The sequence below is a fragment of the Anabrus simplex genome, chromosome 5 (assembly GCF_040414725.1).
Source record: "Anabrus simplex isolate iqAnaSimp1 chromosome 5, ASM4041472v1, whole genome shotgun sequence".
NCBI lineage: Eukaryota > Metazoa > Arthropoda > Insecta > Orthoptera > Tettigoniidae > Anabrus > Anabrus simplex.
This window is the reverse complement of record NC_090269.1, coordinates 66,579,993-66,652,081: the sequence shown is the minus strand read 5'-3', so window position 1 is coordinate 66,652,081 and position 72,089 is coordinate 66,579,993.

Here is a 72,089-nt window from a genome sequence, read left to right as displayed (position 1 = left end):
CCATTCCCCCATCCAAGTCGCTCTAGCCCGGCACCATGCCAGGCGTGCACGTCTATGCTGTGGAGTCAATGGTAGTCTTCTGAGCGGACACCGGGAGTGCAGGCCTCCTTCAACCAATCGACGGAAAATTGTTCTGGTCGATATTGGAACAGCCAGGGTGTCTTGCACATGCTGAAGAATGGCGGTTGACGTGGCGTGCGGGGCTGCCACCGCTTGGCGGCGGATGCGCCGATCCTCGCGTGCTGACGTCACTCGGGCTGCGCCTGGACCCCTCGCACGTGCCACATGTCCCTGCGCCAACCATCTTTGCCACAGGCGCTGCACCGTGGACACATCCCTATGGGTATCGGCTGCGATTTGACGAAGCGACCAACCTGCCCTTCTCAGCCCGATCACCATACCCCTCGTAAAGTCGTCTGTCTGCTGGAAATGCCTCCGTTGACGGCGGCCTGGCATTCTAAGCTATACACGTGTCCTGTGGCACACGACAACACGTTCTACAATGACTGTCGGCTGAGAAATCACGGTACGAAGTGGGCCATTCGCCAACGCCGTGTCCCATTTATCGTTCGCTACGTGCGCAGCACAGCGGCGCATTTCACATCATGAGCATACCTCAGTGTCGTCAGTCTACCCTGCAATTGGCATAAAGTTCTGACCACTCCTTCTTCGTGTTGCATTTGCTCTGTCAGTCAGTGTAATTTAAAAATAACAGTAGAAGACACCGTAAATGCTGCCCGTGAAGCGAAAGACAAGCATTATTACTATTTCGCATTCTCAAGCATAAAGTGTGAGAACACACAAGGAATCACTGTTAGTCCTTATTACAATCATAAGACATAAATATGGTGTAGTACTGATCAACGAGTAGAGAACGCCAGGCGAGGTGGTGAAGACGTGCTCGTTTCTCTTGGAAGGTCGTGGGTTCGATTCCCCGTCGGGAAGTCGAGAAACTTAAGAAACGAGATTTTCCCCAACTGAAGTGGCACACAACCCTGATATTCACTGTGCCTACATCAAATATTATTATCAAGTTAATTAGTACTGATGTTACAGAAAGTGGAAAGAATCAGTCACCACTGTCTTGGATAAGGGTTGTCGACCGGGTGGAAGATTCTTCATCTCCTTTACCTTCTACTCCTCCATCATTCTTCAAAGTCGGTATGATGACACCTTCTTTGCTTTTACCATTAAATAAGTAGCGATCTTCTGAACACACAAATCAGCAAGTATGAAAGGAAGGAAGGAAGGAAGGAAGGAAGGAAGGAAGGAAGGAAGGAAGGAAGGAAGGAAGGAAGGAAGAAAAATAAATTTTACCAGACTATCACTATTCTGACCATAAGCCTGGGAACCTGCAGATTTGCAAGGGACCGAGAGAGTTGGCCGTGCGGGTTGGGACGCTCAGGTGTGAGCTTGCACCCGGGAGCACCCGACCCCACTATCGGCAGCCCTGAACATTGATTCTGTGGTTTCCCCATTTTCACACCAAGCAAATGCTGGGACAGTACCTTAATTAAGGCCACATATGCTTCCCTCCAACTCCTAGCCCTTTCCTGTCTCATAGTCGCCATAAGATCTATCCGTGTCGGTGCAACGTAAAGTAACTTGCAAAAAAAGAATTAAGGTACAGCCCTAGAATTTGCCTGTAGTGAAAATCGGAAACCACGGAAATAATTTTTAGGGCTGCGGACAGTGGGGTTCGAAACCACTAGCTCCCAAATACGAAGAAAAATCAACTGACAAAAGCAGTGGAAGAAAATCTAAAACTAACACGATGAATGTAGGGAAACAACAATTAACAATAAAGATAATGGCTACAATGAAAAGGACGAGGAAAATTTAAGATTCACAGTAAAACGAAGAGAAGACTTTATTGGTAGGCACATTAAGATAAATACAGATATGACATAAAAGTAACGGTATAGTATATGTAAACATTGTAATAAATTACATTACATACAATAGAGAGGATAACAACCAGAAGAGAAAAACTAAAGGAAAAGAGCTAGGTTAAGTTAAGGAAAATTCGATTAATGGAGGTATTCGAATAAAAACGTCCAGGTTCCTGTCAGATGATTAAACAGTTAAGGAGGGTTGGAATGCTGATAGATATGGTTCTATGAACAAGAGAGAGGCGGGAACATTGAATACGAAAGGGCGGGTTTATGCTGGTGTTGCGAGTTGGGACATGTAGGGAAAAGAAGGATACAGGTTCAGGAGCACGAAATAAACTTTCAAGAGCGTTACGTAGAAATATAAGGTCGGCTCTGAAGGCTCCAGGAAGGACCAAGAAGCCAAGATAATACGGTTAGAGGTGCTTTATAATGTTGTGTGTACCGTAAATAGCATTTAGAGAAATAAGGCATGTTGCTTTCTATCGGAACTAGTAGACAATTTGAGGAAAATATAATATTTGAGTCCTAGAAAGTGACCCTGAATTATACTCAGGGAACATTCTAGGCCATCTGAGTTATATCGGTACTTAAATACAGAAAAAAATGTCTGCATTTGTGTACAGGTAAGATGATTTGGACCTAGCATTCGTAGGGGTAATTTCGAAGTCCCCCTGGTGGTCATGATCGTTAAGGCATAAACTCTATCTGGTCTGACACCGTGGTCAGGGTGGTCGAGGTGGAGACATACTAAATTGCATGTCAAAAGTCTGAATTCGATTCCAAACCTCTCCACAGGATTCATGTGGAATGAGAGAAAATGGCCTTGGTGATGGTAATTCGTCCGTTGGATGGAAACATTAAGCCTTGAACAGTCACCTTGGTGCTATTCGACGGGAGTAATATATGTACGCTCCACTCCCTTCCTACTGTCGTTTCATCTCATTAACTAGTCCGACTCGTTGGCTGAATGGTCAGCGTACTGGCCTTCGGTTCAGAGGGTCCCGGGTTCGATTCCAGGCCGGGTCGGGGATTTTAACCTTAATTGGTTAATTCCATTAGCCCGGGGGCTGGGTGTTTGTGCTGTCCCCAACATCCCTGCAACTCACACACCACACATAACACTATCCTCCACCACAATAACACGCAGTTACCTAAATATGGCAGATGCCGCCCACCCTCATCGGAGGGTCTGCCTTACAAGGGCTGCAATCGGCTAGTAATAGCCACACGAAATTATTATTTATCTCATTAACTCATCTGGTGAAGTTGAGGTCAGGAAGGGCATCTGGTAGTAAAACTCGCTATGAAGATTGATCTTACTTCAAAACCGACCCCGTAGAGAAACGGGACAAGGGCTGGACATGCACACACATTCGTAGGGGTAAGATAGGACAAAAATAAGAAAATAAATCTTAGAGCCTCTTCCTCTCATATATGTTCACTACTTGATCTGTATGTACAAATTCTGACAGAATATTTTTAGAGAGAGCAAGAAATCGCTGTGGAGAGATTCAAGATAAGAATTACCTTGTCCGGGAGAAAAATAAATATGACTCAACTTTGTCCTCTTAAATCCTACCGTGGACAGAGTTGTAACGTGCTCTACTACGAAGACGATTACAAAATATTCTTTCATAAAGCTTACTCCTACATACACATCGCGAACCAGGTTTAACAAAAGTACGATAGAAAGTTATGATCTTGTTATATACAAGTGTTAGGCACACAGCTTAGGACCTGAAAATATCATTTTGCAGTTAAATTGAGTAACTGACAACTGAAGTTCCCAGAGTAACGTTTCATTTAAATAATAATAATAATAATAATAATAATAATAATAATAATAATAATTGTTACGGGGCTACCCGTGGACCAGCAGAGGTGAAAGAATGTGCCGAGGTGAATGTGTCTAACTACAATGTCACGAAGTAATTTAAAACTTTAACAAAGTTATTATTTCTTTAGAATTTTCAAAAAAATCAACAACAACAAGAAAACAATGTAACAGGTACCAGTAGCAATAAACAAGTCTAGAAAAGACAAGATTGGTGGTATAAACAGATCTTGGGCTTCAAGCCCTCCCTTTTCAATTCCTGAGCACCTAGCTCAATTCTACAAAAGAGCACGATTTTACACAAGGGCAGAAATCCCCTAATACATGAAGCACAAGCTCCGTAATTTACAATATCAAGCCTCCTAGAGGCACTTTTACAACACTTGAAATAGAGCTAACGTGCTCTCCGTTTTCCAAGCCTATTCAGGGCGATATCCGAAAATTACAATCACTTGCCATCAAGGCACAACTTACAAATTTGAAAAAGGGGTATCTAGTATCAAACATATTGGGCCGTAGCGGAAAAGAACAGGTTACGTAACTGGTCCGAAACACAAATTGAATGGAGGCGTGTACTTCCACTCCTAAATATGAATTCTTAAAACCTAAAGGGCACTACACCGATGAAACAGGGGCTATTCCCAAACTATGGAGCTGACTCATATAAGAAAAAATTTAAGACATTACGGAGAAAACCAGTTACAAAACGTAATTACCTCAAACCAATATGAAGGGGAGCTCGAGAGGGTGCAATACTCTCTATCCCCGATTTACAGTGAAAAGATTTTATGAAGTTATAGCATAAGCCGGCAGCAATTATTACACTTTCAGAAAAGTAGGTTACATAGTTAAAGTTTCGGACCTCTCCCTCGGGTTAAACTGCAGAGCTAGCAAGAAATAAAGATGGTAATTGGCCATTACCTTGTCGCTGTACTGCTGCCTGATGAAAGAGGCGCCTCCCGCCTCCTGCTTGACACATACACTAGTTCAGATGACGATCAATTGGCCAAGAGACATGAAAATCCGCAGTTTATAAACCCTCGGGGAAAGTTCGAGACCTTTCATGAATAAACCAGCCACGCCCTCTCCCTTTATTGGTGAATTAAAGTTACACTCAAAATCGGGGAAAAAGCCTGTGATAGGCGGAAAATTAATTACAGAAATTCGTGATTGGCTAAATTCAAAACTGGCAGAAATAAAAGATAAATATTGCCAACCCAAAAATAAGAACATTAATTAGTTAAAACCTTATGAATACAAAACTTCTTTAAATCAAAGTTCATCCACTTCGCACCAGGGTGCATGATCATAGTTTTTGTAGTGACATCTGTTGAAAAAAGTCCAAACTTCTTGATGAAGGGAAAACAAAACAAGTAAAAATTCACACAGTACTGGAAACTTCACAATACCAAAATTACGTCAAATTACTGTAGTGACATCTTCTGAGTAAAGGTTTAAGTAGGTATAGTTTCAAGTTCACTGTTTCTCCTGTAGAGGGGTTCTTTTATGCGCAAGATTAAAATGCGCGGCGTTGGTAATAATAATAATAATAATAATAATAATAATAATAATAATAATAATAATAATAATAATAATATGGTCTAATAATAATAATAATAATATGGTCTAATAATAATATCCCAGGTAATTTCACGTCCACGATATGGCAATCCTGATATGGGAAGTGATGGCAATCATACACCAGGAGAATAAGGAGGAGGAGGAAGAGAAGAAGAAGAAGAAGAAGAAAAGAAGAAGAAGAAGAAGAAGCAAGTGAAATATTTATTTAATCGTGTCAGGAGCTACATCAGTCTTAAGAGTACAAAGTCAACACAATAAATACAATAAAATGGTATATATTTAGATGGTACAATAAATAGTCACGTCATAATCGTCAATGATATGTCATAAAAACTCTATACACAGAAACTTCACTGAATATTATTTCGTGACCAGTATTTTAATACATCGTAAGTTACCTTCATCATATCCTTCATCGCACATTTATTATTATTATTATTATTATTATTATTATTATTATTATTATTATTATTATTATTATTATTATCTAATCAATTTACCTTCCAGAGTTGGTTTTTCCATCGGACTCAGCGAGGGACCCTAACTCTACCGTCTCAACGGCAATGTCCTGGAGCGTGAGACATTTGGTCGATGGGGATAGAACTGAGATTGAGGACCAGTATCTCGCCCAGGCAGCTTCACCTGCTATGTTGATCAGGGGCCTTGTGGGAAGATTGGAAGGGATGGGCAAGAAAGAGGGAAGGAAGCCGCTGTGGCCTTAAGTTAGGTACCATCCCGACATATGCCCGGAGAAGAAGTGGGAAACCACGGAAAACCACTTTGAGGATAGCTGAGGCAGGAATCGAACCCCCGTCTACTCAATTGACCTCCCAAGGCTGAGTGGACTTCGTTCCAGTCCTTGTACTACTTTTCAAATTTCGTGGCAGAGCTGGAAATCGAACCCGGGCCTCCGGGGATGGCAAGTTATCACACTAATCACTACACCACAGAGGCATACCACCGCACATTTAACTAAACAGAATCTGCAAGCAAGAACATGATCCATGAATTGTTCTCCCCGCACTTGCTTATGGTTGTGTCGGAAGTGTAACCCCATTTCTTCAACTTAGCCTTTGTTGGACCTACATACCCCGCATCGCAACCTGTTCAGCGTTTTCCATGAAACCCATCCACTGTCATGTCCTAAAATCAAACTTTCATGAGGAATAATCCAGTCTTCAATATCTTCAACTCTCCTTTTCAATGAAGCTACTCTGATGTTGAAAGTGAACAATAAATGCAACCGATTTTCCGTTTGTTAAATGTACAAAAATTCGGACTTCCTATATGATGAACTTACTCATAATAAATGTAATTCGTTACCATAATATTTGATAATCACAGACTACATTAGATACTGTGTTTCGGAGAGTGTAAGTGTTCATTGCTTGGTGTTCTGCATAATACAAACAGAAAATACATAGCCATTGCCTCTCTCTCTCTCTCTCTCTCTCTCAATGATCGGGTAACACATGCACATTTATTACGACTTAAAACATAAGCAAGCAGAGAAAAGGAGAAACTATATCTTTGACTTTGGCAAAATACCACTAAACAGATTAATTAGCTTTCAGCAGTTAAGCAGCTCAACTAGCGAACTCGCACGTAAGCAGCTGTTGCTTGCATGGAGCGCTACTCATTAAAGTGTCCTGGTTTATGTATGACGCTGTTAGACTGCGCTGCCCGCTGAGACCTACCGCCTGACGCTCTTATTAACACCGTCTTGCCTCGCCTGTGTTTCGATATTTATGTCAATGTGATTAGTAGCTTGCTTAACTGCCAGCCTCTTCTTATGCCTGACAGCCACCGCCTTCTTCACTGCCAAGTTTGTAAACGGCTCCCAAAGCAGTGATGGCAACCTTGTGTGTACAAGGGGCCTTGAAGCGAAACAACGGGCGAACGACGAGGGCCATGGTAAGGCTGCCGCCATATTTGAGCGAGTAAATTGTGAGGGGTTACCCAAACGCCTGCTCAACTTCGTCCCGTTGGAACATGAATACCTTAGTACAGAATATCTTCTTGGTTCATCAGCGTGAAGTTAAGAGTATTTCTTTCTCTTGAAACTACTCACCTGTATTAAACAAACAAGCTGATAGACTTATGAAAAGTTCTGAATAACTACGTATAACAAACTAGTTGCGGACAAGTTGATGTAGTCAGGGGCGTACGCAGAGAGTATAAATCCCTCATCTCCGGTAGCACATTGTTCTGTTTTTAATTTGAACTAAGTATTTGATGATGATGCTTGTTGTTTTAAGCGGCCTAACATCTAGGTCATCGGCCCGCCAAAATGCGTTGATGTTTTCAAACGGCGAAATCTAACGGCCCCGTGTAAATCCTATGTTGTTGTTGTTTGAGTCATCAGTCCATATACTGGTTTGATGCAGTCCAAATGCCGAGATGGTATCTAACTTAAGGCCATGGCCGCTTCCTTCCCTCTTCCTTGTCTATCCCTTCCAATCTTCCCATCCCCCCCGCAAGGACCCCGTTCAGCATAGCAGGCGAGGCCGCCTGGGCGAGGTACTGGTAATTCTCCCCAGTTGTATCGCCGACCCAATGTCTCACGCTCCAGGACACTGCCCTTGAGGCGGTAGAGGTGGTATCCCTCGCTGAGTCCGAGGGAAAAACCGAACCTGGAGGGTAAACAGATACAGATGATGATGATGATGATGATGATGATGATTGTGTAAAGTGTATATTACGAAATGTGTACTGAGACAAAAACACAAATACCCGAGTCAGTAAAAGTAACGAGATGCAGCTAAAAGTCTCCGACCCGGCCGCGAATTGAACCCGGGATACCAGGAACCGAACACTCAACACTAATCATTCAGCCAAGTAGCCGGACGGCGTACAGCCCTGATCAGAGGAATGTTTAATGGTTAATTCGTCCGGCCCCGCGGTGTAGGGGGCAACGCGTCCGCCTGTCACCCGGCGGCCCCGGGTTCGATTTCCGGCCGGAGCAGGGGTTTTTAATTCTAATTTATTAATATCTCTGGCCTGGGGACTGCGTGTTTGTGCCGTCTTTAACGTTCCTTGCTTCAAATTCAACACTTTACACTTCCGCAATTCCACTCACACGCAGGTTCCTCTCAAATGGTGAAAGTAGTGGTAAGAGATCTCCATAGGTCGACGCCACGAACAAATATACCAATAAAAGTTTAATTCCTCTTTCTTTTTTTCAGTTTCCTTTGCACCTGCCGGGCTGCCAATACGTGTACACGTTAACAATCTTCTTGTCTATCAATGAGTAGAGCATGTCTCAATTGTTTCTTTTGTGCAAATGTACTGAGTGAGCATCCCGAAGGCTCGTTTGGACCTCAACAGTTCAGTCATCAGCCGTTAAGTGGCCCTGGCGTCACTAAAGAGGCGTACTAGGGAAATGAGTAGTGAGATAGTTTCCCGTTGGATTCCTCACTGAGCCAGAAGTTGCTATTATATCTCAGTCTGCCAAACCCATTGAAATTCCCGCACTAACTGACCCTATGAGTGAAATTTTCACAATATTCACAACAGGGACTGGTTGCATACGGAATGGCATTAGGCCTACTGGCATCATTCGTACCTCCATCACTTTCATGTTGTCAAAGCCAAGGATGAGACTGAGGCTGGACAATGACAGTAATACATTTATTCTATCCCAGACCAGGCACTGTAAACACTAGGTCTTGTCAGCGAAGACATTTTGTACAAGTATTATACAATATTCTCTAGAATGTTTCCGCATCATCGTTTAGAATGATCTACCCATTGCAATGTTCCATTTCCACTTACTATTCTTGGCACTCCACCTGTTGCCATTTCTTGATGGAAGCGATATATTTTCATCTGTCTCTTGAGACAGACAAGAATAAGATGTAGCCTCCACCGAAGCTCCAGTTCTATTTATGATTTTGACAGTATAGAAGCTGCCGAGGTATGTGCGGTGCTGAGGAATGCCATCCAGGGCACGACCAGTGTATCTGAATGTTGGGAAAGGCTACTCACAGAGTTCGTCGCACTGCAATGTCCATTTCTGGTCCTGTGAGGAAAGCATCAGACTCCTCATCTTCCATAGTTCACCTCATTAAACCGCCGTCATAGGTTTTTGAGGTTTCATTATAACCACATCAATTTTCGTGGGGCTATTTGAGGACCCACCTTCAGGCTGAGCAGCGGTCGCTTGATAGACCATGGCCCTTCGGGGCTTCCCCTGTGGGTGGCGGCGGTAGAATAACACCAACGGTATCCCCTGCCTGCCGTAAGCGGCGACTTAAAGAGGCCCCATGGGCTCTGAAACTTGGAGAATGGGTTGGCGAACACAGGGCCCTTAACTGAATCCTGGCATTGCTTCCACTTACTTGTGCCTGGCACCTCACTGTCATATATCCTACCCGACCTTCCTTGGTCAACTCTGGTTCTTTTCCGACCCCGACGGTATTACGTATGGAGGCCTAGGGAGACTTTCATTTTCCCGCCCTTCGTGGTCCTTGTCTTCATTTTCCGAACTGTCGGACCCCTTCCATTATTTCTCTCTGATTAGTGTTATATAGAGGATGGTTGCCCAGTTATACTTCCTCTTAAAACAATAATCACCACCACCACAACCTTCGGTGCTGTTGCGCTATTTGACGACTTAACCAATTGATTGCGATGTCTCATTGCCAGTAATCATGTACTCTTGAAGCATCCAGCACAGTATTATTTTGATCTCTTGAACCACTAAATCAACAATAGTGAAATTTGAAAACACAAATATTGAGCTATACATTTGGACAGATTTAGTATCTTTCCTAATGGTTTAACGTCGCACCGAATGTTTTTGGCGAGGCAAGGACGGGAAAGGTTGCAGCCATGGCCTCAATTAAGATACAGCCCCAGCTTTTACCTTGTGTGAAAATGGGAAATCACGGAAAGCCATCTTCAACGCTGCTAACGGTCGAATTCGAATCCACCACCTCAATGCATGCCCATAGCTACGCGAATATAAACGCTTGGTCAACTAGTTCGATGTTTTGGATTAAAATGGTACAGCCTGCTATGACAATTAATTGTTATATCACATGGTAGCGTTGATAGGTCAGGGCTGCTACAATGGAGATGTTTTGTTTGTTTGTTTGTTTGTTTGTTTGTCTGTCTGTCTGTCTGGTGTGTGGCCTCCCAAGAGGCATGGTGCAGGTCTTTCAAGGTGACACCGCATAAGCGACCTGCGCGTCGTAAGGATGGGACCCTACCTATGATGAATTCTAATGATGAAGACAACACACTACACCCAGCCTCCGATACATCGAAATTAACCAAATGCCCAACCCAGCCTGGAATCGAACCCGGGACCCGCTGGATCAAAGACCAGCACGCTAACCATTTAGCCATTGAGCCGCACAAAATGATGATGATGATGATGATGATGATAGGTGTTGTTTAAAGGAGCCTAACATCTAGGTCATCGGCCCCTAATGGTACGAAGTGAGACGATAGGTTATGACAATTTAAAAATCCATAATCCTCCACTGACCAGATTCGAAAACGTGAGGACGAAGAATGAATGGATGGATATGAAGTTAAAACAATCAGTGGACCCGACCTGCAATGCCCCACCTTTCCTGAAACTAGCGTTAAATAAAAGTATTACTGACCAAGGGACTGCTTCTAAAACACAATACTGAATCGATGATGCTTGTACTCGAAACGGGTCAAAAATCCAGATCATATCAAAAGTGGCGTAGACTAGCGGTATTCCACACATTATGGTACTATTCACAGGCAATGCAATGCGCACATGTAACGCAGACCTAGGGTGTTTCGCACACTGCGGCGCTATTTACAAGCAACGCAAACCTATGGCGTTCCTCACATAAGTGGACTAACCACAGGGACCCGCACCATCCCGTGGTGTTCCTCACATAGTGGGTACTAAGCTGAGGCACGGCAGAATCATGGTGTCGCTCATATAGGAGTTCGAATCACAGTTACTGTAAAATGCATCCTGAGCCACACACTATCGCTACTAATCACAAACCTATTTTGTACCTAACATAGTGGTACTACGCGCAAGTAGAAGCGACCCATGGTGTTCCCCGCGTGGTGGTACTAATCACAAGTAGTTTCATGGTTCTAATAAAATCATCCCTTGGTGCCCCTTTTATTCGCCTCTTACGACAGGCAGGGGATACCGTGGGTGTATTCTTCTTCTGCGACCCCCCCCCCCCCCACCCACAGGAGGTCGTCACATAATGGAGATAAAACAGCTAGAGAAAGAAATCATGGCTACTACCTTGTGCTGTCCTGAGAGCAAAGAAAGTTTTATTTTTCTTACATGCAAAAGAAAAATAAACTCATTACTAACAAAAAGCCCGTGCGAAGAACGGGTTATTTCTTTACTCATTATTATTTTCAAAACAGCATTTCCGTTCTTCGTTTTGTCTTGTTTCGCGGAATAGCACAAGAGACATGTAATTAAATTTCCTTTTTATTTAAGCAGGTATATTCTGCTTATCTGCTGGAAGATAATCGGCGAGCGAACAGTGTTACATAGCTAATGCCTAAGCTGTCGAGCTCGCCAGATGGTGATGACTGGTGATCTACTCACAATGCTCCCAGACTAGCGACGACTCGAGCGGAAAGATCTCTCTCCTCGCTGTGCCGCACAAGGGAAGACTTCACACAGCCAGACAAGTACAGCCGTCGTCAAGAATTACTGCTTCTCATCTGAAACTGAAACAAGGGAAAGATTTGGTTACAAAGAACATCTCAGCCCTGAATAAATACAATGCGCTACCCCTAACTCTTTAACCCTGAAACTCTATCGAATATTGGACACTTTGTTCCCCGCTATTGTGGCACTGTCGAATATTCGACAAGTTCGTATTTCATCACGCAATTTCCTCAGTTCTTTAACAGATGTCATTATTAGAGCCCGGATTTCCATGCACTATCAAATCTCAAAAAATGCATACATTCATGCACTATCATATGGCAAAGCATGCACAATAAACTGGAAAATATGCACCATAAAAATTCAGTTCCTTTTGAAACATTGTACAGACACCACCCTAGTTTCTTCAAATTGTCTTGATTTAAGCCCATCCGTTTATCTATCAGTACATTCTTAAGCACAGAAAATGATCGTTTTACATCACAGGAAGTGATAGGTGCATACTTCAATGAAGACATTTGGAAAAAATGAGGTCAAATTGTACATCTTTTGCATTTTCACCATAACACGTCTTCTATAAGCTTGACAAATTCAAAATCAGGATTTGAACTAATTAATTTGTTCAACTTATCTCTAGCTGCGGCAGCTACTTCTCCATGCGATGATTGCAGACACATTTGAATGTCCTCAATAACTGCGTTAACAAAGACGTGTGACGAGTGAGGCTACCGGGTAGGACATTCCAAGATAACAAGGGTAGAGGGTTCAATGAAAAACCAGAGTTTGTAAGCTGCTATCCCAGTAACGCGGCGCCACAGAAGTGCGATACAAGTTTTCTTTTGTTCCTCTAACAGACGAAAAATGAGCTGTCAATGATTAATGCACAATTTACGGTTCAATTTATAACAATGTACAACTGTAAAACTGGGACACCGTATTCCTAAGCATTAGATATCGACGTGGGGACTTCCGAAATAAGTCATTGTTTACTCAAGCAACAGATAAGAAAGTGTTTGTTTAATTGGATTATAGGACTTATACCGTATGTAGGCTACTAACTTGGATTGTCACATAGGATGCCAGGAATACATTCTCTCCGTCTCTCGGTAATAGACATACTATACCCTATAACGTGGAAAAATTGTCCCAAATTCTGCACACTAACATTCGGAAATGGCACTATCATGCATGTTAACAATTTATATGCGTCAAAATCAAAATAAAAGTCATATTATGCAATATTAAACTTCCACATATTCGTTATTAAATCCAAAATCTTCCAAATATGCATTATGCATGAATTTTCTCCTAAAATGGCCAAAACATGCAAACATGCACGGAAAAAGGACGGTTACTTGGAATTGTTAAGTCGTAAAACGAATATTTGCAAAATTTGAGAAGTGTAGCCAGCTTATTCAATAACATGCATTTGCATGGAAATCCGGGCTCTAGTCATGATAGTCTAGTTTTGTTGTTCTCGATGTCCACAGCAGCCGTGAATTCAGCTTCATTCATAGTTACAATCTCTTTGGGCGCAAATTGACAGAAATAAAATAGAGCAATTTCCTGATCATCTTTCTGAGCGCCATTGCTCTAATGTTTGTATACAAACCGTCAAGTTCTGCTTTTCTGCTGTTCTATATTTTTTCCCCGTAGTTTTCCGTTCCGTGCGAGTAATTCACTTCTGTATAGGCCTATACTCTATATTATTTGATTGATTATATAAATCTTTATACAGTGTGTGTTTAAATGTGGCATCTTCATTACGGAAAATTAGTGGTGAAGTATGGTAAAATTTGTTGGATGGTGAAAGTGACGGATTATCTTTGAGGATATAGAGAATGATGCAACAGATTCTGAGTCGGATTTGGAAGTTGTATCAGCTATTTCTTCCAGTCAAAAATCGGAAAGTGAAAATGATGACGAGCCTGCAAAACGGCAATCTATCGCAACAAAGTAGTCTACGGTCACGCCTCCTTAGCAAGGTAAGAGTGTATTCTGTCCGAAAGGTAGGTCCGAACCTCCGCAAAGGTGTGCCTGAGCCGGAGTTTACGTGTGGTAGGGTGGCCAATTCCTTTCCGTTCCTCCATTTCCTTACCTCCACCAACAGCGCGTGGCAACCCATCCAAATCTTGACGACGCCCAATGATGCTTAACTTCGGAGATCTCACGGGATCCGGTGTTTCAGCACGGTTGCGGCCGTTGGTCCTTAGCAAGACATGCTACTACTATATGTATTTTCTAATATTTTTTTTCAAGAATATACCCCTCAGAAAGATGAAACTTTCACTAATGCATTAAAGGTAGCCTACATTATTGAGAATTCATATATCTCAGTTTGTCTGTAACATGTTTCAGTTTTGTATAAATAGAAACAAAAGTTTTAATATTATTTTTATTTAGGAAATCCTCTTCTTGAACAGACTGTACATTTTATAGTTAAAATATGTATGAAATTTTGTGTCAACACGACAGTCATCAGTGTATTAGCTTTGCGTAGATATATAAAAATTCGTAGATTTATTTGATACCTCTGGATATTTTGTATTTCATATAGACAAGTTAAAGCTACCAAATATGGCTGCCACCACAAGATTTAACATTGCCAGTTATAGGATTATTTCAGTTATTATTAAAAAAAAAGAGAAAATCCACTTAGTATAGTCGCCCTAATACTAGGAAAACCACAAAGGTCCAGCCTTCTGATTAATCCTTAAGGACAATAAGAAAACACATTTAATTCATTTCAATAAGAAATATTTTTAATGTTGCAATATGAATTAATTGTCTGGAAGCTACCCTCTGATAGATTTTATTTATTCAAATAACTTTTAAGTTATCCAGATATTTTTTTTACTATTGGAAGTGAATCTCTCAAAATTGCAGTTGACATTTCATGTAGAGCAATAGGAGGGAGTCGAAACCCTTTAAAATATTCACAGACATTTGTGATTATACCGCACGCACCAAACAACATACCGGTACCAATTTTTTTTAATTTTTTTTTATTTTTTATTTTTTATTTTTTTTACAATTTGCTTTACGTCACTCCAACACAGATAGGTCTTATGGCGACGATTGGATAAGAAAGGGCTAGGAGTGGGAAGGAAGCGGTCGTGGCTTTAATTAAGGTACAGCCCCAGCATTTGACTTGTGTAAAAATGGGGAACTACGGGAAACCATCTTCAGGGCTGCCGACAGTGGGGTTCGAATCCACTATCTGCCGGATGCAAGTTCACAGCTGCGCGCCCCTAACCGCACGGCCAACTCGCCCGGTATACCAAATGTTGTGTACAGAATGACAATTGTACAACACGAACAATCTTTATTCAATAAACACTCCAACTGCAGAATAGATACAACTTAAGTTTCTTTAACTTCACAGGTTGAATATAGGATTTCTCAGAATAGTTCCGTTGGATAATATCTATACTATGTAGAGAATCTGAGTTCTAAAGTAGGCTACAGCATTCTGTGAGAATACAGCAGTCAACATTGATTCGAGACATGCAAGGCTTCTTCCTCGATTTTTAGTGTAACTTTTATATTCACCAAAATATTGAGAGGGTGTGGCTGGTTTATTCGTGAAAGGTCTCAAACCTTCCCCGAGGGTTTATAAACTGCGGATTTTCTCGTCTCTTGGCCAATTCATCGTCAGTTTACTAAGTGTGTGTGTCAAGCAGGAGGCGGGAGGCCTTTTTCACCAGGCAGCAGTTCTTCGACCAGATAATGGCCACATAACATCTTTATTTCTTGCTAGCTCCGCAGTTTAACCCGAGGAAAAGGTCCGAATCATTAACTATGTAACCTTCTTTTCTAAAAATGTAATTCTCTGCCGGCTTATGTAATTAATTCATAAAATCTTCAACTTCAAAGAAGTCCCCTAAATTGTCCACAACACGTTGCTAATGATGCGGAAGGAGTTGGATACCAGCCACCTCACTTTGTGCGAATTTTGCAGTCTCATGTGTCACAGCGTTGTCAATGTCGTCTCGATTCACATTCTATCACTCGCGCAATGGTCCTTGCACTTTGAGGATGAGGTGAAAATCACCTGGAGACAGATCCGGTGAGTATGGCGTGTGTTACAATACTTCCTCCCACCCCCACATTAACGCTGAAGTTGTACCGTAGAGTGTACTTTTTGAGAATTAATATTATGTTGCACGAGGATTTTGTGGCTAACAGCTTCCTCGCTATGTCCCACACCTGGTAAATCTACTCGACATTATTCATGCATTCAATGGGACCTTACTCTCCCCACCCACTCCCATTTGTATATTTCCATTTGCGCCGCATTCGTTCGAAAAAAGAAAAATAGTTGACATGACTTACTCCACAATCCTCGGAACATCTGTCCATTTACGACTTCCTATTTAATCATTCAGCCACAGATTTGATATAAAATGATCACTCCTCTATCTTTAACCCTTGTCTAGTCGCGAGAAAATTATTACGTTACTGGTCGCGCACGGAGGTAACCTCCGAGTTTAAAAATGCCCGTCATTTTCGTCCTTTGGGATGTTGTTTTGGAATGTTTGTTTGCAATATTCTTCGGTATAATTAAAAGAAACCCTTTTAAGTACTTGTAGGTTATTTTTACACAGTTTGTTTGATCTGAAAGGAGAATACTGTAGACCTTAACTATGTCGAATGATCTTATGATATTAAATTTGTGAGACTCGCCTTTACCTACGACGATCGCATCATATGTAATATGAAATAATATTTTCTAAAATAAGTTTAGAAGAACAAAACAAGGTTATCGACCTCCAAAATAAATAAAAAATTATGTACTAAAATTTACGGTAATTTACTTAATCGTACACGGAGGAAACGTCCAGGCGATGTCACTCGTCACAACAATGATCCCACACTCGCATACAGGATGCACGATCGCGCCGAAATGCTGACAGGATGAGTCCAAATGAACAAGGGGAGAGGTACAGGGAGAAGTTCAGTACCGTGCAAAATATAATCGGCCCGGAGGAAACCTCCGTGAGCGACTAATTAAAGGTTAATCTTATTATTTGTCATCTTCTGTTTTTTCCGCACTCTTTTGCGACTCCACGTCCGAATTGTGCAGCACATTTGAACTTAGAAATGTTTGACTGCAGAATGCCCTTCATTACAATAAACATTTATAGAGAGATGCTTTGAACTATTATTTTTTAATGATATTTTCCAGTGTGTTATGTTGTGTGTATTAAGACAGGTACAAACATCCAGTTCCTCAATTAGAGAAATCAACCAGATGGTGTTAACATCTCTGCTGCAGACAGAAGTCGTAATCAGGAGCCTCTGAACCAAAAGTTGCAACATCCAGCCAAGGAGCTAGGGTACTTCTGCATTATTAATGAAGCGGAGGAATTGATATACTCCGTCCTAGGCCGAAAATACCCTGTTGTATGATTTTTCTTTCTAACGTCGCAATAACACATCAGTTTATCGGCGAAGATGGCTTTAATTAAGGTACTACCTCATCCTTTGCCAGACGTGAAAATGAGAAACAATGAAATACAATCTGCGCGACTGCTGACTGTAGGGTGAGAACCCACTACCACTTGAATGCAGCTACACGTCCCATACCATGCAACCAACGTAATTGGTTGCATGATTCTGTGAAGGTTTTAACTTGCCATACTAATTACTTACTTTCTCTACTGTAGTCGCACAAGCATAGTGGCATTATATTTAAATTAAAGTATTTCTTGGATAGAACATTTACAGTGTATCTATTTATGTCTTTCCCTTAGTCATGTTTTCTGATACGAGGTAGAGCATGAGATGACGTGAATGTAAATGGCATGTTTTACGGCTGGATGCCCTTCCTGATGCCAACCTTACTTGAGGAACAAATGATGGTGAAGGAAATTGGGTAAGAAAGTGTAACGAATCGGCTGCGGCCTATGGATAGGAACTGTTCCGGCATTTGCCTGCAAGTGGAAATTGGAAAACCATAGAAAACCATACATAGAATAACCGACGGCGGGTTTCGAACCCAAGCGTCTCCCGAATGCAGAGTTTGGAACCACAGCCGTAGCGTGTTTACACGAGCGGACACTCCGCTCGTTGATGGAATATTTTACGGTGATAACATTTGGTACATAATGGGAGGAAATCATCGAATAATCTGAAACTTTGTTCTGATCGACAAAATTTTTAATCTAATAAGTGCATATCAGAATTCAAAACTAAAAATCTCTAAACTGTTATTTTTTATTAGTAGCTTAACTTCGCATTAACGCATGGAAGGTTTTCGATGACGTAAGGATGGAAAAATTCTAGGACTGGGAAGGTAGTTTCCGTAGCCTTAATTACGGTATGGCCCCAGCATCTGCCTCGTGTAAAAGTAAGAAACAACGAAAAATACATCTTTTTTGGCTGCCGACGGTGGGGATCGAACACACTATCTCCCGAATGCAAGCCCATAGCTATGTGACCCCACCCGCACAGCAAAATCGTTCTATAATAAATGTTTGCACGTATGTGATAATGAACACGGATTTAGTGCCAAACTCTCTCGCATGAAAAATACACATTTTTTAAATTGCAGTGGGCGTAAGAAATATGGAATTGCCTTAAAGTTGGCCTCGGCAAGGTCTTCTTGTGTTGAAAGTAACTTAACTGGCTCTAGTCTCACATTTAAGCATAGTTAAATGTCCACTGATTGTGGTAGGCCTACTTGGGCATGGTCGACGATGCACTTTTTTTTTTTTTTTTTTTTTTGCTAGTGGCTTTACGTCGCACCGACACAGATAGGTCTTCTGGCGACGATAGGATAGGATAGGCCTAGGAGTTGGAAGAAAGCGGCCGTGGCCTTTATTAAAGTAGGCTACAGCCCCAGCATTTTCCTGGCGTAAAAATGGGAAACCACGGAAAACCATCTTCAGGGCTGCCGACAGTGGGATTCGAACCCACTATCTCCCGGATTAAGCTCATAGCTGCGCGCCCCTAACCGCACGGCCAACTCGCCCGGTCGACGATGTACTGGCAGTCGCGTCGACTGTACTGTAAGCGTCGAATATTGTCAAATTGAGTAACTATTTAAATAATACTGACTTAACAGATTACTGGCGACTTTATCACCTATGATTATATCGTCGCCTTACTTTCATTCTTCAACAAACCTATGCCATAATAATAATAATAATAATAATAATAATAATAATAATAATAATAATAATAATAATAATAAGTCCGACTCCTTAGCTGAATGGTCAGCGTGGAGGACTTCGGTTCAGAGGGTCCCGGGCTCGATTTCCGGCCGGTTCGGGGATTTTAATCCAGTCTGATTAATTCTTCTGACTAGGGGATTGGCTGTTTGTTAATAATAATGTTGTTTGCTTTACGACCCACTAACTGTAGTTTAACGGTTTTCTGAGTCATCGAGGTGCCGGAATTTTGTCCCGCAGGAGTTTCTTTTATGTGCCAGTAAACCTACTGTCACGAGACTTCATATACCACCTGACTGAGGCAGGATCGAACCTGCCACCTTGGGGTCAGAAGGCCAGCGCCTCAACCGTCTGAGCCACTCAGCCAGGCTTGTTCTTTGTGTTTGTTCCTGTACTTTCCTCTCCATATTCAGGCATGACGCCACACTACCAAGCACACAGAAACACGCAATAGTGTTTACATGCTTCACTATATGGTTGGCGTTAGTAAGGGCATCCGGCAATAAAACAGGGCCAAAACCACAAATGCGACAGTGTTCGCAGCCGATACCCCACAGGTGTAGGGAAAGGGGGAGAAGAAACTTACATTATTATTGCCAGGCTGACTAGCTTTGACGGTAGAATGCTGGCCTTGAGTAGCTCAGACGGTAGAGTGCTGGTCTTCTGAGCCCAACTTGGCAGGTTCGATCCTGGCTTAGTCCGGTGGTGTTTGAAGGTGCTCAAATACGACAGCCTCGTGTCGTAAGATTTACTGGCACGTTAAAGAACTCCTGTGGTACAACATTCCAGCACCTCGGCGTCTCCGAAAACCGTAAAAGTAGTTTGTGAGACGTAAAAACCGTATTATTATTATTATTATTATTATTATTATTATTATTATTATTATTATCTTTGGTTCAGGAGCCTCCGGTTCAATTCCCTACCGGAATGGGGAATTTAATCATGTTTGATTCATTCCTATTTCTCGGGGACCGGGTATCTTCGTTCTTAATACATGTCTTCATTTTCACACAACACGACCACAGAAACGAGAAACAGGAAATGGGCAAAGGTAAAAACGTCGTCCCAGCGGGGAATCTAATCCGGGCCCCGCTGAACTGATGGCCAGAACTCTATACATTCAGTTACGGAGCCGGGCACAGGAGCTAAATATAATGACATTAAAAAGAATGCTACTCAGTCAGCCAGCGTTCCGTTATTTTAGTTTCAGTTGTAATATAATATTGAATAACTGAGGTGAATACAATCCTTGAAAACCACCTCGCATGGGAAACTGCGCATCTCCCGGGCAGCACACACTTTAGCTTCGCTCTCTCGGAGCTCGTGTTAATGGACCACAGCGATCTCATACTTCACCACAGACACTCACTTGGGGAACCCCCCGTGCTGGTGGTGCGATTCGTGGCCGCTAGATGTCGCGGAAGGAACTACTTTGCATATCAAAGTGGCCTTGTGAAATGGAGCTCAACTATTTTCAGCGAACATCAGCGCTCCTACGATTTGCTTCGTACAAGCTCTGTCGACTGACATTGTACTATTCGGCACGGTCGAAAATAATTCAATATAAGGGATGTAAGATTAGTACCTTCCATCAAAAGTTATAAAGAAATACTTAATATTCAATACTTTTCACACATTTTATGATGTGGCATGATCAACGACTAGAAAGAAACTGGAAGGAATGTTGAATATTAATGACATCAGTCGCCTAAAATTATGAATAACGAAATAATCAAAGCAATTATGTCTACATAAAGAAGCTCATGGTAGACGTCTCTTTATCCCGGAAAGAGTTCGATCTATTCCCTTACTTATACTAAACCAATCCTAGCCTATTGCTAGTAATAACTGCACTTAAATAAGACAAATAATAATAATAATAATAATAATAATAATAATAATAATAATAATAATAATAATAATAATAATAATAATAATAATAATAATAATAATAATCTTACGGTGGGAGTTTGACGAGCGGTTAGAGGCGCGCAGTTGTGAAATATCATCCGGGAGATAGTGGGTTCGAACCCCACTGTCAGCATCCCTGGTTTCCCATTTTCACACCAGGCAAATGCTGGAGGTGTGGCCACGGCCACTTCCTTTCAACTGCTAACCCTTTCCCATCCCATCGTCACCATAAGACCTGTCTGTATCGGTTCGACGTAAAGCCAATTGTCAAAAACAATTATTTTGCAATTATTTTACAACATTCTACAATTATTGTAGAAGTCTTCTTCGTGAACAGTAAACACGTTTTTCTGAAGACGTGGAGCAAAGTTCTCTGCGAAACATAAAGAGTTTCACCTTGTGTTCTTGACACGGTATAAGCCCAAAAGCCTACTGTATATCATGTCTATGAGATATAGTATTATTACTGGTGTTACGCCCTGCTAACTACCTCTTACGATTTTCTCAGACGCCGAGTTGCCGCAATTTTGTCTATAAGGAGTTCATTAATGTGCCAGTAAATCTACCGACACAAGGTTGACGTAGTTCAGCACCTTCAAATGCCACCAGACTGAGCTAGGATCGAACCTACCAAGTTGGGCTCAGAAGGCCAGAGGTCCACCATCCGAGTTACTCAACCCGGCTTCTGAAGAACAAAATCGTCTTGTGAAACTGCTTTTCAGAGGTATGTTTTTATGCGTTTCACACATTCCACAGATGCCATCGTTTAATGTAATTTCGTGTGGCTATTTCTAGCCGAGTGCAGCTCTTGTAAGGCAGACCCTCCGATGAGGGTGGGCGGCATCTGCCATGTGTAGGTAACTGCGTGTTATTGTGGTGGAGGATAGTGTTATGTGTGGTGTGTGAGTTGCAGGGATGTTGAGGACAGCACAAATACCCAGCCCCCGGGCCATTGGAATTAACCAATGAGGTTATAATCCCCGACCCGGCCGGGAATCGAACCAGGGACCCTCTGAACCGAAAGCCAGTACGCTGATCATTCAGTCAACGAGTCGGACAGATGCTATAGAAGAGGAAATGAACAGAATTAAAACACGAAAACCCCCTGACGCAACAGCCCTGAAGGGCTTTCGCCTACTGTGGCCTACAATGCGAATGGAACGGTTCACTACCAAGCGACTCTCGTTAAGCCCGAAGGTCTTCAGGTTTCGGGGTGTCATGTGGTTGGCCCGACGAATCATCCCAGCCGTCGCTCTTGGCTTTATACACTGGGGTCGCTATCTCACCGTCAGATAGCATATAGCTCCTCAATTTTAATCACGCAAGCTAAGTGGTCCTCGAACCAGCCCTCAGATATCAGTAAAAATTCCTGACGTGGCCAGAAATCGAACGCGGAGTCCTCCGGGTAAGAGGCAGGAACTCCACCTCTACACCACGGGACCCATGTGCCACACTGGAAAAAGAAACAGGTATTTCTAATATTTACCCCACATCTTTGAACATATGAGGCCTGAACAAAAAGTTTTCGTTTGAGGGCGTAGCTTTGCGAATATGAAACGTAGCACAATTTCGATGCGGGTATATAAGCACGAACATGCAAGGAAGTCCGCCTCTGTGGTGTAGTGGTTAGCGTGATTAGTTGCCACCCTCGGAGGTCCGGGTTCGATTCCCGGCTCTGCCACGAAATTTGAAAAGTGGTACGAGGGCTGGAACGGGGTCCACTCAGCCTCGGGAGGTCAACTGAGTAGAGGTGGGTTCGATTCCCACCTCAGCCATCCTGGAAGTGGTTTTCCGTGGTTTCCCACTTATCCTCCAGGCAAATGCCGGGATGGTACCTAACTTAAGGCCACGGCCGCTTCCATCCCTCTTCCTTGTCTATCCCTTCCAATCTTCCCATCCCTCCACAAGGTCCCTGTTCAGCATAGCAGGTGAGGCCGCCTGGGCAAGGTACTGGTCATTCTACCCAGTTGTATCCCCGACCCAAAGTCTGAAACTCCAGGACACTGCCCTTGAGGCGGTAGAGGTGGGATCCCTCGCCGAGTCCGAAGGAAAAGCCAACCCTGGAGGGTAAACAGATTAAGATAGACATGCAAGGAAAGGGATTAGTGTGGAAGTCATGTCGTGCTGAGGTGCGTGTGTTAAATGCGGCCACGTGAACTTATTACGTTATTGCCAAATGCGTCCAAACAGGACCAACATGCTGTTATTCTGTTCTTGGCTGTCGAAGGACAGACACCGGTGGACATCCACCGGAGAATGAAAACTGTGTATGGGACAGCATGTCTGTAGAAAATCACCGTTGTGGAATAGTGCAACAAGTTCCGTGCGGGTGGCGTTTTGATACAAGACGCCGGTCGATCTGGGAGGAAGCCTCATCCATTACAGACAACAACAAGCACACAGTGGATGAGGCGATCAGGGCGATTAGTCCTGATCTCTCCACTTGTGATTATCATGTCCCCGGTCTCCTTAAAAAGGGTCAACAATTCCTGTCGGACGAGGATGTGCAACAGGCGGTTACGGACTTCTTCATGCAGCAGGACACGGTGTTTTATCACACGCGGATTTTCAACCTGGTGCGTCGGTGGGATGAATGCCTCAGTGATCACGACGATTTTGCCTTACTGGCATCCCGATTCAGCACTGTACGGCCGTCGAACGGAAACTTCATGATCGCCCCTTGTACATATTGCAGCGAGTGACGACATGACTGTCATAGCAACCATCGAGCTAAGCTTGAGGATGAGAAGCCCGAAGGGAAGACTTCTTATTTCTCTGGTAGCCGCGGTGAGAATCACAACGCAGACGCTGTCAAAACAGTAAAACTCAAGCACCGTACGAAAATACATAAACAGCTTTCTATTAAATTCAACATACGTGAACGGAAAACACATTTTAAACAGATATCCTATGATTCTTTCATAATTTGCCATGGGGAGGACGGTGCCGGCCCGGTGGTGTAGGGGTAGCGTGCCTGCCTCTTAGCCGGAGGCCCCGGGTTCGATTCCCAGTCAGGACAGGGATTTTTACCTGGACCTGAGGACTGGTTCAAGGTCCCCTCAGCCTACGTGATTAGAATTGAGGAGCTACCTGACGGCGAGACAGCGGCCCAAGTCTCGAAAGTCAAGAATAACGGCCGAGAGGAATCGTCGTGCTGACCACACGACACCTCGCAATTTGCAGGCCTTCGGGCTGAGTAGTAGTCGCTTGGTAGGCCAAGGCCCTTCAAGGGCTGTAGTGCCATGGGGTATGGGGAGGATGGTTACTCGAAATCATTTCCTCAGGTTGTCCCTAACGATGCTCGAGAACTGGGACAAACTGTAATATTGGCCATCGTCATTTATTTCCGGTCTGAGCTATATGTTTGAGTACATCTTTTTTTCTTAAAAAAAATGCTGTGTGTTCGGGGCGTCGACCCATGTGGATCTTTTGCCCCTACTGGCACCATTTTTTTTTTTTTTTTTTTTTTTTGCTAGTTGCTTTACGTCGTACCGACACAGATAAGTCTTATGGCGACGATGGGACACGAAAGGGCTAGGAGTGGGAAGGAAGCGGCCGTGGCCTTACTTAAGGTACACGGAAACCACGGAAAACCATCTTCAGGGCTGCCGACAGTGGGGTTCGAACCTACTATCTCCCGAATACTGGATACTGGCCGCACTTAAGCGACTGCAGTTATCGAGCTCGGTGCACCATATTGTATGAACCTGCGTGTAATTGGAATGGCGGTAGTGTGGAATGTTGTGTGTGTGGAAAGGAAGATTAAGGACGTCACAAACAACCAGTCCCCAGGCCATGGATATTAAGCATTACAATTAAAAATCCCTGACCCGTCCGGGAATCGAACCCAGGGCCGCCGGGTGACAGACGGACGCGTTGCCCCCTACATCGCGGGGACGGACATGTTTGAGCACACACAGTACCGGCACGCTATGAAATACGTAAAGCAGGTCGGATGATCTAATTTGTTTATTGCATTTACATGTAACCCGAAGTGGCCAGAAATAACTGAACTCTTCTGTTTCCTCTGTAAGACGTGTTTTCCGTCCGGTAAAAGCGTGGCCTTCCTCACATTCTTGTTCTATTGTGGTTGGAGAAAAACAATACCCCAAACTGTACTGATGACGTCTTTAGCGCGGAAATCCCGATTACAGACGAAGACCCCATCCTCCATGATACTGTAAAGAGACACATGATACATGACCCATATGGTGAATTGATCCGAAATTCACAGTGCATGTCAAATTGAAGAAGCACCAAGAAATACCCTAGAACCCTCATCAAACACACGCAGGCCGGCGACGACGGATATCATAAGTAGAGACGGCCATGTCCTAGTGATGGTAGTTCTACTGTCACAATAGAGAAACGCACTGGCGATATAATCGGCAGGTGGTCATACAATCCTGTACTTCTGTGCACGTTCAATTGTCACATTAGCATAGAATATTTTAATTCGGTTAAATCTATGAAATACGTCTGTAATTATGAAAATAAAGACAATGATCACGCCGCGGTTTCCGTAGTAGGCAGACGAGTTGTAGTCCACAACTTTCAAACGGGCAGATACATCAGAAGCACGGAAGTAGTTCGGAGAATACTTTGCGTTTCAGTAAATGAAGGACTTCCACCGGTAATGCATCTTTAAGTTCACTTGGAAACGATAAACTTATCTACTTTGTACAGATAATGTTATAGAGTCAAATACCTGCCCTAAAATTAAAAACCTCACGGTCTTCTTTCAACTATGTCGAACGGATAACTTTGCTAAGACCTTTGTATTCAATGAGCTGCCTGCTTGCTATTTATACAGAAACAATACATGTATTTTAAGGAAGCAAGAAATTTCAGTCTCGAACTCTCCTGGTAAAAAAGGGGATAGACTAATTGGCAGAGTTTACACCGTGCGAGAGAACAACTTAGAGTGCTACAACTTCCGTCTTGTCCTAGGCCAAACATGCTTTACTGTCCTCAAAACCGTAAACTATGTATTGCAGCCAACATATTAGTCTGCCTGTAACACGCTTTGACTGTTAGAAGATTACAGTTACGGGGATAAAACTTTGGAAGAGGCAACTGTGTCACATTCACTTCATTAGTTGAGAGAGCTTTGTGTCATGATGTTACAATTTTGCCAGGTGACTGACGCAGGAGTTAAGTGGGATAAACACGAAGACGTCATGCGACAGGCTGAAATAACTGAACTTCTTTCGTGGAAGAAATCACTAATGTATATAGAAAATAAATTTTCAACAGAGCCGTAGTTTGGTTGTAAGACACAATTCCTGCGTTGGGAGGAGAAACTCTCGACAAGTACGGTCTACCCAAGGATCCGCTGCGCGGTGGAACCTTAGTAAATGCGGGAGATAAGCTATGATGTCGGATGGTTGAACGAATTTGTAATCATCCGTGAACAGTGTTCGACAGTAGACCAGAGGAGCCTTTATACAAATGTACTTCAAAGCCTTGTGTCATCTTCAGGAAAATCGTTTTCCCTGGATGCTACAGTGAGTACCAGAAATACCTTCCACATCAACTTATTGCTGGAGAAAGTTAGAAGCAGGGGATGGATTGCTATAGCTGCGATTATTCATGTATTTTTGCAACTCTCTTGGAGAGAGGCAAAAGAGGTCATGCATATTCGAATTTCCTCTTAATCTGAACAAAGTTGACGGTTCTTTATGCAATATCTCGAAGCAAAGTAACATCACCCAAGTGTTGAAATATTACTACTTTTGTGTTTGAGACGAATGCACCATGGCTGAAAAGGGGAATACTGAAGCCCTCCATTGCATTCTCAGAGATATTCGGAACAACAACAGTGGGGAAAGTCACTGTATCGTTCGCAGGTGATTTCAAACAAACAGTCCCTGTTGTTCTGAAAGGTATAAGAGCTTAAGAAGAGTATTCTTTGATGAAACATTCGTCTTTACAGTCACATCTTGAAAACTATTATATGATTCTGCAGTTGTCAAACAAAACCATGAAAAAATTAACAAGTTAAAAAGAAACATAAAAATACAAAAACGCAAAAAGGTACCCACCACACCTCCCTCTTCTTAACACTATTACTCCTTCCCCAACCCTCCACACCTTCTGGCCAGAGAGAAGGCGTAACCCTCTAGCATTGGAAAGAAAAAAGAGAAAGAAGTGCTCAATCGGCGGCTGCAGTGCGGGCCTGCTCTAGGCCCTGTCTTCGGTTCAAAGACCTCAGCACCAGGAATACCAACACAATTTATCCAATACGTACTAGACATACCTACATAATTTATTTATTTATTTATTTATTATTAGCCCTAAATCACACTAAATCTACCCCTACCTACGGCCTGAGGGCTACTTTGTATAGCTGATGGCCTTTCCATCCATATAATGGGTGTGGAAATGAAGTAACCATAAGGAAGGAAGTATAGAAGGAAGGAAGGTGCTCATTTTTTTTTTTTGCTAGGGGCTTTACGTCGCACCGACACAGATAGGTCTTATGGCGACGATGGGACAGGAAAGGCCTAGGAGTTGGAAGGAAGCGGCCGTGGCCTTAATTAAGGTACAGCCCCAGCATTTGCCTGGTGTGAAAATGGGAAACCACGGAAACCATTTTCAGGGCTGCCGATAGTGGGATTCGAACCTACTATCTCCCGGATGCAAGCTCACAGCAGCGCGCCTCTACGCGCACGGCCAACTCGCCCGGTGAAGGTGCTCAATACGTCCGCGGTTGCATAGTAGGCTTCGCCCTACAAATAGCCATGGCTGGTCCGACAGCTCTGCACACCAACAGTCCAACTAAGCAGAGGAGGGGTGGCCGCGGCTCTGCCGTTGCTCTACGCCTCTGCATTCGGGAGATGGAGAGGATCTGGTCGGCTGTCTTGAGAATGGTTCTCCGTGATGTTCTCATTCTCCTGCATTAAGGTGAATGCCGAGAAAATTTCTATTATAGGCCATCGCCTCCAATCCCCCCATCTTCTCCGAGCATCCCTTTCAATATAACAAATCCTCCGGCCTGAAAGACAGCGCCACCATCTAAGAGGCCCGTCTCCCCCTTCAGGGAGGAATGAGAACAGTTTAGTAGGAGAAGTAGTAGTAGTGTCTCAACACCAAGCAGAGTAGCTTCGGCTAACGATGGCCACGACTTTACCGCAGCTTTAAAGGTCAGCATTCGGGAGATGGTAGGGGTGGGCTGGTCCCATCGTCGGCTTGCAGTAGTTTCCCATTCTCATTATTGAGGGAAATTCCGTGACAGCCACGGTCAATCGTCTCTCATCTTTTCCGCACATCAAATTATCGCAACGCATTTCCTGGCCTGAGAGAGGGCATCACCCTCAAGGAGACCCGCTGCACCCCACCAGGGTGGGGAATGACAACATTTTAGTAATAGTAGTGTCTCAACGGCGCACTGACCGTCAAAGTATTGAATGGTGTAGCAATCAAAGTGACAATCCCTCTGCCATACTGGAGCGATACACTGGTCATTTCACAACTGAAAAGTCTAAAGAGCTTGGCTACTTTAACGTAACAGTAGTTCAACGAACCGTGGAAGCTTCCACTACAATTCCAAACCAAACCAAACCAAACCCCATGGCACTACAGCCCTTGAAGGGCCTTGGCCTACCAAGCGACCGCTGCTCAGCCCGCAGGCCTGCAGATTACGAGGTATCGTGTGGTCAGCACGTCGAATCCTCTCGGCCGTTATTCTTGGATTTCTAGACCGGGGTCGCTATCTCACCGTCAGATAGCTCCTCAATTCTAATCACGTAGGCTGAGTGGACCTCGAACCAGCCCTCAGGTCCAGGTAAAAATCCCTGACCTGGCCGGGAATCGAACCCGGGGCCTCCGGGTAAGAGGCAGGCACGCTACCCCTACACCACGGGGCCAGCTTCGACTACAATTACAGTACCTAAATAACATTGACAGTTATATTTGTTCAAAGCACAGGTCATAAACCAACTTAGCACAAGTTCTTGAGATCTTCAGCAACAAGGATTTTCACAGATGTTGTCATTGCTTGATTCTTATCTAGGATTTTCCTGGCTAATCCTGTTTCAGTAAACCATTTCAAGTTCGGGAGAAATTATCCCAAAAAATATAAATGTTCAAGTTTAACATAATAAATATTGTACTCTAGGAAGCAACTAAGGAAACACAAAGCAAGCAGTCAGTTTTGTGGTAGAGAGTAGAATATATTCGTGTTATTTCCTACCTATCATAAGAGGAGACTGAAGGAGAAAATCCCGATTGTTCCCAACTAGAAAGCTTGGATTGACGAGCGTGAGGCCTCTAGTTGAGTCTGGCATTGGTTCCAACTCGTTTTTGTCAGGATCATCACTTTTATCTTTCCTATCTGAGCTCCCTTGCTTAAATCTCGTACATTTCTGCCCCAAGGTACTAACGTTTGCGAGACCACGGGTCTCCTACATGGCTCTTTGTAGCCCTTCATTTTTTGAAGGAGAGGACCTACTCCTTATTTGCTCCTGAGTAGAGTTAAGGGGGAAAGGCTACCCAGTAGCACTGTCCCTTAAAACAATACCTACAACCACTACCACCACCCAAGCAACAATACAGTAGAACCTCTGTTAACCAGAACAAAGTGGGGGAAATTTGTTTCAGATAACGATCATTTCGGGTAATAAATAAAATGTCATTTTTCGAGGTTAAAATTCTTTTCTTGGCTTTTTAGGTGAAAGTAAGTGAAGGAAATACATTTAAAATGTTATTTATTATTGAGTCAGAAACATACACATATAAGACACAGTTAAAATATCATGTTATTTGTGTCCAGAACTTGGCTACTTTCAGTGCATTTACTGTGGAGATCTTGAGAACAGTAAGCTAGACATATTTGGCATTGCAGAAAAATGTTGTACAGTCTGGACTTCTCCATAATCACACTGAATATCATTCTTATCAGAGTATCCCCATATTCATTTATAGGAAGGGGAGTTAGGGATTGGAATAACTTACCAAGGGAGATGTTCAATAAATTTCCAATTTCTTTGCAATCGTTTAAGAAAAGGCTAGGAAAACAGCAGATAGGGAATATGCCACCTGGCCGACTGCCCTAAATGCAGATCAGTAATGACTGATTTGGCTAAATTCATCTTTGATCTGCCCACTCCAAATCTCAATCTATTCAGGGACTTCCAAGTCAGGCAAAGTTTCCGAACTTCTTCTCCAACCAGTGGGAAGATAGGTCGTAGTCTTCCATAGTTGTAGTCTGGCTTCTTCAGCGGTGATTGTAAGTTCCTTTGGTGTTCTAAGGAAGCTCTTCCTTGATTTCAGTCGTTGCGAATGTGGTTTGTTCCCAACCAAAAGATGGGTTCTTTCCTGCTCCACTTTCTTTCCTTATTCTTCGAATAGGAGGTGGTGTTATTCGTGCGGGATGGTAGAGCCATTCAACAGGAGAGGATTTCAAGAAGCCTGTTATAATTCTACAGGTTTCATTAAGAGCTACATCCACCAGTTTGGCATGCGTCGAACTATACCAAATAAGACAGGCATACTCTGCTGTGGAATAACATAGCGCCATTCCAAGATGTTCGGATGGCATCAGGATGACTTCCCCACTGTGAACCAACAAATTTCGTAAGGAGATTGTCCCTAGTGAACATCTTTGACTTGTAGTTCATACAGTGCTTCTTAAAAGTAAGAGATTTGTCGAGTGTCACTCCTAGATATTTTGGAGTGTCGCTGTGTTCCAGTTCGACCCCTGACCATACTATCTTCAACTTGCGAGTGATTTCCCTGTTTCACAAACTCTTGCACACATTTAGGAAAAATTATCTTCCATATCGCGTATTTACTCATTATTTTTGAAAAAGTATTATATTTTCTTTTGTTTTGTTTTCATATTCTTTTCAAGTCGCTGTCACGCTACCGTTTCGTTAGCAGAACGTCAAAAGGCTTTGATTCGTCGTATCTCAATCTGAGTTGGCAACTGAGAAGAGAAGGAGACAGTCAAGGTCAAAGTCCACGCAACTTAACAAACGATGTTTCTTTAATTCGTTTATATTCCTGAACATATGTTTTCAATCGTTTCGGTTAAACGGTTAAAATTGTTTCAGATAACAGAGGTTCTACTGTAGGCCTACTCTATTGAAATCCATGTGAAGATGTGTCCTAGAACTTTTTTTTTTTTTTGCTATTTGCTTAACGTCGCACCGACACAGATAGGTCTTATGGCGACGATGGGACAGGAAGGGCCTAGGAATGGGAAGGAAGCGGCCGTGGCCTTAATTAAGGTACAGCCCCAGCATTTTCCTGGTGTGAAAATGTGAAACCACGGAAAACCATCTTCAGGGCTGCCGACAGTGGGATTCGAACCCACAATCTCCCGGATGCGAGCTCACAGCTGCGCGCCCCTAACCGCACGGCTAAATCGCCCGGTGTCCTAGAACTAAACTAAATATCTTCTGTAGAACTTACGTAGTATGAAGAGTATTAAGACTGCGGATATCACTGACAATATGAATATGGACTATGAAAATTTCCTGTGGCTGGAGCAGCCTTTGTTATGCAGACCCCTCGACGAAGTTGGGCAGCGTTTGCCGTGGACAGAAAACTGCGTGTTAATAAGGTTTAGGATAGTGTTATGTATGATGTATGAGTTGCAGTAATGTTGGGGAAGCAGAAACATTAAGATTCCGAAACAAGGTATATAACGGATTAAAATGCTAATCACTCAGCCGAGGTGGGAATGGAAGCCATGACCCCGAGGATCGAGGACAGAGACACTGACCACTCAGCAATGGAGGTGGACTATTAATATAGCATGTACTGATAAAGACTGATGCATTTATAGCACCCGTCACCAAAAAAATTTCCTTTATTCTCTCTGGTTTAGGACACAATGCGACACAGGTGTCTACTTGTCTTGTGGTTTGCAGATTTTGATACGCGCTCATACAGTTTAATATTTTTAACCTCACAACACTATATATAAAAAGAATGAATAGTTTTCCAGAAACGTTAAACAAAATTATGGCCAATATTTTTGAGAGTACTGAATTTTATCTCCTGTCATATTCCACACGTCAGAGCTGGCAAGCATAAATTCTTTCACGTTCATAGATCTGGAACCACTATTGAATTCACGATTTGTTTAAACAGCTATTCTGTTATAACACACTTGCGTCTGCCGTAGATTTATTTTCGAGATCAAACAGCCAGGTTTTCTATTTATAAATCTATAAGAACGCTCCATCAGTGTATTAATTATTTTCGAATTGATTTACCAACTGTTTATTTAGTTCTGCGTTTGTTTTATTTAATGAATATTTACAATATTGAAAATTCTGCCCCTTTTGCACTTTTGGGATGATCTTCTGTGCTTTTGTTTTCATTGTAAGTTAATTTATATTATATTATAATTTTGTTAAGAAGGCACTACTGTATCCGGGTTGTACTGCCTGTCCAATTTAAAACAAACAAACAAACAAACAAAACAAAACAAAACAAAACAAAACAAACAAACAAACAAACGATACATAAATAAAATGAATAAATAAATAAATAAAAATAAATACGAGAATTGTATGAGCTGATCTAATGCCACCTGCTCTGCTGGGTAGCACTGTTGAGCTGTTGCTGTTTAAGTTCGTTGTTCACTGTGTGAATTACTGGACTGTCTCTGGAGTCGAACCAAGGATTAGTCATCATGTGCTGTGTAGCCAGTGGCACTATATTCGAGCCTAGCGGTTTGTAGCTGCTGTGTATGGTGACTGGACTTATTTATTTACAAAACTGCTTCCCAATGGAGGTAGCTCCAAATGACTTATTATACCCACATGACAATGATAATTAACATAACAATTATAATTGCCCTATTAAAATATAATATGATGTAAATTTTCAAACAACACCTAGAGGTGTAGATTAAGGTGGTGATTCAGAATTGGACAACTTAGTTCAGTATTATGATGACTATCTCTTCCCGTACGGAAGTTGGATGTGGCTCTTACAATTCTCGTATTTATTTTTATTTATCCCTATAAGTAGACCTATTACGTCAACGCATTTGAACTTATACCTATATTTGAAATAATTAGCAGTAGGTTCATAGATAGCTTTCATTTCTTTATCCACCTCCTCGGCTCGTTGAAGATCAACCTCGAAGCGTAGTAAAAGTAAGGGGAGCGTGCGAATGGGATTGAAGCTCCCTCAGGTAATTCCTACGAGCTGGGACTCCCTGCTATGTGTACAGAAGAGAGACTTGTAAATAGACATCAATTAGTAAGTGTGATCATCCATAGCTGAATAGAAATGTGTGTGTACATTTATTTGGTCATCCTGAAATAAATTAGAGTAATAGAACATACGTTGTTTTATTCGTAAAACTAGATTCCACTACAGACTCCTGAAGCCTCCGTGGCTCAGGCGGCAGTGCGCCGGACTCTCACCGCTGGATACCGTGGTTCAAATCCCGGTCAATCCATGGGTCAGCTTTTTCTCCGGGTACTCCGGTTTTTCCCTGTCATCTTTCATTCAACACACTCCATTAACATTTCATTTCATCTGTCAGTCATTTATCAGGGGCTGCCTGGTCGAGGCGGTAAAGGCGTGGGTTCACCCGGAAGGACGTGGGTTCGAATCCCCGTCAGGAAGTCTTAAAATTTAAAAAAGAGATTTCCACTTCCGGAGGTGCATATGGCCCTGAGTTTCACTCAGTCTACACCAAAAATGAGTACCAGGTTAATTCCTGGCGGCAAATGCGGCCGGGCGTAGAGCTAACCACTCTACCCCATCACGTGCCGAGGTTAACAATGGTGGAAGCCTTTGCCTTCCACTCCTCCAAGGGCCTTCATGGCCTGTACGGAGGTGACTTTGCTTTGTCAGTCATTTATCACTGCCCCAGAGGAGCGCGACAAGCTTCGGCAGCCGGTACATTTCCTTTCTTCGCTGCTAGATGGGGGCTTGATTCATTCCGTTCCTGACCCGGTCGAATGACTGGAAACAGGCTATGGATTTTCACAGACTCCTCATTTTGATACATGTTCTACCTGATTTTACTCGGAGAAATATTTTTCTCTTCTTACTCTTATGAGATTAGGTTTTCGAGGCCAGCGGACTCTTTTACTTTTCACGACTTGCAGAGCCCGTCCATTTCTCTTGACGATACTTCCATTCTTTGAAGTATCTGACCTTTCTTTCTTTCTTTCTTCTTTGCTATTTGTTTTACGTCGCACCGACACAGACAGGTCTTACGACGACGATGGGACAGGGCAGAGCTAGGAGTGGGAAGAACGAGAGTGTGGTCTTCATTACGGCAAATTAAACCCATTAAGCACTAGCAATTGCCTGGTGTGAAAATGGGAAACCATGGAATACCAATTTCAAGGCTTCCGACATTTGGGCTCGAAACCACTGCCTCCAGAAGGCAAGCAAGCGGCTATACACCTCGTCAACTCGCTCTGTCAGACCCCTTTCTCATCCTTCATGATTAGATTTAAGAAGGGGTAGTTTCCAAGTTGAATTTGTCCTGCTTTTATGGTTAAATGGTCAGCTTAGTGGCCTTCGGTTCCATAGGGTTCCAGTTTCGATTCCCGACCAGGTCGAGGATTTTATCTGTGTATGGTTCATTCCTCTGGCTCGGAGATTGTGATTTTTGATTTCCTTAATATATCGTTCACCTTCTGATCCATACACAACACACTACACAATAACCCATCATAGAGACACGCCATATTCACTACATCTCTTAAATAGGACTCGTGTCAGGAAGAGCATCTGGCCGTAAAACTGGACCGATTCCACCCTCAATCCCACAAGAATGTGGGAAAAGTGTCAGAAGGAGCGTTATCAAGCTGACTTTCACTTGAAAACAATAATTCACGATTTGTTTAAAAAGCTATTCTCTTATAACATACTTGTGGCTAACGCAGATTTATTTTCGAGATCAAAAAGCTGAGTTTTGGGATTATCATGCGGCTCCGACATTTTCATAATTCGTTCCTGAGATCTCAGAACGTAAACATAAAATGCAAAGTAATGACATTAAATATTATTTAAAGTACGTGCCTGGTTATTTCATTGAACAGAACATGTTCTCACCGTTCTAAGAAGAGAGCTTTACCCTGAAGAAGCTGCATGCGGTAGCCGGAGTGCAAGTCAGGCGAGTGGGCAGGTGAAGATGTATGTGGCACTTCGGACGATTGGGGCCGGTGAATATTAATGGGCACTTAGAGCAGATGAGAGTAGAGTGAGGAGCACACGACCTCAGGTGAAACTGAGTTTGATCTTACTTCTCTTGGAGGAGTATGCAAATAACATGTACCAATGGCGCGGAGGTTAATTGTCGTCCTCCACCTCAAATCCAGTCAAGTGACAAAATAGTCATCGATGAGTGAAAGAACTTCTGGCCTCAATATCCTTTTATAGTTCACTAAATAAATAACATTTTTCATTTCCCAACCTGAAGGGGCGGGGTGGGCCACCTAATGGGTTACGCCCTATCTCTGGCCAAAAGATGCGGGCGGGTTTTGGAAATGTGAAGGACAAAGGAGGGTGTTAGGTGTAAAGAAGGAGGATATGGGAGGGGGTTGTGGTCTCTTGGATAAGGGATTTACACTTTTTTGTGTTATATACAAGAAGGAAAGGTGGTTTTTTTCTTTTTTTTACAATATAAGGAGTGATCAAAACGTTTCCGCTTGAGGGCGTTGCTGCACGACATGCAACGTACTCCGATGCGGATATATAAGCACGGACATGTAGGCAAAGGATTAGTGTGGCGGTTATGTCGTTCCGAGGTGCGTGCGTTAAATACGACCACGTGAACTATGGCGACATTATTACCAAATGCGTCCAAACAGGACCAATGTGCTATTATTCTGTTCTTGGCTGACGAGGGACAAACATCGGTGGACATCCATCGCAGAATGAAGACAGCATGTCAGTCGGAAACCACCGTTGTGGAATAGTGCAGCAAGTCCCGTGTGGCCCGCGTTTTGATACAAAACGCCAGTCGATCTGGGAGGCCAGACTTGTATCAAAAACGGACAACAACAAGCGGGAAGTGGATGAGGAGATTAGGGCGATGCAATTATCACGCCTTCGGTCCCCTCGAGGCCTTGTAGGGTCGACGCTTCCTGTCGGAGGAGGATGTGCAGCAGGCGGTTACGGATTTCTTCACGCAGCAGGATACGCTGTTTTACCACACGTGGACTTCAACCCGGTGCCAATGGAAACCTTTCGATCACCCCTTAAATATACCAACATATTTTTTTAATTTGTGTAATAGCTAGATCTTGGTTTGGAAGTTCAATAATTCCACAACTTCAACAAAACTTGATAGTAATTTTCCTTTGTATCCCACTCGTGAAATTCCAGGTATGGAAACAGACAGCTAAATTTGTAAGTATGCTACTATGTTACATACTTGTTCTCTTGATACACCTACTGTAGCCATTATCTACTACTACTACTACTACTACAAAAATGTTTTCATTCATCCCCTGAAGGGGGAGGCGGGCCTCTTAGACGGTGACGTCGTCTCTCAGGCTGGGAGATTTGTTAAGGTGAAGGAGATGCTCGGAGAAGGTGAAGGGGTTGGCGGCCGTGGTCTGAACTGTGAACTCTCCTGGCATTCGCCTTAGTGCAGGAGAATGGAAAACTACGGAAAACCATTCCCAGGACAGCCGACGGTTGGGGCCAGCCATGAGGTCCCGCCCTGTCCCGTCTCCCGAATGCAGAGGCGTAGACCGTCGGTCGTGGCCACCCCTCCTCTGCTCGGTTGGCCGGTCAGAATGCAGATCTCTTGGACCATGGACAAGCCGTGGCCACTCTGCATCTACCGACCGCCATTGTTTTCTTCCTAGGATTATATTCTGCGTGTCACCAATACGTCTAAGGGTGTCAGCTTTTATTTTATTTTATTACCTTTTATTACATATTCTTCTTCTTCTTCTTCTTCTTCTTCTTGTCCGTTTCACCCTCTTTGGGGTAAGATAGATCTATCAATGGTTAGTGAGTAGTGTTTTCCTGTCCTCCCAGTACTTTTTCATTCTTTCAGATCTTGCCTTCTTCTCTTCTTCAGAAATTCTGTGTAGTCGTTTGGGCTTCACCCTGTCCTGAAAACTCTTTATTTTATCTTTGGTTATTTTTTTCGCAGATCCATCCACAAGCAACTCTTCTGTAATTTGTAATTCTCGTAGGTCCTTCTCAGTTTCCTTAAACCAGTTCGGCTTGGTTTTCTTATTACCTTTTATTAATAATTTGAACTTTTATTTATCTTACTTTTTTAATTTTATGCCTCCAAGGAGGCCGGGTGCATTTCTATGGACGACTCTGGACGCCCATGGACGACTTGCATGTCTGTGGGGATGGACAGCAAATTATCCTTTGATGAATGAAGGTTAAAATGTCAGACGCGGGCAGGAATCCAATTCGCGACCTCTAGGACCTCTAGCCAGCATGCCAACCAATTAGCCACGAAGCTGACATTTTAATGTTGATACCTGGTATACCTTGATACACAATAATGAAGATAGACACTTCATAAGTATATTAACCCTTTACATGGGAGAAAATTGTCAAATTTTTTAAAAAATCGACACTAATTTTGGTAGATTGTTTTTCCTAAATGATATATTCGTAATGTCCACATTTACTCGTTTACAAAGTGGTAACATGATTTGCCACGAATTTACAAAGAGAAGCCGCAGCTATGGGGTCTTCTAATTCGTTCTAACTTTAAAATAACTTTCTACGTAAAAAATAAGCAGATACGTGCCCGAGGATTTGTCGAGTCATGTGGTGTAGATGTTACGTGCCTATCTCTTGTTCCAAGGCACTGGGTTAGTTTTCCCGTCAGTTCAAGGAATTTCACTCTGAACGGAGGAATAGAATGGGGTTTGCTTGATACGAGATCTTGTCAAGCTCTTAGTTAGAGGAAGAAAGCGCACAGTGAGAAGATGAACGTACTCACCTAGTGTACGTAGACGAACACTCATTGCCATGGTTACAATGGTGTGGGGATATCTGTCTGTCAGGTCATCAGCCCAGAGGCTGGTTGGATCCTCAAATAGCACCACCAAAGGCTATGCAGTTATAGGGAAACTGCAAAAGCCAATCGCAGAGTCCAAAATGACGCTAATTCCAGATAGACTACCAGTCCAAATCGGCTGTGGCCTAAGAAAAGGAACTCTCCCGGCATTTGCCTGGAAGTGAAAATGGGAAACCACAAAAAAAAAAAAAAAAATCTCAGGACAGCCGGTGGTGCGACACGAACTCACTCGTCTCCCAAAGGCAGAGCTTGGCTGCAAAGCCATAACGTGTTGACACGCGCGGCCCCTCCACTCGGTAAAAGCATGTAGGCCTGTCTGTCTGTTAGGTCATCAGCCCAGAGGCTGGTTGGATCCTCAAATAGCACCACCAAAGGTTATGCGGTTATAAGGAAACCGCAAAACCCAATGGCAGCACCAAAATTAGGCGTACTAGGCAAGACGAGGAGTGAGGTAGTTTGCCATTGCTTTCCTCACTGGGTAAAAAGTGCTATTGCAGCACGACCGACCGTATGAGCAACACCTTTCATAACACTCAGATGCACTAGTCGTGCTCTGAATGTCATTACTCAGCACCATCCATACCCCAGCAGCTTCCATATTGTCACAGCCTTGGATGAGACTGGGACTTTGGTGAAAGCTACACTTTACTCTGGCCTGTGCCAAGGGATGGATCCAAAAGTACTGTATCCATCAAGAAATGGCAGCAGGCAACGATGTAGGCCTATACAAGTGAAAGTATATATTTCGCCTAGTGCACCGTCACTTCATTGCCCCATAAATAAGGCTTGCAATGATGTCTCAGTGTCGCTCCAGAAAGCAGTGTCTTGGAAACGTGTGTCAACTTACGAGACCGCTGTCACACTGGAGCGAAACGCTGGTAGTTTCAAGATTGACAACTCGTAAAGAACTTAAATGATTCAATATCCACAATACCTATAGCTCATTCCATGTTAAGAAAACAGTATTGCTCTTATGGACCTACAAGGAGTGAACACACCCCCTCTGAGACACCCAAAATTCCTCGTGATTAAGGGATATTTTACTGTACTTTGTAAAGTATTGCGAAAGATAGATAAAGAGTATAAGGCATTTTCACCGTGAGTCATTAAAATAACTGCATAATATTTTCTTTTTCATAAATACATTTGTAGGGAGGAAGCACAATGGCAGGAACAGCCTTCGCTTCGTTGCTTTCCTTCATTTTCCTTCTGTGTAGGTCTGGTACACGCCTCGTGTAGTCTCTCACTGTGAACCGCCGGCAGCTCACTTCTGTAGTGAAGTCACCTACAATATTTATTTGTTGCGTGTGTGTTTTGAGGCTTTAAATCAGTGCGTGATTGTCTTGTGTTGAGTAAGAGTTATGCGATTAGCCTATCTGTGGTATTTCTTTATTTAACATTGATACTGTGATGTTTTGTAGAATCATCTACACTATTTATTTGTTACGTCGGTTTTCTAGCATTTATTGCCTGGATAAATGTATTAAATGCAATTAAATGGAACCCTCGAGCCGATAAACATTATTTGTCTATTTTCTCCCCCAGTTTGCCTTACACTTAAATGCAGAGGTTTTCCATGTGCCTTAGTTTACCTTTGATTTTGTACAAAGCAAAAATAGTCCCTGAAAAACTTCCGTTCTCTTTAGTTCATAAAAATAATTTGTAGCTTGGTGTCTTCCGCATTTTGTCTTGGTCTTAAATACTGAATTACATAAATTTGTGTGCCGGCGTTTTCCCGTCATGGTGTTGAGTAGAGACTTTCGATATGGCAACCCTGCTGTCATAAGAGCAATACTGTTTTCTTAACGTGGAATGAGCTATAATATTATGATTCTCTTCTGAGAACTTAATATCTTGTATGTTTGTATCTGCCATAGGATTAATATAAATAATATGCTTTTAGTTCTGGTTTTATGAAGCGGATTAGTCTCCGTTCCAAACTCTAAAACCAATCGTAAATTTAAATGTGTGAAAAATTGTAGGCCTACTCTAAATTTATAGTCCTATGGGGCAGCTGATGCATTTCAGATTTTAAAATAGCTATTCCCACCTGTTGCTACTATGTAATTTTTAAACTTATTCAACTCAATAATGAAACTTACAGAATTCTGCATACATTTAATCTGATTATAATGTAACCTTCTTTTATCTCTGTGCTACATCAAGATGCTACAGTACGCAATACCTTTCATTCCCTGTCTACCTACCTCCCTCCTCCACCCATCCTCTCTGCGCTACTGAAATATGGCTGCCTCGTAATTATCTTGCTATTCACTGACAAGAGGCTGCTCGGGGGGAAGAGGAGGAGGGGGATGTGTAACTCACCCCTACACACCCACACAATAGAAATCGCCACTTTTTTCTGATTTCCTTGCCAACCAAAAAACAAAAAAAGGAGCACATTCTTTTGTTGAAAATGACGACCGTCTATTGTTCTACAAGACTGCAATCAAATGCCAACAATGGACAAGTCTCCACAGATAAAAATCGAAAGGATTAAACATGGGGAATGTATAGTCAGTGGAGGAATAAAACTATACATATAAAGGTTGCCTTGCTAAATTCACAGGAAACCAACCATATTTGTAAAATTAAAACCTATAGTTACAATTTAGCTTTTATCTGAAAACTAAAAGAAATAAAGAATAGATGTATTGCACCCGTCCACCTCCCGAGTCCCAGACTAGCATTTATCTCAGGGGTGTCGGTTCATTATTTAAGTCATCAAATATAAATATAACGGCATAATAGAACACGGGAATGAACGGAGCAATTTAAAATTAAAATGGGGAAGGCTCGATTGTAAACTTGAATTTAAGGACTCCATGATAGGACTAGGAAGTGACTGTTACTTTAAAAAGGGCATCATCTAACTACAATAAAAAGATTATGAGAGTGGTTTCCTTTGAAATAATTTGCCAGAAGGGGCGGTTTATTACGCCATCTGACGTATGAAACTTTGATACATTTGGCAACGACATTTAAATTTCCACACATGTTACATAAACAAATCACTTGCCATACCGCAAGTGGTATCAATATCTTGCTGGGTTGCTTCTGAAATAAAATGACATTTTGGAGGTATAATTTACGGATCGATTCCATTTGAATCGAACCGTTGTTCAAAGATATAGCTTCCTTCTATCGGGAGCCCGAGCATAACCCATGTTACGGTCGGCTTCCCGATTTAACTAAGATGACGTACTCCGGCTATATACATTTTTCCGAGACCGGTGCTCGGACTGGGTAATGTTTCTCGTGAAATGCGAAAACTGGATTCCACGGACAGTTCCTATCTTACGATATCCAGCTGATGCCATACCACTGAATCAGCATTTATATTTTATTTACATGTGATTTGAAATGTTGCAAAGTAGCCTCAACAGACTACTGACACAGATGAGATAACGAGAAGCGGTTGGGAAATACCGTGGCAATGGCCCCCCCCCCCTCGCATCGCGAGCGAAGTAAACAAACACGCCAAGTATTACTGTCACATCGTCCCATGCGGAAGCCGTACGATAACGAGCTACCAAATGACTCTAATATTATCATTCTCATTATTCAACATACGAATAGAGGGATGTTGTCACCAAATAATTAACTCCACCATCGTCACAATATTCATGAAATTATCATCCTCGAAATTATTATTATTATTATTATTATTATTATTATTATTATTATTATTATTATTATTATTATTATTATTATTATTATTATTATTATTATTTAACGGTTCCTGGCACTGTCGCGTTTGATTAACATCGTCATTATTATGCGGGATGCAAACACAAATGGTTATTACTGTTATGATTATTATATCCCTCTCGTGGTTATTATTATTATTATTAATGAATAGGTGACTCAAGATTTTATTATTATTATTCACGTCACTTAAGAGGTTATTATTATTAATGGACCGGTCACTTCCGCCAAAATATATACAGACATCGGTCGCAATTACAAATATTTCACTGATCAACCAACGACATCATTACAGTTATTATTATGACAATTATTATTAATCTGACCGCGATGATTTAACATCGTCCTTACATTATTATTATTATTATTATCGGTTGCATATTATCATTTAGATTCCCGTTTAACATCTTTATCAACGCTCATTTAATTAAGGCGGTCCAATCCTTTATCTGCACTATTTATTATTATTATTACTACGACATCATGATTGTCATCGCTCGTCATTACAATGAATACAATATACGACCATTTATGTGGACTCTGAACTCTCATTATCCTTAGATCCGTTGTATCTCAACGAATAGCTGTGCAGTCTATTTATTTCGTACATGCTGTCACGGGTTCGAATGCTACCCGCTGCGTAACTCAGTATTTCTCTGTGACACTGCCCGTACATTTTACACTCATTTCAATATCCTAAGTGTCTCTCGTACGGAATTTATTTTCCTTCCTATCTCAATATTCCTTGATTCGTTTATTTCTCACAGAATTATCAACTGACTTATTTATTCATTTCTGACATCGTACGACCTTTTATTATCTGACTGCAGATTCTCTCACATTTTCTATCTCATTTTGATCTACGCCTTAGTTCATTCTCCACAAATAATCGTAACATCTTGAAATTATATTTACCAAAATTTGACAATCATGGTTTCGTAATATTAGTCCAACGTGTTCCGGCTAATGAATCGCAACTTTAAGACACGACATTTATACGTAAAAAAATACTGGACCGTAATTTAAACCACACGTTCATAACATGTACGGATTATTAGCACCGATCTACATTTCAATATTATTAACACGTTGAGTGCCAGACCGATTTTCATAGGCTTGCCGTCTAGTGCCGTGAGCTAATAACATCGAGTTGCTCCCTGGTGCAAAAACGTTCACAGGCTTAACCAAGCAAATGATCGCTGATATGAGGACGTATTTATGATATATTAGGTTTACTTATTATGTATGTTAGGTAAAATATTGCGACCCCATATGGGGTCGTATTGGTCATTACGAACTGTACACGTACACGCACCCCCATATGGGGTCGTACTTATACAGTAGTTACTGTCCCGACGCTCGGTCATACTTACATTTTCCTTTGTGGGGACGCGTTATATGCTGTTGATCATGATAGATATGTTATCTTGTTCATACTGGAGCCGTTAAAATGTACGATCTCCGATTTAAGGTCAGGAAATGTTTGTAAATGACGATCTTCCGATTTTAGGTTAGGAAATTTTCGTATAGAATATAGTTATATAAAGTAGTGAAAATCGTGTGAATTTGGTAAATTAGGATGTAATAGAATAATATTATAAGAAGAATTAGTAGTTACGGAATATTGAATAAGTATACAATTTTTTTGTATAACTTTCACTTTGAGTAAGAGAAGCTGGCAGCGCTGGTTGTGCACATGGGAAACCAGTGACTACATCGTAGAAGACGGTCATAATTGTTGCAACAGCTGGCTTGGAAACCTGGAGTACAGTGGGGAAGTGTGTGCTGAAGACTGTAATTCATGAATGTGGTTGAACGTGTGAGATCGATATTTGCTGTATACTGGGTTCAAAATCACTGTAACTAAATACTTCGTCTACATCATCATTGTCCGACTTGTTCGATGTATCGTCCAGACAGTCTGCACTAAGTCTTTTACTGCTCGATTTACTCGTAACGACTTAAAAAAGAAAAGGAAACTCACAGCACTGCACACTTACATAAACAACCCGTGCGTGAGATAGACAATGACTTTGTCACCCCACAAAGCACTCTTGACGTACCCATATGGGGTCGCGCCAAAACAGGAATTGAGAAATGGAAGGTGGACTATGCACGTACTTTAAATAGATGACCAGAAGATGGCAGGAAGAGACTTTATACATCTTCGAAACACATACTTACTGCGCACCCAAATGGGTTCGCACAGTTCTCGATTTAGAACGAACGTACGACCCCATATGGGGAAGTGAGGTTCAAAAACTTGGCTACTCTCACGTACCCATATGGGGTCGTATGGCACTCAACGTGTTAATTGATCAAATTAAATTACCACGCACTTTAATTCCGAATTAAAAACGACCTCCCATCATTAAATGATTCCCAATAAACTCAACACCTGATCACATAAATTTATTATTACGCACTGCTCACTAAATATTCCAATATCACATGAATTATTATTATATCCAAATTATATAAAAAAATATCTTCTTAAAAAAAGTAGTTATATTATTTATTTATTATTATTATTATTAATAAAAAAAATAATTTCGTCTGTTACACGGTAGTTCACTCTTAATATGTTTAACGCATAACCCCTTTTACAAACTCGATTTATTCTGGCACTAAACACTCCAGATATGATTTACTTTGAATATTATATTAATCGCATCTCACAAATTTAACAACTTCACTATGAAATATGACCATATTAATTACAACAAAACACAACTGGTATGGCGAAGCTGGATTTTCCTTCCATGTCATTACATAGCTCGTTAAAATGATAAAACAGAAAACACATATCGGGTCTTATTTAACTACCATAACCAAAATCAAACGTAAAGAAAATTATTGACTACAAAGAAATATGAATGCATGCATGACTTAACGTACTACACTATATATACAAATTTACATCTCCAACAAACTGAATACATAAAAGACCCGATTATTTACATTATTATTATTTACTACTCTCCGTGCTACAAATTTAGGATGGGGTCGTTAAGCGACCCATCTTGTTACAGAAGGTAACCAAGTATAATCAAATTATTCCCATTTTTCCCATCACGATAACATTTCCCAAATATTATTTACAATTTAGTACTCATCTTAGTTATCGGTATTCCATTACAGCTTTGCAGATGAGAGGCTCCTCCGGCCCCTCTCTGCGTTTTACTCCTCCATTCTTGATGGCGTAGTTCCACAAAAGATTTCCTGGCACATTACCATTTTACACTGATATCTTGATTACCACAAACCTTCACCATTTACAACGTTAACACTGAATACTTTAACTTGGATACAACAAATTACTATCCTAGACCCAAGAATTTAATATTTACACTATTTAATCTTCGTCCAACTACCGCACAATGGACCTGGACACGTACGACGAGGTGTCAACTTTTACGCCCGTCGCGATACGCCCGATTCATACGGCATTCTTGACGTGTTCATGATATCGGTTCGATGTAGCAAAGTACAGGCTACTATTCCCTGAAAGTACTGTTCGTCACACAGTCTGTTATGTACGTACTTATGGTGATATACTTTATACTACTCTCTTGCAGTGTAATTACTTTACATCACTGATATTCATAAATGACAAACACTGTCCTACGTTAACTATTTCTAGTTCATTTTGCTTGAGCGCGATCACATTTTACAAACACTGGCGGATGCTCGCGCCATTAAATGACTGTACGTCCGTAGAATTCTAAGTTATCGGCGACCAACAGTTCAGCTCCCGATATTCAATTCAAGTGTACCGCGACCGTCAATTCAGCTCCCGAGATTCACTTCAAGTGTGTTGGCGAGGATCCCTTGCCCCGTATATATGGATGAAGCCCTTTTCCCGCGGATTCGTTGACGTCATACCCCTGAGGGAGGGGGTGGATTTTTAATATCGGTACTTGCACTCAGAATTGGAAGTTAAAATTTACATCAAATTAATCCACTCCGCTAGCATATCTGCTGGATTAAATATGAACTCCTGGTGATCACAGATTTAGGAGATACGGGTGGATTTAGCTCCTCACATTTCGCGCCTTCGTAAGCGTCCCTTACAACGTGGTCTTCTTTCAGCCAATGACATTCAAGCTGTCTGGTTTCCAAGAAATCCAGCCTTCAATTTATTTAATTTGCCAATAATTATTGATTATTTTTCCATGCGTGACATCTAATAAATTCATTACATCCATCCGTGTACTCACAATAATTTATTACTGAATACTTTTGTAGTTACGAAAATATCTCATCCATCATTCCTTAAGATGGTATCCCTGAGCCTTCCATTAAATTTTTACGATTGGCCGGCAAGCGGTCACGTGATTTAACTCTCCACCTGCTCGAACTTAGGCCAGCGAACGTACACGCAGCCGCTGTAATTTTCCACGAGCTCCCGGAATTTCCGTCCTGCCAAAAATATCCCAAGGTATTACTCATGTGGTGAGTTTCCTTTGTATGACTCTCCCCCTTCTCTTTCTGACCAAGACTTATTTGTGGACTCTGTATTTCCTTGTTCGCCAACTAATGATATTCCCTGCTGTGAAGTAGCTAAACGTTGTCGTGTCGAGCTAATCCGTCAGGCTCCAGTCTGTCGTCCTTCCTTCGCTCTGATTTCGACATTACATAAACGAAATATTTTCAACTACACTTCTGTATTTCAATAAATGTACCATATATTATTTTACCGATCAAATCATGACTGACTATGGGCCTAAGTCACTCGGGTTCAGTATATCAATTTTTTTATTCACTCTCTCTCTTGCGAAACGAAAATTGAGAATGGTTAGAGATGAGGCTGAAGATACACATGCTGAAATCCCTACTGCATATATATATATATATATATGAGAGTATAATAAAATGAAGAACTATACGGCTACACCGTAAATCATTTAATTATACAGTAAATGTTTCATATACAGTACATGCACTACGAGTTTTCTACACATCCTGGACACGATCCCCAAACCTTTCGTAAACATTAATTCAGCTTTATTTTATTTCAACATGGGCAAGAGAAGATGACTCTGATGTTCATTATCAAAACCTTTGAACATCTAAAAGTTTTCTTTTTCACACATAAGTCTTATGATGATGATGGGATAGGAAAGGGCTACGAGCTGGAAGGAAACGAGCATGGCCTTAATTAAGATACAGCCCCAGCATTTGCCTTGTGATAAAATTAGGAACCTCGGAAATCCATTTCCAGGGCTGCCGACAGTGGGATTCGAACTCACTATCTCCCGAATACAAGCTCACAGCTTCACAACCTTAACCGTAGGGCCAACTCTCTCGGTAGATGTACAATTAAAATAATTTTGATATCATTCGACTGATGATAATGATTATGTTAATGATGATTGCTGTGTACTTTTTAAGGGGTCTTCCATCGTAGTGATCAATCCTGTACAGAAATGAGTATAATATACACTGACTGACAGAGCAAATGCAACACCAAGAAGGAGTGGTCAGAACTTTATGCCAATTGCAGGGTAGACTGACGTCACTGAGGTATGCTCATGATGTGAAATGCGCCGCTGTGCTGCGCACGTAGCGAACGATAAATGGGACACGGCGTTGGCGAATGGCCCACTTCGTACCGTGATTTCTCAGCCGACAGTCATTGTAGAACGTGCTGTCGTGTGCCACAGGACACGTGTATAGCTAAGAATGCCAGGCCGCCGTCAACGGAGGCATTTCCAGCAGACAGACGACTTTACGAGGGGTATGGTGATCGGGTTGAGAAGGGCAGGTTGGTCGCTTCGTCAAATCGCAGCCGATGCCCATAGGGATGTGTCCACGGTGCAGCGCCTGTGGCGAAGATGGTTGGCGCAGGGACATGTGGCACGTGCGAGGGGTCCAGGCGCAGCCCGAGTGACGTCAGCACGCGGGGATCGGCGCATCCGCCGCCAAGCGGTGGCAGCCCCGCACGCCACGTCAACCGCCATTCTTCAGCATGTGCAAGACACCCTGGCTGTTCCAATATCGACCAGAACAATTTCCCGTCGATTGGTTGAAGGAGGCCTGCACTCCCGGTGTCCGCTCAGAAGACTACCATTGACTCCACAGCATAGACGTGCACGCCTGGCATGGTGCCGGGCTAGAGCGACTTGGATGAGGGAATGGCGGAACGTCGTGTTCTCCGATGAGTCACGCTTCTATTCTGTCAGTGATAGTCACCGCAGACGAGTGTGGCGTCGGCGTGGAGAAAGGTCAAATACGGCAGTAACTGTGGAGCGCCCTACCGCTAGACAACGCGGCATCATGGTTTGGGGCGCTATTGCGTATGATTCCACGTCACCTCTAGTGCGTATTCAAGGCACGTTAAATGCCCACCGCTACGTGCAGCATGTGCTGCGGCCGGTGGCACTCCCGTACCTTCAGGGGCTGCCCAATGCTCTGTTTCAGCAGGATAATGCCCGCCCACACACTGCTCGCATCTCCCAACAGGCTCTACGAGGTGTACAGATGCTTCCGTGGCCAGCGTACTCTCTGGATCTCTCACCAATAGAACACGTGTGGGATCTCATTGGACGCCGTTTGCAAACTCTGCCCCAGCCTCGTACGGACGACCAACTGTGGCAAATGGTTGACAGAGAATGGAGAACCATCCCTCAGGACACCATCCGCACTCTTATTGACTCTGTACCTCGACGTGTATCTGCGTGCATCGCCGCTCGCGGTGGTCCTACATCCTACTGAGTCGATGCCGTGCGCATTGTGTAACCTGCATATCGGTTTGAAATAAACATCAATTATTCTTCCGTGCCGACTCTGTTTTTTCCCCAACTTTCATCCCTTTCGAACCACTCCTCCTTGGTGTTGCATTTGCTCTGTCAGTCAGTGTATATTGACCGAGCGAGTTCGCTACGCAGTAATAATTGTGTAAATATAAGCTTGCATTAGAAAGATGGTGGATTAGAACCATACTGTCAGCAGCTCTTAAGATGGATTTCCATGAATGCCAATTTTCACAATAGGCTTTGAGCCGGGTCTGTATATTACACTCATGTTCATAAAAACCAGAACACCTTGAAAGACTAGAGATAGGAAATTCATATTCGTAGCGCGTGTTAATTAGTATATCCTGAAGAAATGATTAGCCTCTGAACCATGTCGGCCCTCAGGTTCAAGGTCCACATCGAAATCTCGGCACACCACCACCGACTGGTAAAATGTGCCTGCGACTCTCCCTGTCGCTTTAAACCGAAGGTAATGGATCAGTGTGACATGAGTAGACGTGCAGGATGCCTCGCAGTCATATGAGAAAACCGTATCGACAAATGAGTGAGTTTGAAAGAGGGCGCATTATAGGCATGAGAGAACGTGATGCATCCATCCGGGAAATTGCTGCTCGTGTGGGACGAAGTGTGTCGGCAGTGCAACGGGTGTGTACAGAAAGGTTCACAAAAGGTCGTAGAACACGACGAGATGGGTCTGGTCACAAACCCAAGACCACCCCTCGACATGATCGACACCTCGAATGGCATTGCAGGGCAGATCTGCGTCATCCTCGGCTCTGGTGCAACAGTGGAACACATCGTACACTATCAAGAGTGACAGTCCGTCACCGTTTATTATGGCCTGGGTTACCGGCGCGTCGTCCACTTCTCCGCCTACCTTTGACTAATGTGCATCAACATGCTAGACTGCAACGGTGTATGGAACGACGTCACTGAGGGCAGGAATGGCAGCAGGTAGTGTTTTAGGGCGAATCCCATTTGTTTGAATATAATGGCCGCATTTTGGCTCGCCACAAACAGAGGGAGATGCATCAAATTGATTGCATTCGCGCAAGACATACATCGCCAACTCAAGGCCTTATGGTGTGGGGTGCTATTGGGTACAACCGCAAATCACAGTAGGTGCGTGTCCAGGGCACTGTGACCAGTTTGACCTACGTGAATGACATCCTGCGACCCGTAACTATACCCTTTCTGCACGACAGTTAGCCGCCATATTTCAGCAAGATAATGCGCGACCACATGATGCTGCACGAATACCTGCCTTCTTGCTGTCACAGGATGTCAGGCTGTTACCCAGGCCCGCCCGATCACCGGACTTGTCAATTGAAAATGTGTAGGATATGGTGAAACGATGAGTGCGGCTCTGTGACCCAATGCCAACCACCATACATAAACTGTGGAATAGGGTGGGCCGAAAAAACTCGAATTCTTTTTTCCAAGTCGTAATACCGCGGAAAAGTTGCGAATTGGGGAGAATAAAAAAGGGGGGAAAAAGAAACAAAATAGGTTCATTTCTTCCGGTCGCGCACGTGCTCTAAAGTTTGCCGAAATTCGGAAATATATATATTATTATGATAATTTTCTAACTTGCTTAACTTTTCAATATTTAAATGTAATAGCTCTAGTCGACTCTTACTTGAACCAATAATGATTTAGAAAAAAGAATGGTTCAAATCGGTTGAGGTCTTCCGCTCGCTCAACAGGCGTCGAAAGTCTAACAAATTCTCGCGCTCGTCGTAAGTCGCTCGGGTCAAAGACCCTGACGCTCCCATCACCTACCACTCTCGCCACCACGCCGTGCCATTGTTGTGTCAGTGTATGATGTGTGTTTCATTCGTTCTTCCAGTTACTATTGTGGCTTTTGCATCTACTGTATTTCGATGTTTGTTTTGTGTTATGACATTTTTTTGTAACTTCGTGACTTAACGGTGGTATATTATGGCTGTACCTCAGAAACTCATCACAAGACAGGTATTTGATTGCCCTAGCATGGAACAAGTTATCAGTGCCCATGGATGACCCATTGCCTACTAGGCAACAGGATACATGGTGAAGCTAGGTGACTGAAATGCTTAGCGTTTCTTCAGAACATACTAAGTTAGTGAACATGTCCTGTGAATATGAAATTCCTATCTCTAGTCTTTCAAGGTGTCCTGTTTTTTATGAACATGAGTGTAATACTGTCTAGTTCAGGTGATAGTGTTGGTTAATGCAGGAGAATGTAAATTTGACTCCTGTTCAAGAAGTAAAAGAATTCAGAAACACACTACCTCTCCTAAACTAGGGCATGATCCTAGAGTTCACTTAGCCAACACCAAAAACAATTTCAGGTTACATTCTTGAGGTATACTCGTAGGTGGTCAGTCATATAGCTAACCCCTCTCTCCGATTTAGGGTCGAGGATACGAATTGTAGGAAGTATACCTCTCATTTTTTGCAGAAGTTTCATTGTCTATACGAGATTATTTTGCCTTCACACTCACTCTACTTATTGGCTGTGTGTGCTTGATAGCTGGATGACACCGTCAAAAAGGTTGCGAGGTTCGAATCTCTGGAAGTGCATGTGGAATTTCAGAGATTTGTCATGTGATTATATTATCAACACAAAGTAAGATCCATACAGGCCATAACCGCTCGGATTACACGTTAACTTGGAGATTCTGTCGCCAGGATATCGTTAGGGAGGGTACGTAGAACTACCAGTCCTTTTGCTTATTTTTTTTTTTTCTTGCTAATGTCTTTACGTCGCACCAACACAGACAGGTCTTATGGCGACGACGCGACAGGAAAGGCCTAGGAGTGGGAAGGAAGCGGCCGTGGCGTTAATTAAGGTACAGCACCAGTATTTGCCTAGTGTGAACATGGGAAACCACGGAAAACCATCTTCAGGGCTGCCGACAGTGGTGTACGAACCAACTATTTCCCGGATGCAAGCTCACAGCTGCGCGACCCTAACCGCACAGCCAACTCGCCCGGTGAATTTCTTTTCTAATCTATCCTGTTTGTTTGGTGTAGTTGTTAGACAAAACTAAATTATAATATTTACTTTTAATGCAGAAACAGGCGGAGTAACTCAGATGGTAGAAGCTCTGGTGTTTTGAGTCCAAGTTGCTGGGTTCGATGCCGGTTCAGTCTGTTGGTGTTCGAAAGTGCTCAGATAAGCCAGCCTCATGTCGTTAGATTCACCGGTACGTCAAATAAGGTCAGTAATGCCAAGTGTATCTGAAAATACATTAGTAAAGGACTGAGACACCTTCTAATAATTTCAGCCTGCTCCTCAGGTAGATGCCTAAAATCTAACGACATCTCACTCTGGGTAGGCGAAATAGACGAACATGATACAGAATTACCTTTCGAAAGGGGAATATTACAGTTGCTAGAAAACTTGAAGGTGCACGACTTTCTCTGAATGTCGAACACAAGACCAGTAATGGCGTATGGCTTTTAGTGCCGGGAGTGTCCGAGGACAAGTTCGGCTCGCCAGATGCAGGTCTTTCGATTTGACACCCGTAGACGACCTGCGCGTCATGATGAGAATGAAATAATGATGAAGACGACACTTACACCCAGACTCCGTGCCAGAGAAATTAACTAATTAAGGTTAAAATTCCCGACCCTGCCGGGAATCGAACCCGAGACCCTGTGGCCAAAGGCCAGCGCGCTAACCATTTAGCCATGGAGCCGGACACAAGACCAGTAAACAAGACATGAAATCGGCCATCAATATTACAGGGCAAGACAATTGTTTAGCAAAAAACAAATTCAATTTCCGTGTAAATTTTGAAATGCAAACTTTCACAGAAAGAAAACCTAAAATTTCGAATGGTGACGAGTTCGCCGAAACACATTTCATAGAGGAAATACAATAGTCCGGAAATTTACAAGAAGTTTTAAATTTAGAATGTCATTCTTCAGAAATAATGAAACTCACACTTCCTGAGTCGGCTAGAGCCGTGCCTGGTTCGTTACTTACTTCAATTTTCATAAATGGCACAAATCCTAGGACCTCTGCCGCAATTCTGAGGCATTCTCTAGGGCCTTCAAATAATGATAAATTAGAAGAATTTTCAGCCTTAACTGAATTGTTACTTGGTTTAACGGAGGATGAGCTTCGGTAAGGTGAACATTGTGACTCAGCCAGAACGCTAGTCACTTCCTGTCACTTGAATTTGTGGAGGCAGCCCCAGATGGTGTGCTGTTAACATTAGTGCAATTCTTGGCAAGATGAGCAAATGAGCCGCATTTAAAGCAACCTCGAGATGAGCCTGCTCCATTCCTAGTCCCACTATATTTTATCAAGGGTCATTTGTTTCGAAGATGTTCAGTTTATCCACATTCGTAACACTTGCGAGTGGGAAAGTTTCGGCGAGGTGGCGGCCGAGAACTGTTAGAAGACGGAGGAGGCTCCTTGGCGACTCGTAACGTATTGGCGTACCTTACTCCTTCAGCTGACACAGCTATTGCCTGTAATTCAGAGAAGGTTTGAGGTCGAGATTCAAAATATATAAGGCGGACAGATACATTCAAAAATCGTCTGCACAATTTGGTCTTCAGGGAAATGAAGAGCGAATACCCTGGTGTAAAACTTCATAACCTGAAAGAAGTTTGCCAGGTTCTCGTCCAACCTCTGCACTCGAAAGCAGTACTTTTGGATTAAAGACAACTTTGCTCTAGCTGGGATAAATTTAGACAGATGATGGGCATGGAAATCTTCTATCGAAGACCTGACAGCTATTGCTTTAACTATTTTGTCCGAGAGGACGCCTACAGAATAAGGGTAAACAATTAAAAGTATTTGGAAATAAGACAGAGCAAAAACTAGCGCATGATTTGAAATTCTACTAAGAACCTTAGGAAAGAAATGACTTGATTAATTGAATTTACTGAAAACTTGGAAATGCCTTTAAGCAACATAGCTAATGGGTGGGGCAAGCTACCGAAACCTGGCGACATAATAGAGGACAGCAGTGAAGGTGGAGACGGTTCGACCACAGCATTAGTCATAAAGAACAGTAGAAGTTCTTTTGGATGACTAGACTCTGTTTCCGATGGGGCAGATGTTTGTTGAGTAGCCACTGATTTTCTACTCTCAATCACTCTACTAGATTCCTCCTCAGTAGACAAGTTTGTCATAGGAACTTGATCGCTTTCAGGAGTAGCGGCCGTGGACAACAGTTGACTAACCCTATTAGACATATCGGAGAGGTGTTCTAATAGATTGTTTGTTTCCTTAGCATGCCCCCCCTTCAATTTTAGAGACAATAGGTCGCTAGCTCTATTATAAAAATGAAACAGTCTAGCTTGGACTCTCTTAAGTTGGTTGGCAGAAGGGTCACTGGCTTCAAATAAACTAACTACTCACCCTAGCTGAAAGACTTGCGGCGGTGGTATGGACATACGTCGATAGAAATCTTCCGTGCTGCCGTTTCGCGTGTAATCATAATCAACTGAAGCGCCAACCTTCGAAGGGAGACGGCGTCATAAGAAGAAGAAGACCCTAACTCGGTGTTATTTTCTGTGATAGTGGATAGAGCCTCATCAATGTCCTTTTCCCCAAATACCGGGATAAAAATAGTTTAAGTTTATCAATATCTGCCAAAACCGTACCTCCAGACTGGACCTTCCTAATTAGGAGCTCATAAATTAATTCCTCTTTGCGCAAGTACCCGGGAGAGAGGACTTCGCGAGGACCAGACATGTTGACAGAAAAATGAAACAATTTAGAAAATTTCCAGCAGCCGAGAAAACTTTTAGAGTTCGGAGCGAATTCTACGTTTAGCCGTCAAAAGGAGCATTATTCAGACCCATTCAAACACGCTCTGCTACCACTTGTTACGGAGTTTCCGTATTTCCGTTTTTTGACTGTGCAAATTCCGGAAGTGCTTACTTCCCCATTGCTAGTTTCTGAACATCTGTGGGTAATGATCTACTCAAAGCGTGTTGTAGTTAATTCATTACACTGTTGTAAATATTTTGAGCCTTCGAGCTATTCCTGTTGTAATGTTTCTGATCAATAATTGAAAGTACCTTGAAATAATGAAAAGAAAGAAATAAACTTCAAATATGATTCTATTAGCTATAAATTCTGGTTAATTCTTCTCCAACAATACACCCCTCACGCTTCTTCTCCTCTCTGCTCCGTGGAAATAAGTAATGTAACAATTTACTATTATTATTATCATTATTATTATTATAAAGAAGAAAAAGGACCAGAAGAAGTCACAGTGTCGAAATGGTTTACAATAACTTATAGTACTTGTTGTTTAAAGGGGCCTAACATCTGATGATAGTGGCGATGTTTATAATACAGTAGAGTTATGAATGCCACAAAGATTAGGAATGCAGTGAAATTGAATGTAGTGTGCTCACGTTGCATTCATGGATATAAACTTTCGCTACACGTGCTAGCTGTAACGCACTAATTTTAGGAACGTGGGTGGTCTGCCATCCTTGATTTGTCATATCCTGCGAGGATGTTGGAACTAAAATGCTGTCGTTTTGGTGTTATTGTCATTCGGAAACCTCGACCCATTCTTCTCTTTTGTGAAAAAATCTGCTTCCATCTTTTTACTCCTACCTTCCTCAAATCTTTCAATTCCTTTAGCTATCTATTCCTGGGACGTTCTTCTATTACGCCATCGTCTGGTTTGCCTGCTAATGTTTTTTGCAATCCTCGTTATTATTTTAGCAGCTATTTCAACTCTATGATACTTCCGCTATTCTTTCAGTTTGCTGAGATCTCCTGGTTTAAATAAAGTTTGGTTGCAAAACATAAATGACTGTCCTTAATCCTTTGACTATTTCATTTTCTTTCTTTCTTTCTTAAGCTGTTTACCCTCCAGGGTCGGTTTTCCCTCGGACTCAGAGAGGGATCCCACCTCTACCGCCTCAAGGGCAGTGTCCTGGAACTTCAGACTCTGGGTCAGGGATACAACTGGTGAGAATGACCAGCAACTCGCCCAGGCGGCCTCACCTGCCAATCTGAACAGGGGCAGAAGTTAGGTAGCATTCCGGCATTGACCTGGAGAAGAACTGGGAACCACGGAAAACCACTTCCAGGATGGCTGAGGTAGGAATCGAACCAATCACTGCTCAGTTGACCTCCCGATGCTGAGTGGACCCCGTTCCAGCCCTCGTACCAGTTTTTAAATTTCGTGGCAGAGCCGGGAATGGAACCCGGGCCTTCGCGGATGGCAGCTCATCACACTAACCACTACACCACAGAGGCGGACTTCGTCTTCTTCTACTAATTATTATTACTTGCATTTTTACCAAATCATTGTGGTTAAGACAACCCTATACACAGAAATGTACTCAATGTTCCTGTGGTAGTTTGTAGAGCAGTATATTATGCGTAAATGAAGTGTGTACCAAGACGAGCATAAAAGCCAGTCCTCGAGTCACAAGAATTAACAATGGAAATGAAAATCTACAGCCGTTTCCCGTCATTTAACTGGGTCAGGAATGGAATGAATGAAGCTTCATCTAGTGGGGAGGATAGGAATTGTGGCGGCCTGTCGCACTCCTCGGGGGCATTGATTAATGACTGACAGATGAAATGAAATTATATTGGAGGGTATTGCTGGAATGAAAGATGACAGGGTACCGGAGTACCAAGAGAAAAAAACTGTCCCGCCCTGCCTTGTCCACCACAGATTTCACATGGAGTGACCGGGATCTGAACCACGGAATCCAGTGGAGAGAGGGAGGCGTGCTGCTGCCTGAGCCACGGAGGCTCTACGAAACTATCAATCTTCTTCTTCTTCTTCTTCTTCTTCTTCTTCTTGTGCTTCTTCGTCTTCTTTTGCCGCTTATCCACAACTGTAGGGCCGCAAGTGCGAACTGTGCCGCACATGTGGATTTGGTCCTGTTTTACGACCAGATGACCTTCCTGACGCCTATCCTACATGGAGGGATGTAATCACTATTGCCTGTTTCTGTGGAGGTTGTATGTGTAGTGCATTGTTTGAATATGAAGAGGAGAGTGTTGGGACAAACACAAAAGCCCATCCCCGAGTCAGAAAAATTAATCAGATGCGATTAAAATCCCCGACCCGGTCGGGAATCGAACCCGGAATTCTCTGAACCGAAGGCCTCAATACTGCGACCAATCAGTCAATGATTCGGCCTCTAGGAATTAACAGTACATACTTAAAGTCCCTGACACAGCCTGGAATCGAATCCAGGGCCCTCTGAAGTGAAGGGAAGTATGCTGAGCGTTCGGCCAAGGAGCTGGACACTGGTTGGTGGAAGTAGATTTTTTATGCTATTAAGATGTTCACCACACATTTTTTGTTTTTTTTTTGTTTTGCTAGTTGCTTTATGTCGCACCGACACAGATAGTTCTTATGGCGACGATGGGAGATGAAAGGACTAGGAATTGGAAGGAAGCGGCCTTGGCCTTAATTAAGGTACAGCCCCAACATTTGCCTGGTGTGAAAATGGGAAACCACGGAAAACCATCTTCAGGGTTGCCAACAGTGGGGTTTGAACCCACTATATACCGGATGCGAGCTCAAAGCTGCGCGCTTCTAACCGCACGGCCAACTCGCCCGGTCCACGCATTTTTACTCTTAACTAACTGAAATACACTTATTTAATTACCACTCACAGAAATATTGACTGCAGCCCTGATGGTGATTTTCCGTGGTTTCCCATTTTCACTCCAGAAAAAAACTGTGGCTGTACATTCCCGGCTGCTTCCTTCTCACCCTAACCCTTTCCTATTCCCGCCGGGCTGAGTGGCTCACCGGTTGGAGCGCTGGCCTTCTGACTCCAACTTGGCAGGTTCGATCCTGGCTCATTCAGGTGGTATTTGAAGGTGCTTAAATAGGTCAGCCTCGTGTCGGTGTATTTGATGACACATAATGGAAATTCTTCGGCACCTTGGTGTCTCCAAAAACCGTAAAAATAGTTAGTGGGACATGAGAACAAAATTATTATTTCCTATTCCATCGTCTCGGTGAAACGTAAAGCCACTTGTAAAAGGAAAAATGTTGACTCCCCTTAAGTCAGCAACTCAGTCGAGTTGAGAAATCCGACTTACAAGGAGTGTCTGTTCAAAGATGCTATTTCCACTTCAAATTTCATTCGCCGACATCCATTGCAGTAGATGAATACTATCGAATATCATGAGTAGAGAGAGGATCTATAGGTACTAAAATACCTAAAATAGGCAGGCAAATATGCACTTAATAATCGCAAAATAGACACAAAATGGCAAAACTGAACACTAAACACCGACCCGAATATATCATCTCCTAGGCATTTAAATATACTCAGCATATGTGAATCATGCCACTTCGTTCTCACCTAAACGTTTTACGCCAAGGAACAAGTGGTCACAAAAGTCGGGAAAAGGTAATAATAATAATAATAATAATAATAATAATAATAATAATAATAATAATAATAATAATGAGTCGGCCTCTAGGAATTAACAATACATACTTCAAATCCCTGACCCGGCCGGGAATCGAATGCAGGGCCCTCTGAAGTGAAAGGATGTATGCTGACCGTTCACCCAAGAGCCGACACAAAGGAATCTGAGAACAGCGAAAAGGTCAAAGAATACATTGACATCCAAAAACAAAAGTTGTGTACAAAAGCAACAAGGCTCAGGAGGTACAAAGAACCTCGAGCAAGGAAGTTGCAAAACAATCTTTTCTTCAAGAATGAGGGCCAAATCTACAGAACGCTCAAGAAAAACCGGCAAACTAGGCAGAAGAACCTCCAAGTATGCAGGACGCAAAGGCTTTTGGGAACGTATTTGGTGTACCAACATAGTCCACAATACAAACGAAATATGGATTAAGCAAGAGCAAAACAATGCTTATGCAGAAATGAGTTTTGATACCATAGAAGAAAGCGATGGGGTTAATGCTGCCAGGGGAACTCAAATTTTGAAAGCGCCAGGTACAGAGAAAATACAAAATTTTTGGTACAAACATTTCACTTGCGTGCGCAAGAAAATAGCCCAACAATTAACTTACCTCGTGCATCATCCTAAAGAGTGTCCTGAATTTCTTACGTCAGGAATTACATACCTCCTACCTAATGAAGTTGGAAATGCTAAAGATCCTTCAACTTACAGGCCAATCACTTGTCTACAAACGATCTACAAAGTATTTACATCCATACTCACAGAAGAAGTGTATAAACATATCAGCAACCGTAAAATTCTGACTGAGGAGCAGAAAGGATGCAAAAAGTCATGACTAGGGTGCAAAGGACATATAATCATGAACTCCGTTGTAACACAACAGGCAATACACTTACAAGGGAACTTGTACACAGCGTAAATAGATTATCAGAAAGCATTTAACTCAGTTTCCCACTTATGGTTAAAATAAGTATTCCATTTGTACAAGATCAGTCCTGCCATGTCCGACTCGTTGGCTGAACGGTCAGCGTACTGGCCTACGGTTCAGAGGGTCCCGGGTTCGATTCCCGGCCGGGTCGGGGATTTTAACCTTAATTGGTTAATTCCAATGGCACGGGGGCTGGGTGTGTGTTGTCTTCATCATCATTTCATCCTCATCACGACGCGCAGGTCGCCTACAGGAGTCAAATAGAAATACCTGCACCTGGCGAGCCGAACCCGCCCTGGGATATCCCGGCACTAAAAGCCATACGACATTTCATTTCAGTCCTGCCATAATTCATTTTCTTGAGGTTACTAAGCACAATTGGTAGACAGTACTCTGCACTAAGACAGAAAATAAATGTATCATATCCAACACAATTAATACTAAACATGGTATATTTCAAGTAGATTCGTTAAGTCCTCTGTGGTTTTGCCTTGCAATGAATCCTCTATTTAATCTTCTAAAAGCTACTGGTTTTGGATTTGATATTAAATTGGTATTAAATATAACAATAGGAAACACAGAATATTCCACTATTTTGTTTTATGTGGATGATATGAAAGTGTATGCCCACAACGAAACACAAATGAACGCCCTGCTAAATATAATAGACTCCTACTTATCTGATGCGGGAATGGCGTTGGGAGTAAGGAAGTGTAAGCTGCTAACAATTGAACGTGGTTAGTACGCAAACTTCCAACCATATGAGCTCCATACCGGATCTTTAATTGAGGGAATGACACAAACAGAGACCTAGAAGTACCTTGGATTTGTTCAGAATAAAACTCTGGAGCACCAGAAAATCAAACAGGAACTCATTGACAAATATACATCGAGGTTGCATCACATTTTGCGTAGCTACCTAAATGCCAAGAACAAAATTAAAGAAATAAACATGTACGCTATTCCAACTCCTGTTTATTCGTTTGGAATTCTGAAGTGGTTTGCTACAGAAATAGACAACACACACAGAAAAAAGAGAACTTTTCTCACCACTTATAGATTACATCCTCCAAATTCATGCATGGAAAGCGTCACTCTTCCACGAAAATCGGGAGGCCGAGGAGTACTGGATGATCAAGTCATGCTCCTGAATCCGATAAAGAACCTACGAAAATACTTCCATAAAAGTGAAAAAACAACCTTTTCCATAAAGCTGTAGTACTTGCGGACAAGTACACAGTACTGTATCCATATAATGCCCCCGACTCTCATACAAATCACCAGCATACAAATCAGCAAGTATCCCTGCAGGAGAAAGAGAGGACCTGGCGAGAGAAGACCCTCCACGGAAAATACTACAGCAATCTAAACCAACAGAGCTTAGAAAAGAATGCGTCATGCGTGTGGTTAAAATGTGGGCTATTATTTGGGGAGACAGAGGGATTTGCAGTTGCTATATCAGACCAAGTAATAGCTACAAACAATAACAAAACGAACATCATCAAAGACACCAACGTACTCTCCGACAAATGCAGACGATGCTCCGTTCATCTCGAGACCATCGGCAATATCACTGCAGGCTGCCCAGTACCTGCCTCCGTAGAATATACGAGACGGTGAAATCATGTCTCGGGAATTATACACCAGGCACTTGCTCAGGTAAACCAATTAACTCACGAGCGTATCCCTTATTAAAAGTACCATCCAACACCACTCCTGGAGAACGAGTATATTAAGCTTTATTGGGACACTGCTGTAGTGACATACTAAACAGTCAACAATAACAGACCAGACATCATACTGGTAAACAAGAAAACTGGAACAACTTTCATTATTGACATCGCAATCTCCAATGACACCAACATTGACAGGAAGTACCGTGAAAAAATCTGCAAGCACAAAGAACTTGCAGAATAGGTCAAGAGGATCTGGAAGACGAAACTGGTATGGATAGTCCCTATGATTCTGTCAGTCAACGGTCTCATTCCACACACACTTCACAAGAGTCTGCAAGAACTGGGTTTTTGGCAGACCATCTACAAAATTATGCAACATTCTGTCCTCCTGTCAACATTCAATATTGTGCGATCGTTCCTCTCGCAAGAATGAAGATCCTATGATCTAGAATTTTGTAAATACATCTACATCAATTTTTGTATTATAATGTGTAAATACTTTAATTACTGTAAGGTACCTGGTGTATTTCGTGCCCCATTACTACCCATATTTCCTGTGGAGAAGTGTATGTATATAATAATAATAATAATAATAATAATAATAATAATAATAATAATAATAATAATAATAATAATAATAATAATAATAAAACTTTGCCTGTTTTCGGCTAATATATTTTTAAATTAATAAAATAACCTTTCCACTTCACATCAGGTCAGGGGACAGTTAAGAGCAGCTAGCTCTGCTGGGGTGAAACCTGATGGTGGTGGTGCTACGTCTTTCCCTTCAAGGAGAGCAGCAATGGCCATATCATCCTTCCATTCGGGATTCCTCTGTATTATACTGTGAAATTTGGCACGGATGTCATCTCATATCGCTCCATTAAGGTTACCAATGGTCGCTTCCAAATCACGAACAATCCCCACAGCCTTCACAAGAGGTAATTCTCTCTCTTACAGCTGTTTTATTTTGGCAGGAAGGTGTTCAAACCCAGAAGAAATGTACGTGAGACCGCCGAAAATCTTGGGGTAGGGCAGTGTAGGGTGCATATTCAAGGCCAGATCACTCCAAGCAGAATCAGAGGACAGAAAGTATGCTGTTGTCTTTTAATTATATTTAAGTGTCTGCCTTCGGTAGCTACCTGCAAAGAATGCCAGTTTTCAGCGGCTATCTGATAAAAAAAATTGTACGACAAAGTAGAGATAGGTGGAAAAATACGATTTGAAAATTATTTATAATTTTAGACACTTAATACGCAAATATCTTCAAAATAGGCATGAAAGCACAAAATAGTCATTTATTGGTACTATAAAACCGACGTATTTCCTTCACAAATCGACTGAAACAGATTTTAGACTTATGAGCCTACAATTTTGTGGTTTAGGATAGAAATAGGCTTTTATGACAAAGTCTCGTCTGAGTCATAAGCAATTCGGTTCACAAAGACGTAATTCTTTAAAAGTAGTACCGTATGTTTCACGTACCTTTTATTGTACGTTTCCTTGCGTTTTTCCACAACTTTCTTAGGGTAGAAATAGCTCCTTTTGAACAGACACTGCTCATATGACACATGAGGACACTAACCTCCCTTCCACACACCTTGTGATGTCAGTACTTTTATTGCAGGCCATGCCCACTGTTGTGCGTGTAAGCTCAGATGTTGCTGTAATAAAAAACACGCACATACAAACTGCCTCCCTTATACGCGGAGGCTCTTTATGGCTACTACTATTGCATATATCAGGAAGTCCTTTCACATTTCGCAAGAAAGGGTCACGCGATCTTCTCTCCATGCTAGAAAATCTACGTATTAAAAATGGTTTGGATCAAGTTTTCATAAACTTTATACAGTATCATACACTGAAGACACTGTTGCGTGCTTTACTACTGAAGTCCTCGATCTTAACAATGTGTTTATGGCATGACACCTGTCATGACATTCTTCATAATGTAGGTGCATTCAATCTGAATTTTTATTCCTGCATCTTTAACCTCGCAATGTTTTCTAAGAAGATAGTAACAACATTTACAGTACCTTAAAGTTTAATCTTCTACAGTCTGTTAAAGTGAACTGGTCTTTTCATCCAGAGGTGTTGCAGCTCTTTGCAGGCACACCCCCAATGAAAGTGAGCTGCATGTACTATTTTAATCACATACCAGCCCTCTTGTCATTCTTAAATTTCGAGCAGTGCCGGGAATCGAACCCGGGCCTCGGAGGACGACAGGTAATAGTGCTAACCTTACGCTACGGAAGCGAAAAACATTCTGTTGAAGTACTGTTACTTTCTTCGTCCGAGTTGGACTAAGTCGTTATTCTAAGAAACTCTTTACTTGGGAAGTATAATCTACCGGTACTAATCTTATATTTCAGAATTTTCACAATCACCCACAGGGTTGAAGTTCTGTTGAAAATTATATTTTGTGAGGGTTAGGGTAATCTGCCTAGCGTCTTACAGATGACAATCAAGTTTTCACATACGGATACTTTTCAAAATGCCGGAGTGTGGTCTGCTATGAGTTCCACTAAAAGAGAATTCTAATAGGAATTACAATTTTATTCAATGAACTGAAGGCACCCCCGGAGGCGCGGGTTTGATTCCCGACTCTGCCACGAAATTTGAAAAGTGGTACGAGGGCTGGAACGGGGTCCACTCAGCCTCGGGAGGTCAACTGAATAGAGGTGGGTTCGATTCCCACCTCAGCCATCCTGGAAGTGCTTTTCCGTGGTTTCCCCTTCTCCTGCAGGCAAATGCCGGGATGGTACCTAACTTAAGGCCACGGCCACTTCCTTCCCTCTTCTTGACTATCCCTCCCAATCTTCCCATCCCCCCGCAAGGCCCCTGTTCAGCATAGCAGGTGAGGCCGCCTGAGCGAGGTACTGGTCATCCTCCCCAGTTGTATCCCCTGACCGAGTGTCTGAAGCTCCAGGACACTGCTCTTGAGGCGGCAGAGGTGGAATCCCTCGTTGAGTCCGAGGGAAAAACCTACCCTGGATGGTAAACAGATAAAAAAGTAGAAGAAGAAGAAAAACTGAAGGCTTGTTCGCATTCAACTGCTGGATAGTGGTGGTGGTGGTGGTGGTTTCAAGAGGAAGTACAACTACGCCACCATCTATCATACATAAATAAGAGTGTTGCCTGTAAATTGCTCAGAATTTTAAAAGAATTGTATTTCTCTATCGAACGTGTCCACAGTAACAAGGAAACACACTTTTTAATTTTCCGTCGTTTCTGTCTGTCAGTATGTATGAATGCACGCGCATCACAGGAGAGTAGCTGAAGAGTACTTCATGAAAATCGGTACGAAAAAGTCACGGAATGAGGCACTATAATCTAAGCTATAAATCATTTTATTCACGCTGAGTGAAATAATAGTTTAGGGGAAGGCCTGAAATTTGTCTCAAATATTTATGTTATTAGTTGTCCTATTGATAAATACTACATAACTAAAGTTATACAAAATTAAATTTCCGATCATTTATGTCTTATACATTTTTACCGTACCGGTTATAATGACAGAGATGTTCATGAATTTATATTTTTGTTGCTGAGTCCACATCAACGCCGAGCCAAAAGAAAAAGGGTAAACAGAATTTAATGAAAATCGGTATGTGGAGTCCGGGAATAATAAACTATAGTCTAGGGCAAGGATGGCGGACCTATGACACGCGTGGCACTAGGTGACACGTTAACACAACTTCTGGAGCACGCCATACAACATACTAACATATTTTAATGTTTTTAACGTGTAACAAACAGGTGTAAAGTACAGCAAGAAAGCATATTTTAACATTACGTTTTAATAAAGAGCATGTCTCAGTTACTTATATGGCCATACGTTTTACACATTTAATGAGATTAAAGCAAAAATATATCTTCTTCCTAAAATTTATCTTTAAAAAAATATAACTTTCATTGATGTTTCAAAATAAAATTATAAAACGTTCAGTCGAGTGGATTCATATGTAATGAAATATAATACCTAAATGAAGTCAAATAAGGGGTATTTCTTGATGATTTGAAAGGAAAATAACCGATGGCACACTAGAGAGTAAAAAGTACTAAATAAGACCTTAATTGGCACGCTAGTCGGTGAAGGTTTGCCATCCCTCGTCTAGGCTATAAACAATTTTATTCACTGGATGAAATGGTAGTTTAGGGGAAGGCGCATAAAATATAATTTTTGAATACCTACGTTATTGGTTCTACCGAAAAGTACTACATTACAAAAGTCATATAGAATACAATTTCCGATCATGTATGTTTTATTCAGTGTTACCGTACCGGCTATGATAAGAGTGGTATTTCAGAGTTGGAAGAAAATTAAATGTGAAGGCCTACAATATCGAAAGCTCATAAAATTGATCAACAATAATATTACAATGACTATTGTTTATTGTGATGTTCTTTGTCTCTTATGGTGCCACTCGTCTCCGAGAGGTGGGATTACTGCTGCGTACCGAATATAACAGCCTGCCTAAATATCGGCGGAAAGTAGTTGGAGAATTGGGTAACTTTCTTCTTTAGCTTGCCGTTCCTCTGGTTCGTGCATTTTCTGATACTGCTGGAACGTAACACACTGGTTCAACATAGTATTCCAGATCTTCGATCCATACTCTGGGACGATGATTGGAATGAACAGTGTGCACAATTAATGAAATAATGGCAGGGAAGAATGAAAACATTTAGTAGTAATGGTGGTGGTGGTAGTATTATTAGTACAGGAGTGTTCACGGCTGTCTGCGGCCTGGTCATTCCAGCTCTGAAACTTTAGATTGTTAGATCGACAGCATTGTACTATTTGTTAAAAGTGAGCAAAATGTGTGGTTTTTTATTTGATCGAGTATTTCATATGATGGCCCGCTGCACATCCTGGCTTGGCAGGAAGCGTCGGCACTTCAAGGCTTTTCTGAGGGGATCGCAGGCGTGATAACTGTATGGAGAGAAATCAGGGTTATAGGTAGGGTGATCGAGTGTCCGCCCTAATCGCCTCATCCAACGCCTGCTTGTTGTTGTCCGTAATGGATTAGGATGGCCTCCCTGTTTGACCGGTTTGGTGCCGAAACGCCACCTGTATGGAACTTTGTGTACCATTCCACAGCGGTGGTTTTCGACAGACATGCTGCCCCATGCACAGTCTTCATTCACATCACTTCAATCACTACTGATCTGCATTTAGGGCAGTCGCCCAGGTGGCAGATTCTCTATCTGTTATTTTCCTAGCCTTTTCTTAAGTGATTCTAAAGAAATTGGAAATTTATTGAACATCTCCCTTGGTAAGTTATTCCAATCCCTTACTCCCCTTCCTATAAACGAATATTTGACCCCCCCCCCCCATTTGTCCTCTTGAATTCCAACTTGATCTTCATATTGTGATCTTTCCTACTTTTAAAGACACCAAATCATTCGTCTATTGATGTCATTCCACGCCATCTCTCCACTGACAGCTCGGAACATACCACTTAATCGAGCAGCTCGTCTCATTTCTCCCAAGTCTTCCCAGCCCAAACTTTGCAACATTTTTTTAACGCTACTCTTTTGTGGGAAATCACCCAGAACAAATCCAGATGCTTTTCTTTGAATTTTTTTTTCCAATTCCTGAACCAAGTAATCCTGGTGAGGGTCCCGTACACAGGAACCATACTCTAGTTGGGGTCTTAACAGAGACTTATATGCTCTCTCCTTTTCATCCTTACTACAACCCCTAAATACCCTCATAACCATATGCATAGATCTGTACCCTTTATTAACAATCATATTTATGTGATTACCGATGGATGTCCACCGGCGTTTGTCCTTCAGCATCCAAGAACAGATTAACAGCACGTTGGTTCTGTTAGAACGCATTTGGTAATAACGTCACTATAGTTCACGTAGTCCATTTAACGAACGAACCGATCATGTATGTTTTATTCAGTTTTACCGTACCGACTATGATAAGATTGATATTTCACAGTTGGAAGAAAACTGCGACTGCCACACTAATCCCTTTGCCTACATGTCCGTGCTTATATAACCGCATCGAAGACACGCTACGTTACATATCCGCTACAGCAATGCCCTCAAACAGAAACATTTTGATCACGTCATATATTTACATAGTTACTGACTGCCCAGAATTACTACCTGGTACCATACAGGGGTATGTCTAGGGAAGTGAAATACAAAACGAAGAAACTCAACGAAGTTACTTAGTTTTGGCACAAAACATGGGGAATGCCGAGTGAAATACAATACAACTAAAAAATAACAAACATAATTTTGTTCAAATATGACTTGTTGAAAAATGTATCAAAATATGTATTTATATGAATAAAATGGCAGCTAGGGATTCAGTTAGGTGGAAATGTAGTAAGCAGTCTGCCCTATGCTGACGACTTGGTCTTAATGGCAGACTGTGCCGAAAGCCTGCAGTCTAATATCTTGGAACTTGAAAATAGGTGCAATGAGTTTGGTATGAAAATTAGCATCTCGAAGACTAAATTGATGTCAGTGGGTAAGAAATTCAACAGAATTGAATGTCAGATTGGTGATACAATGCTACAACAGGTCGATAATTTCAAGTATTTAGGTTGTGTGTTCTCCCAGGATGGTAATATAGTAAGTGAGATTGAATCAAGGTGTAGTAAAGCTAATGCAGTGAGCTCGCAGTTGCGATCAGCAGTATTCTGTAAGAAGGAAGTCAGCTCCCAGACGAAACTATCTTTACATCGGGCTGTTTTCAGACCAACTTTGCTTTACGGGAGCGAAAGCTGGGTGGACTCAGGATATCTTATTCATAAGTTAGAAGTAATAGACATGAAAGTGGCAAGAATGATTGCTGGTACAAACAGGTGGGAACAATGGCAGCAGGGTACTCGGAATGAGGGCATAAAGGCTAAGTTAGGAATGAACTCGATGGATGAAGCTGTACGCATAAACCGGCTTCGGTGGTAGGGTCATGTGAGGCGAATGGAGGAGGATAGGTTATCTAGGAGAATAATGGACTCTGCTATGGAGGGTAAGAGAAGTAGAGGGAGACCAAGACGACGATGGTTAGACTCATTTTCTAACGATTTAAAGATAAGAGGTATAGAACTAAATGAGGCCACAACACTAGTTGCAAATCGAGGATTGTGGCGACGTTTAGTAAATTCTCAGGGGCTTGCAGACTGAACGCTGAAAGGCATAACAGTCTATAATGACAATGTATGTATGTATGTATGTATGTATGTATGTATGTATGTATGTATGTATGTATGTATGTATGAATAATGAGAACGATGTTAACGTATTTACAAAACCTAGAAACGTGTTTAATATATTTTAGTTTGTATAAATAAACCAGGGTAAAAATATGACATGTTACTTAAAATCTGAGCCGTATGTATTACACTGTCTATTTTGATTACAGGAGATTTATGCATATGGTACTCTAAAGCCTAATCGCTGTGGGTTATCAAATTTTGCCTATGATAAAAAAAATGGAACGATGAGAGTGGGACTTCGGAATCACAGATCAAGGTAGGCCTATCACTTTTATTCGATGAAATGATTGCTTTCCTCAACGGGTCAGAAAGTGTTATTGCAGACGTATTAGTCGTGTCCTGAGTGTCGTTAGTCAGGACTGCGTACCTCAACAGCTTCCATACTACCGCACTCATACACGGGACTGAGACTCCAGTGGAAGCTATGTTCTGTTCTAGCCTGTGCCACGAGACACTTGCAAAAAAATACTGCACCCTTTCAAGAAATAGCTAAGATTTTTTTTCCAGTTTATTCCAGGTATTTCTGCGATCACTGGAGCCACTCAGGCTTGAGGTTTAAGGCCGTATGCCTTTCCCCTGGGACAACAATTTTTATGATCAAAATATCAACCCGGGATCGATCTGGATTCGAATGCAGCCTTACGGGAGGAAAACCAGCAACTGAGCGACTGAGCTAATCACGCCCCCATCCATAAAGAAATATCAACAAGTGGAAATATTCATTCTTCTTTGTTTCTTTCTTCCTTTCCTTTCTTTATTCAGTTATAATTTAAATAAATAAATATATGTCAGCCTTTATGGTGTAGTGGTCAGTGTTATTAGCTGCCATCCCCGGAGGCTCGGGTTCGATTCCCGGCTCTGCTAAGAAATTTGAAATGTGGTACGAGGACTGCAACGGGGTCCACTCAACCTCAGGAGATCAACTGAGTAGAGGGGGTTCGATTCCCACCTCAGCCATCTTTGAAATGGTTTTCCGTTGTTTCGCACTCCTCCTCCAGGCCGGGATGGTATCTGGTTTAAGGCCACTGCCGCTTCATTTACTCTTACTTGCCTATCCCTTCCAATCTTCCCATCCCCCCACAATGCCCTGTTCAGCATAGCAGGTGAGGCCGCCTGGGCAGTTGTATCCCCGACTCAAAGTCCCACGCTTCAGAACACTGCCCTTGAGGCGGTAGAGGTTGGCTCCCTCACTGAGTCCGAGGGAAAAACCAACCCGAGAGTTTAAACGGATTAAGAAAGAAATAAATAAAATATCAACCCAGGGTCGACCGTGATTCAAACCTCAGCCTTCCGGGTGGGTAACCAATCAGTTAACTGACTGAGTTAATGACGCCCCCATCCAGAAAGAAATATCAACAAGTGAAAATATACATTCTTGTTTGTTTCTTCCTTTCCTGGTCATAAATTAACTATCTATCTATCTAAATAAATAAATAAATAAATAAATAAATAAATAAATAAATAATTAAATAAGCAAAAAATAAAAATAGCTTAATCTTCTTCTTCTGCCGCTTTTATCACACCACCACGGCTTCGAACTATATTGTACACGTTAATTTGACCATGTATTACGGTCAGATGCCCTTCCTGACGCTAAGCCAGTGTGAAGGGCTGGAATCACTATAGTATTTTCCGGCTTCATGACTAAATGGTTAGCGTGCTGGCCTTTTGTACCTTAATTGGTTAATTCTGACGGCTCAATGTGTGTACCGTCTTTATCATTAGTATTCACCATAGGTAGGGTCCCAACCTCATAGAAGCGCAGGTTGCCTACAAGGAGTCAACAGGAAAGACCTGCACCAGGCCTCTTCGGAGGCCATACGCCATTAATTATTAGGGCCTACTGGAGTATTTTTCTGTGATGTTTTGTAGTATCGTTTATTGTCTGTATTTCAAGAGGTGTGTTGCCGGGGGTGAGTCGCTCAGACGGTTGAGGCGTTGGCCCTCTGAACCCAAGTGGGCAGGTTCGATCCTGGCTCAGCCCGGTGGTATTTGAAGGTTCTAAAAATACGTCAGCCTCAGGCCTGTAGATTTACTGGCAAGTAAAAGAACCCCTGCGGTACTAAATTCTTCCACCTCGGCATCACCAAAACCAAAGTAGTTAGTGGAACTTAAAAAAATAACATTATAATTTATTGTTAGAAGTGTGTATTGAGGCCAACATAAAAACCCCGTCTCCAAAGCGAGAAAATTAACTAGCCTCGGCTAAAATACCCACCCGAAGGAACCTTGAACTGAAGGCCGCAACACCAAACATTCAGACAACGAGCCGGAAAAGAAACAAAATAAATAAATAAATAAATAAATAAATAAATAAATAAATAAATAAATAAATAAATAAATAAATAAATAAATAAATAAATAAAAAAATAAATAAATAAATAAATATTTGTGGGTTACTGTAGTCACGTCCTAGTTCGTGAACCATGGGCAACGGTTGAGTGGCCTAGTAAGTGGTCCTGAGAGTCGGGATACCAGTTGCTATGGAATGGGAGTGGCCATTTCGGACATATTCTGAGTCGTGGCCCTCCTTGTGCTCAGGCGGCTAGGACTATACAATCCACCGGTGGTCCATAATCCGTTAGAGGAGAGATCCTCACTTGGACTATGTGCAAGTAGGGTAGCATCCTGCTTCATGAATCGACCAAGCTTAGAACATTTTAAGCAAGCCTCGGACCTATGGGAGTAACGGAGTCCCACTCCCATTTGACAGGCGAGGACTCCTTGGAAACAACTTGGCGAACGAAATGGAATTCGATGGGGAGCTATCAATATTAATGGGGCTTATGGAAGAAAGAAACTAGAACTGGATGAGTCAGCAAAGAGGATGCATCTGGATGTGCTAGGAGTAAGTGATATTCGGGTAAGGGGAGATAACGAGGAAGAAATAGGAGATTATAAAGTGTACTTGACGGGTGTTAGAAAGGGAAGGGCAGAGTCTGGGGTAGGGCTCTTTATCAGGAATACCATTGCACGGAACATAGTTTCTGTTAGGCACATAAATGAGTGAATGATGTGGGTAGATTTGTCAGTTGGAGGAATTAGGACTAGAATTGTGTCCGTGTATTCACAATGTGAGGGTGCAGATGATGATGAAGTTGACAAGTTTTATGAAGCATTGAGTGACATCGTGGTCAGGGTCAACAGCAAGGATAGAATGGTGCTAATGGGCGATTTCAATGCGAGAGTTGGAAATAGAACTGAAGGATACGAAAGGGTGATTGCTAAATGTGGGGCAGATATGGAAGCTAATGGGAATTGGAAGCGTTTGCTGGACTTCTGTGCTTGTATGGGTTTAGCTGTTACGAATACATTCTTCAAGCATAAGGCTATTCACCGCTACACATGGGAGGCTAGGGGTACCAGATCCATAATAGACTATATCATAACAGACTTCGAATTCAGGAAATCTGTTAGGAATGTACGAGTTTTTCGGGGATTTTTCGATGGTACAGACCACTATCTGATCTGTAGTGAACTAAGTATCTCTAGGCCTAAGGTAGAGAAAGTGAAATCTGTCTGCAAACGAATAAGGGTAGAAAATCTCCAGGACGAGGAAATTAGACAGAAGTACATGGATATGATTAGTGAGAAGTTTCGAACAGTAGACAGTAAGCAGGTTCAGGATATAGAAAGTGAATGAGTGGCGTACAGGGATGCTGTAGTAGAAACAGCAAGGGCATGCCTAGGAACAACTGTGTTTAAAGACGGGAAAAGGCGAACATCTTGGTGGAATGATGAAGTGAGGGCAGCTTGTAAACGTAAAAAGAAGGCTTAACAGAAATGGCTCCAAGCAAGGGCCGAGGCAGACAGGGAGTTGTATGTAGATGATAGAAACAGAGCGAAACAAATAGTTGTTGAATCCAAAAAGAAGTCATGGGAAGATTTTGGTAACAACTTGGAAAGGCTAGGTCAAGCAGCAGGGAAACCTTTCTGGACAGTAATAAATAATCTTAGAAAGGGAGGGAAAAAGGAAATGAACAGTGTTTTGAGTAATTCAGGTGAACTCATAATAGATCCCAGGGAATCACAGGAGAGGTGGAGGGAATAGTTTGAACATCTTCTCAATGTAAAAGGAAATCATCCTGGTGGTGTTGCAAACAGCCAAGCTCATGGGGAGGAGGAAAATGATGTTGGTGAAATTATGCTTGAGGAAGTGGAAAGGATGGTAAATAAACTCCATTGTCATAAGGCAGCAGGAATAGATGAAATTAGACCTGAAATGGTGAAGTATAGTGGGAAGGCAGGGATGAAATGGCTTCATAGAGTAGTAAAATTAGCATGGAGTGTTGGTAAAATACCTTCAGATTGGGCAAAAGCAGTAATCGCACCTATCTATAAGCAAGGGAACAAGAAGGATTGCAACA